This window comes from Myotis nattereri (assembly GCF_964212035.1).
Source record: "Myotis nattereri genome assembly, chromosome: 10".
Classification (NCBI taxonomy): Eukaryota; Metazoa; Chordata; class Mammalia; order Chiroptera; family Vespertilionidae; genus Myotis; species Myotis nattereri.
The window spans coordinates 28726958-28798159 of record NC_138085.1 but is presented as its reverse complement, the minus strand read 5'-3'; the positions used below and the strand labels follow the sequence as shown (position 1 = coordinate 28798159).

At 54.1% G+C, this 71202-nt stretch overlaps 1 protein-coding gene across 1 annotated transcript; it reads right to left on the bottom strand.

Moving 5' to 3' along the window:
- Positions 1-36636: 36636 nt before the first annotated feature.
- Positions 36637-50098, bottom strand: LOC308526231 (uncharacterized protein). The gene is made up of 8 exons (XM_081101319.1): positions 49588-50098; positions 48580-48825; positions 47864-48054; positions 45504-45702; positions 44112-44236; positions 42057-42143; positions 39980-40155; positions 36637-36894 (listed from the first exon to the last, which is right to left on the bottom strand). The coding sequence occupies exons 1-8, from the start codon at positions 49729-49731 to the stop codon at positions 36800-36802; spliced, it is 1263 nt and encodes a 420-aa protein (XP_080957445.1). The 5' UTR covers positions 49732-50098; the 3' UTR covers positions 36637-36799.
- Between the last annotated feature and the right edge of the window lie 21104 nt (positions 50099-71202).

Genomic DNA, 71202 nt, shown 5'->3' with positions numbered 1-71202 from the left:
GAACCCCAGTACCCCGCCTCCCTCGTCCTGCCCCCCCACCCTCCCCTCCCCTCTCACTCAGGGCCTCTCACCAGGCCCTCCCACTGCCCCGCCTCACTCAGGCCTCTCACCAGGCCCTCCCACCCCCGGCCTCACTCAGGACCTCTCACCAGGCCCTCCCACCGCCCCGCCTCACTCAGGGCCTCTCACCAGGCCCTCCCACACCCTGACCTCACTCAGGGCCTCTCACCAGGGCCTCCCACACCCTGACCTCACTCAGGGACTCTCACCAGGCCCTCCCACCCCCGGCCTCACTCAGGACCTCTCAGCAGGCCCTCCCACTCCCCGCCTCACTCAGGGCCTCTCAGCAGGCCCTCCCACTCCCCGCCTCACTCAGGGCCTCTCACCAGGCCCTCCCACACCCTGGCCTCACTCAGGGCCTCTCACCAGGCCCTCCCACCCCCGGCCTCACTCAGGACCTCTCACCAGGCCCTCCCACCCCCGGCCTCACTCAGGACCTCTCACCAGGCCCTCCCACTGCCCCGCCTCACTCAGGACCTCTCACCAGGCCCTCCCACACCCTGACCTCACTCAGGGCCTCTCAGCAGGCCCTCCCACACCCTGACCTCACTCAGGGCCTCTCACCAGGCCCTCCCACACCCTGACCTCACTCAGGGCCTCTCACCAGGCCCTCCCACACCCTGACCTCACTCAGGGCCTCTCACCAGGCCCTCCCACCCCCGGCCTCACTCAGGACCTCTCAGCAGGCCCTCCCACTCCCCGCCTCACTCAGGGCATCTCAGCAGGCCCTCCCACTCCCCGCCTCACTCAGGGCCTCTCACCAGGCCCTCCCACACCCTGGCCTCACTCAGGGCCTCTCAGCAGGCCCTCCCACCCCCGGCCTCACTCAGGACCTCTCACCAGGCCCTCCCACCCCCGGCCTCACTCAGGACCTCTCAGCAGGCCCTCCCACTCCCCGCCTCACTCAGGGCCTCTCAGCAGGCCCTCCCACTCCCCGCCTCACTCAGGGCCTCTCAGCAGGCCCTCCCACTCCCCGCCTCACTCAGGGCCTCTCAGCAGGCCCTCCCACTCCCCGCCTCACTCAGGGCCTCTCAGCAGGCCCTCCCACTCCCCGCCTCACTCAGGGCCTCTCAGCAGGCCCTCCCACCGCCCCGCCTCACTCAGGGCCTCTCACCAGGCCCTCCCACACCCTGGCCTCACTCAGGGCCTCTCACCAGGCCCTCCCACCCCCTGGCCTCACTCAGGGCCTCTCACCAGGCCCTCCCACACCCTGGCCTCACTCAGGGCCTCTCACCAGGCCCTCCCACCCCCGGCCTCACTCAGGGCCTCTCACCAGGCCCTCCCACCCCCGGCCTCACTCAGGGCCTCTCAGCAGGCCCTCCCACCGCCCCGCCTCACTCAGGGCCTCTCAGCAGGCCCTCCCACCGCCCCGCCTCACTCAGGGCCTCTCACCAGGCCCTCCCACCCCCGGCCTCACTCAGGGCCTCTCAGCAGGCCCTCCCACCCCCGGCCTCACTCAGGGCCTCTCAGCAGGCCCTCCCACACCCTGGCCTCACTCAGGGCCTCTCACCAGGCCCTCCCACACCCTGGCCTCACTCAGGGCCTCTCACCAGGCCCTCCCACCCCCGGCCTCACTCAGGGCCTCTCACCAGGCCCTCCCACCCCCGGCCTCACTCAGGGCCTCTCAGCAGGCCCTACCACCGCCCCGCCTCACTCAGGGCCTCTCAGCAGGCCCTCCCACCGCCCCGCCTCACTCAGGGCCTCTCACCAGGCCCTCCCACCCCCGGCCTCACTCAGGGCCTCTCAGCAGGCCCTCCCACACCCTGGCCTCACTCAGGGCCTCTCACCAGGCCCTCCCACCCCCGGCCTCACTCAGGGCCTCTCAGCAGGCCCTCCCACACCCTGGCCTCACTCAGGGCCTCTCACCAGGCCCTCCTACCCCCGGCCTCACTCAGGACCTCTCACCAGGCCCTCCCACACCCTGGCCTCACTCAGGGCCTCTCACCAGGCCCTCCCACCCCCGGCCTCACTCAGGACCTCTCACCAGGCCCTCCCACCCCCGGCCTCACTCAGGACCTCTCACCAGGCGCTCCCACACCCTGGCCTCACTCAGGGCCTCTCACCAGGCCCTCCCACCCCCGGCCTCACTCAGGACATCTCACCAGGCCCTCCCACACCCTGGCCTCACTCAGGACCTCTCACCAGGCCCTCCCACACCCTGGCCTCACTCAGGGCCTCTCACCAGGCCCTCCCACCCCCGGCCTCACTCAGGGCCTCTCACCAGGCCCTCCCACCCCCGGCCTCACTCAGGACCTCTCACCAGGCCCTCCCACCCCCGGCCTCACTCAGGGCCTCTCACCAGGCCCTCCCACCCCCGGCCTCACTCAGGGCCTCTCAGCAGGCCCTACCACCGCCCCGCCTCACTCAGGGCCTCTCAGCAGGCCCTCCCACCGCCCCGCCTCACTCAGGGCCTCTCACCAGGCCCTCCCACCCCCGGCCTCACTCAGGGCCTCTCAGCAGGCCCTCCCACTCCCCGCCTCACTCAGGGCCTCTCACCAGGCCCTCCCACACCCTGGCCTCACTCAGGGCCTCTCAGCAGGCCCTCCCACCCCCGGCCTCACTCAGGACCTCTCACCAGGCCCTCCCACCCCCGGCCTCACTCAGGACCTCTCACCAGGCCCTCCCACCGCCCCGCCTCACTCAGGACCTCTCACCAGGCCCTCCCACACCCTGACCTCACTCAGGGCCTCTCAGCAGGCCCTCCCACACCCTGACCTCACTCAGGGCCTCTCACCAGGCCCTCCCACACCCTGACCTCACTCAGGGCCTCTCACCAGGCCCTCCCACACCCTGACCTCACTCAGGGCCTCTCACCAGGCCCTCCCACCCCCGGCCTCACTCAGGACCTCTCAGCAGGCCCTCCCACTCCCCGCCTCACTCAGGGCCTCTCAGCAGGCCCTCCCACTCCCCGCCTCACTCAGGGCCTCTCACCAGGCCCTCCCACACCCTGGCCTCACTCAGGGTCTCTCAGCAGGCCCTCCCACCCCCGGCCTCACTCAAGACCTCTCACCAGGCCCTCCCACCCCCGGCCTCACTCAGGACCTCTCAGCAGGCCCTCCCACTCCCCGCCTCACTCAGGGCCTCTCAGCAGGCCCTCCCACTCCCCGCCTCACTCAGGGCCTCTCAGCAGGCCCTCCCACTCCCCGCCTCACTCAGGGCCTCTCAGCAGGCCCTCCCACTCCCCGCCTCACTCAGGGCCTCTCAGCAGGCCCTCCCACTCCCCGCCTCACTCAGGGCCTCTCAGCAGGCCCTCCCACCGCCCCGCCTCACTCAGGGCCTCTCACCAGGCCCTCCCACACCCTGGCCTCACTCAGGGCCTCGCACCAGGCCCTCCCACCCCCTGGCCTCACTCAGGGCCTCTCACCAGGCCCTCCCACACCCTGGCCTCACTCAGGGCCTCTCACCAGGCCCTCCCACCCCCGGCCTCACTCAGGGCCTCTCACCAGGCCCTCCCACCCCCGGCCTCACTCAGGGCCTCTCAGCAGGCCCTCCCACCGCCCCGCCTCACTCAGGGCCTCTCAGCAGGCCCTCCCACCCCCGGCCTCACTCAGGGCCTCTCAGCAGGCCCTCCCACACCCTGGCCTCACTCAGGGCCTCTCACCAGGCCCTCCCACCCCCGGCCTCACTCAGGGCCTCTCAGCAGGCCCTCCCACACCCTGGCCTCACTCAGGGCCTCTCACCAGGCCCTCCCACCCCCGGCCTCACTCAGGACCTCTCACCAGGCCCTCCCACACCCTGGCCTCACTCAGGGCCTCTCACCAGGCCCTCCCACCCCCGGCCTCACTCAGGGCCTCTCACCAGGCCCTCCCACCCCCGGCCTCACTCAGGGCCTCTCAGCAGGCCCTCCCACACCCTGGCCTCACTCAGGGCCTCTCACCAGGCCCTCCCACCCCCGGCCTCACTGAGGACCTCTCACCAGGCCCTCCCACACCCTGGCCTCACTCAGGGCCTCTACCAGGCCCTCCCACCCCCGGCCTCACTCAGGGCCTCTCACCAGGCCCTCCCACCCCCGGCCTCACTCAGGGCCTCTCAGCAGGCCCTACCACCGCCCCGCCTCACTCAGGGCCTCTCAGCAGGCCCTCCCACCGCCCCGCCTCACTCAGGGCCTCTCACCAGGCCCTCCCACCCCCGGCCTCACTCAGGGCCTCTCAGCAGGCCCTCCCACACCCTGGCCTCACTCAGGGCCTCTCACCAGGCCCTCCCACCCCCGGCCTCACTCAGGACCTCTCACCAGGCCCTCCCACCCCCGGCCTCACTCAGGACCTCTCACCAGGCCCTCCCACCCCCGGCCTCACTCAGGGCCTCTCACCAGGCCCTCCCACCCCCGGCCTCACTCAGGGCCTCTCACCAGGCCCTCCCACCCCCGGCCTCACTCAGGACCTCTCACCAGGCCCTCCCACCCCCGGCCTCACTCAGGACCTCTCACCAGGCCCTCCCACCCCCGGCCTCACTCAGGACCTCTCACCAGGCCCTCCCACCCCCGGCCTCACTCAGGGCCTCTCACCAGGCCCTCCCACCCCCGGCCTCACTCAGGACCTCTCACCAGGCCCTCCCACCCCCGGCCTCACTCAGGGCCTCTCACCAGGCCCTCCCACCCCCGGCCTCACTCAGGGCCTCTCACCAGGCCCTCCCACCCCCGGCCTCACTCAGGGCCTCTCACCAGGCCCCTGCCCCTAGGTGCCCTCAAACAGCTTGTGCTGCCAGTTGGAGTAGGAACCATGAGGGCGTTGGGTGCAGAGCCCAGAGGTGCACCACCCTGGGACCCTGCCCCCGAGGCTGCTCCAGGCTGGGGGCCGAGCCCAACTGTGACCGCAGATCTACCTTCTTCACCAAACCCGCCGGAGAAAGGAGCCAGCATTCCAGTGCCAGTGCCTCAGCCAGCAGTGCCAGTGCCCCGTGAGCAGCGCCAGGCCTCCCTCGCCGGCCTCACCATGAGCTTTACCTGCAGTCACGCCCACAGGAACGGGGGACCAGGCCCAGGACAGTGTACATGGAAACCAAAGCAAACGCGGTTCCATTCCTCACCCGAGGGCATTTTTTCATTGACGTTTAGGGAGAGTAGAAGGGAGGGAAGGAGAGTGGGAAGAGACACAGAGAGAGAAACATTGATGTGAGAGAGACGCATCGATTGCTTGCCTCCCAGGTGCGCTCCGACCCGGCCAGGGAGCGAACCTGAAACCCACGTACGTGCCCTTGACCAGGAATCGACCCTGAGACCCTTCGGTTGGTGGGCCGACACTCTAACCACTGAGACCACGTCCAGGGCCGATTCCAGTTTTAAGAGGATCCTCTATCAGGAAAGAAACCGACGTTGTCCACGTGCAGAACCTCTGGTGTGCTATCCACATGCCACTCAGGCACGCAGACCAGGGGGAGATATGTTCAGGCTACAAGGCGTCACCTCCATCCCAGGAGCACGCAGCCACAAAAGCGCTTGCTTACCAGCTGCTGGCCTTTGGGGCCCCAGCCTGCATACTGCAGCTTCGCGTAGCTCACCTCCGGCGGGTCTAGGCTCTGAGGGTCCCTGGAAAACATGACAGAGAGCAAAATGGTGGGAAGGAACGGAGAGTTAAGTGCTGTACTTTGTTCTGCATTGAGCCTCACTCCCCCCCGCACACACACACACCGCGTCAGGCTCTCCAGGAGCCGTCTCATTGGGACCAGGGCCCCCAGGCGTGTGAGGTGGACTCAGGTCCTCATGCTGAGCGCCAATAGCAAATATTCCCCGGGAGCGAGCCTGCGGAGGAATCTATGAACGGATTTTTAAAAATATTCAGAACCGCCTGGGCGGGGGATGGGGGGTGGCGCAGGCTGCACTGCTCTCAGCCCAACACCTGGTTCATTGTCATTAAATGGACTGAAATCCTCAGGGGTGTGTTCATGCATGAGAGAGAGAGAGAGAGAAAGAGAGAGAGAGAGAGAGAGAGAGAGAGAGAGAGAGAGGGAGAGAGAGAGAGAGAGAGAGGATGCATTCATTTATTTTGGTGTTAGTTCATGCTCTCGCCCCATGTTTCTGTCTTTCTCTTCATTTACTCATTTGTTTTAAAGAATCCAGTCCAGGCTCCGTATGAATCATGTCAGGGAAGAGACGGACTGGTAAAAAATGACTAAGGACAAATACAATGATCTGGACTTAACTCCATCCCAAAGCAATCACACAGTCCCTTCTGACTTTGAGTATCTGAGCAAGAAGCAAGCAGCATACATCATGCTGACTTTTGCAGAGTACATTAGTGAATGGAAGTTTTTAAAAAATATATTTTATTGATTTTTCTGCTGAGAGGAAGGGAGAGGGATAGAGAGTTAGAAACATGGATGAGAGAGAAACATCGATCAGCTGCCTCCCACACACCCCGTACTGGGAATGTGCCCGCAACCAAGGTACATGCCCTTGACCGGAATCGAACCCGGCACCCCTGAGTCCACAGCCGACACTCTATCCACTGAGCAAAACTGGCCGGGTCGTGAATGGAAGTTTACTCGTTCCTCTTCCTGAGCTGGGCAGAGGGTTGAAAGCTTCCAGACAAAAGGCGCCTTTGGAAAGAGAAAAGCCAAGTACTGCTTTCCTGGCTCCTAACCCTTCAGGCTAAAAACATTTTAAAAATTAGCATTTCAGTGTCCAATAATACATGTTTTCAGAATCTTCCTCACGGTGGATAACATAAACATATAAAAGACCCTCACAGTCATAGCAGAGTGTCTGACACATTGTAGATGCTCATACAGATTAACTGGATAATGAATACAGTGAGTGGAACCTCCGTTCGCGACCTGTTTCGTTCTGGAAGGCTGTTCTAGACCTGAATCCTGCTTTCCTTTAGAAATAAGGTAAATTGAATTAATGCCTTGCAGACCTCTAAGTGACCTCCTGTTTGAATGTTTCTCCTATACAACACATGTCTAATATACAGTTTTACCTATAAATAAAGACCTTAAAAACAAAAAGGACATGAAATGGAAATGAGGATTTGACAAAAAGAAAACGAAATGTACAGTAAAAAAAGAAAATCTACACTAATAAAAGACAAACATGCAAATTGACCATACCTTTGCTACACTTTAAGCTATGCCCACAAGCCAATCAGAGCGACTATGTGCAAATTAACCCAACCAAGATGGCGGCCGGCAGCCATGGCGCTGGAGCAAGCAGGAGGCTTGGTTGCTCCAATGATGGAGGAAGGCAAGCTTCCTGCGGCCAGCTCTGAGCTCCACTCAAAGCAACAAAGTTTCAATTATAGAAGGTAAATAAATCCCAGAATAAAAAAGAAAACGAAAAAAAGGAGATGCCGGGAGCTTCTGTTGCCGGAGGGCTTGGCCAGCCTAGAAACGGCCATCAGCCCCTCCACTAGGCTGGCCAGGCACCCCGTGGGGACACCCACCCTAAAGGGGGTGTGACCAGCCTGCAAACAGCCATCAGCCCCTCACTCAGGCTGGCCAGGCACCCCAGCAGGACCCCCACCCTGATCTGGGACACCCTTCAGGGCAAACCAGCCAGCCCCCACCCATGCACCAGGCCTCTATCCTCAATAATAAAAGGGTAATATGCAAACTGACCCTAACAGCAGAACGACTGGGAATCACTGTTCACTATGACACACACTGACCACTGGGGGGCAGACACTCAATGCAGGAGCTGCCCTCTTGTGGTCAGGTCACTCCCACATGGGGAGCTCTGCTCAGCCACAAGCCAGGTTGATGGCTACCAGCACAGCAGTGGTGGTGGGAGCCTCGCTCGCCTCCTCTGCAGTGCTAAGGATGTCCGACTGCAGCTTAGGCCTGCTCTCCGCTGGCAAGTGGACATCCCCCGAGGGCTGCCGGGCTGCCAGAGGGATGTCTGACTGCCAGCTCGGGCCCAATCCCCCAGGGAGTGGGCCTAAGCCAGCAGGTGGACATCCTCCAAGGTGTCCCAGACTGCAAGAGCGCATAGGCTGGGCTGAGGGACCCCCGCAAGTGCACAAACTTTTGTGCACTGGGCCTCGAGTGTAATAATAATGAGCAGCAACAAAAGCAAAAAACAGGAAAATTTTCGCAGCACCATTTCCTGAGATGTTAGCAACGTGAGGTTTAGCAATAAACTGACACACACTCACGCATTCGCTCCCTTGTTTGTTGCCTGAGAGACGCGTGACTGATCATACAGGGAACAGCATGAAAGGGTGTGGGTGAAAAGCATATTGTTTGAGATGGAGATGTTTGAGAGGCAACGTTCCACTATAGAAGAATAGATGGATGAATGGATATGTCGAATACAGTTTAGTCACCAATGGATGGTTGGTTAGGGTCAGTACCACCTTAAACTCATATAACATTGAAAGATTTGGATTATTATTTTAATATATATTTTAAATTGCACAGTACTAATCTTTTTAAAAATGTTTTTACCGATTTCAGAGAGAGGAAGCAGGAGGGAGAGAAGGATAGAAATGTCAAGGATTAGAGAGAATCATTGATCAGGTGTCTCCTGTACACCCCTTACAGGGGATCAAGCCCTAACCTGAGCATATGCCGTGACTGGGAATCAAACCATGACCTCCTGGGTCATGGGTCGAGGCTCAACCACGGAGCCAGGCTGGCCAGGCCACGGTTTAATTCCTGAGGGCAGGGTCCTCGCTGGCATGAACCCTTCGCCTGGCCAACATTGGGGCTGGTTAGTCGGCGCTGTCTGTGTCTGTGGGTTCAGAAGCTCTGCCTGTGAAGAAGGACTTGGGTACAGAAGTCCTGCCATGGAGACTGTGGGGTTGACTCATACTGAAACATATGTGATGGATCCCACACCCAACTCACAGAGGCACTTCCACATACAAGGTCCCACACATACGTCCTCAATAAAGTCAGGGAGATTTTTTTTATATAATAGGGGAAGCGTCGTGTCTTCCATCAGTGCACCCCGTGTCTACACCAGCCCACTGCCCAGGGAGCTCCTGCTGGAGGGGCCCTGGGAGGGCTGCAGGGGTGCGGGGGGAGGAGTGGTGCAAGTTTCCAAGGAACGTTAGCAAACCGACCATTTGTGCGATTTTATGGTTTCAGAGAATTTTCATAAACAAGGCGATTTCCTCATGGATTTTGTATGGGGAAAGGTTTTGTAAGGATGACTCACAATTCTGAAGCAATAACATAAGAGAGTGACACATTTGAGGACATAAACATTTTTTGAAAAATTACAGGACAAGACATGCAATGTTGAGCTGAAGGACACAGAGTGTTGGGGGAAGATGAAAAGTTCTGACACTGAATGGGGTGGGGCTGCCCACCTCTGGGAACACACTACAGACACTGAGCTGTACAGTCTCCATGGGTGAATCCCAGGGGGTGGAATTCTATTTCAATGAAGCCAGGACAGAGAGGAGGAGAGGGTCCCTCAGGGTGCCCCCACACCTGCTCGCGCTCTCCGTAGCTTCTGCCCTGTCCCTCCAGGCCCTGGTGTGTAAGGGCGGATGTCTGGTCCACATGATAAACACCTGTATGTAGCAAGCTCTCAGGGGAAAGCACCCAGAGCCATTCTGAGGATGAGAGGGGTGGCCTTGGACCCAGACGCAGGCTGGGGTCCCAACGACCTCGCTCCCAAGCTGTGTGGTCTTGGGGACTCACTAAACCTTTCTGAGCCTCCGCTTCCTTCTCTGGAATTTGGGGTCAGTCCGCTTGGGTTATTGCGAAGTTTTGTTTTGTTCTTAAATGTGTGTATGTGTGTTTGTGTGTGTGTGTGTGTGTGTGTGTGTGTGTGTGTGTGTGTGTGGTTAGTTCATAGAGGAAGGGGGAGGGAGAGAGATAGAAACATCAATGATGAGCCGAAACCAGTTTGGCTCAGTGGATAGAGCGTCGGCCTGCGGACTGAGAGGTCCCAGGTTCGATTCCAGTCAAGGGCATGTACCTTGGTTGCGGGCACATCCCCAGTAGGAGGTGTGCAGGAGGCAGCTGATCGATGTTTCTCTCTCATTGATGTTTCTAACTCTCTCTCTCTCTCTCTCCCATCCTCTCTGTAAAAAATCAATCAGATATATTTTAAAAAAAGAAACATCTATGATGAGAGACAATCATTGATTGGCTGCTTCCTGCACACCCCCTACTGGGGACGGAGTCCACAATCCAGGCATGTGCCCTGATCGGGAATTGAACCATTACCTCCTGGTTTGTAGATTGATGCTCAACCTCTGAGCCACACTGGCCGAGCATGTCATGAGTGTTAAACGAGGAGATGAATGTAACAGCCCAGCCAGCCCCTGGGTCCTGGCGTGAGTCCAGAAGGGTCACTGCTCTGATGTCACTGCTACTGATGATGACGGGGCCAGGGAGGGAGAAGAGCCAGGGATCCAATTCATTTGTTCAAGTTTTCTCCAAAGTTAGATGGTCTGTAGGCTGAAGCACCTGTGATTCAGAAACCAGGCGATCTGCAGTGGGATGTGCAGTGGGATGGCCGAGGGAGTCAGTCCCCGGGGCTGTGCCCGAGGGCCCCCGAGCTGGCGCCTGGAGGCAGGCCGCCTGCATTTTGATGAGTGCATCTGTTTACTTCCTGTAGGTTTCACCTGACACCCCGCACATTCATCAGCCTGAAGAGAGCAGGTGCCAGCGACCAGCCCTGCTGAAGGAGTGTGAACAGGCTTGGGGTCTGGCCCTCTGTCACACCCTGCCCCTCGGCTGCGTGTCTCACCCCATTCCACTCCATGGAGGTGTGTCCACGCCCTGTTCTCTCCAATACTTTCGAATGAGATGCCTATTGTGTGTGGATTTCTCTCAAGAGCTTAAATAGCTCGGTCAAATCTTAGAATAAGTTGAGCTTCTTAACTAATGTCTCCTCAAGTTTGCAAAGTTCGGCAATGAACTAAACCACAGGCAGCCGGCGGCCTGTTAACATTTCAGTGGAAGAAGCACCTAATGAAAGGATGGTGCTCGACCCGCAGGGCCTCCCAGTTCAATGACCGGCTTCACTGCGAACGCTCACGGGTCCCCAGGCCCCACTTGCTGTCACTTCTCAGCATTGGCACAGACGGGCAGCCATGCTTCCTGTCCGTTCCAGCTATGCGTGCTTAAACCACTTGATTTCTGTCTCTTAGAGGCAGCCATCACCAATTTGCTCTTTTCTATTCAGGCATCTCTTCCAAGGAGGGTTGGGAAAGCAGCCAGCAGGGATATTCGAGGGGAAACGGTAGACAGTTTGGTGATAGGCAGTGAGAAATCAGACCATTTAAACACGGGCCCCATGGAACTGACCCGTGAACTCTGAGTAGCTCTCACATGTGAGCTCGTGGGAAGCGGAGGGAGGAGGTCTGCCCTCCGCACGTGAACACGGCCGTCCTCACTGAATGTGACCTTCCAGCAGGCCCACGCCTGAACTTCAGGACAGAGTGTGGTTTAGTTAAGAGTGCATATTGAATAGGCCCCTGTCCTCAAAGCGTACATGGCAGAGAGAAGGCCCAGCCAAGCCTTGGCCCGCACACATGAATGTGCATTATTTGTGGTCCCAAATGCTTTATGAAAACCTGGCGTTCCTCATCTCAATGGAACTCATTTCCTTGGAACCAGGCAGCTTTCTGGCGGCGCCCCTGAGTAGGAAGTGCAAGGGCCTCTGTGCCAGGCTGAGGCACAGGCGGGAAACTCACCCTTGGGATCCAGCCGCCACCTTGTCACCAGGGAGTCCGGCCCCAGGTGGAGGCTGCATAGTGTGTTTCAGCCACAGGCCCATCTAGGTCTCAGCTGACCGCCAGGCGTGTCAGGCCTGGCCTCCACGCTGCCCAGCGGATGCCCAGGAGGAGAGATGACCCAGCCTGTTGCCCCATGCGAACTGCAGATTTATGCGCACCATTATAAAGCACTGAACCTGGGGCAGTCTAGTACATCAGCGGAGTACAGGGCAAATACGGAGAAAGTGTAAGCTGTTTGGAACCAAGTGACCTTCACCGTGTCACGTGGTGCAGACACACAGCTGTGTCAGGGAATGAGCCCCTCTCTGTTCTCCAAGCCATTCTAAGTGCAGAGCACAGGAGGGAAAGCGAGATCTCCCTCCCCAAGTGTTCTTCCCATGCGGTGAGCGCAGTGGCTGAGGGAACTGGGGCATCATAGCCTCCTTCTGAGATGCCTCCGCTCGCCATGGACGCCTCTTCCTCCCCCCTTCATGCAGCCCCCGGCCCCGTGTTATCTCCATCCTACTCTCTGTACCCCTCTTTCTCTCATCTTTTCTACCTACACGTTAGATGCAGACACGCTGGGCTGGCACAGCTACCCAGGGCATTGGCCAACGCACAGGGCATTTCTCCCCAGGAAAAGGTCTGATGGGACAGAGGAGGGAAATGACAGAGGCTGACGGGATAGAGGAGGAAGCAGACAGAGACTGATGTGACATTGAAAGAAGGATGGGACAGAGGCTGCTGGGACAGAGGAGGGAAGTGACAGAGGCTGATGGAACAGAGGAGAGAGGAGACATAGGCTGATGGGACAGAGGAGGAAGGGGAGAGTGGCTGATGGGAGAGAGGAGGGAAGGGACAGAGGCTTATGGAACAGAGGAGGGAGGGACCAGTGGCTGATGGGACAGAGGAGAAAGGGGACAGAGGCTGATGGGACTGTGGCTGATTTCATAGAGGCGAGAGGGGACAGAGGCTGATGGGAGAGAAAGGTGTGCACAGAGGCTGATGAAACAGAGGCTGATGGGACAGATGCTGATGGGACAGAGGAGAGAGGGGACAGAGGCTGATGGGACAGAGGCTGTTGGACAGAAGATGGAGCTAAGAATGGAGGGAGGGTACAGAGGAGGCAGGGGACAGAGGAGGGAGGGTATAAAGGAGGGAGGAGAGAGAGGCTGATGGGACAGAGGAGGGAGGAGACAGAGCTGAATGGACAGAGGAGGGAGGAGATAGAGGCTGACCTGACAGAGGAGGAAGAGGACAGACACTGATGGGACAGAGGAGGAAGGTGTCAGAGACTGGTGGGACAGAGGCTGATAAGACAGAGGGAAGTGACAGAGGCTGATGGGACAAAGGAGGGAGTGGACAGCGGCTGATGGAATAGAGGATGGAGGAGAAAGAGACTGAATGGACAGAGGCTGATGGGACAGAGGAGGGAGGGAACAGAGGCTGATGGGAAAGAGGCGGAAGGAGAGAGAGGCTGATGGGACATAGGCAAATGGGAAAGAGTTGGAGAGAGAGGACAGAGGCTGATGGGACAGAGGAGGAGGGAGGAGACAGAGGCTGACTGGACAGAGGAGGGAGGGGACAGAGGTTGAAAGGACAGAGAAGGAGGTAGGGGATAGAGGCTGATGGGAAAGAGGAGTTAGTGGACAGAGGATGATGGGGCAGAGGAAGAGAGGGTACAGAGCTGATGGGACAGAAGAGGGAGGTGACAGAGCCTGATGGTACAGAGGACGAGGGAGATTAAAGAGGCTGATCGGACAGAGGAGGAGGGTGGGGACAGAGTATGAAGGGACAGAGGAGGGAGGAGAAAGACTGAATGGAGAAATGCTGATGGGACAGAGGAGGAAGGGGACAGAGGCTGATGGGACAGTGGCTGATGGAACAGTGGCTGATGAGACAGAGGAGGGAGGGGACAGAGGCTCATGGGCCAGAGGCTGATGGGATTGAGGCTGTTGGGATAGAAACCAGGGGGACAGAGGTTAGTAGGACAGAGGATGATGGGACAGAGGAAGGGAGGGTACAGAGACTGATGGGACAGAGGACGATGGGAAGGAGGATGGAGGGGACAGAGGCTGATGGGTTAGAGGAGGGAGGAGAAAGAGGCTGAATGGACAGAGGATGATGGGAAAGAGGAGGGAGGGGACAGAGGCTGATGGGACAGAGAAGGGACGGGACAGAGTCTGATGGGACAGAAGAGGAGGGAGGGGACAGAGGCAGATGGGGCAGAGTAGGGATTGGACAGAGGCTGATGGATCAGAGAAGGAGGTAGGGGATCGAGGCTGATGGGAGAGAGTAGGGAGTGGACAGAGGATGATGGGACAGAGGAAGGGAGGGTACAGAGGTTGATGGGACAGAGGCTGATGGGACAAAGAAGGGAGGGGACAGATACTGATGGGACAGGGAAGGGAGGGGACAGAGGCTAATGGGACAGAGGTCGGAGGGAGCAGTGGCTGTTGAGACAGAGTGGCGAAGAGACAAAGGCTGATGGGACAGAGGAGGGAGATGACAAGGGCTGATGGGAAAGAGGTGAAGAGAGGGGACTGAGGCTGATGGGACAGAGAAAGGGAGGGTACAGAGGCTGATGGGACAGAGGAGGAGGGAAGGGACAGAGGCTGATGGGACAGAGGAGGGAGGGGATAGAGGCTGATGATCAGAGGAGGGAGGAGACAGAGGCTGATGTGCAGAAGAGGGAGGAGACAGAGGCTAATGGAATAGAGGAGGGAGGGGATAGAGGCTGATGGCACAGAGGAGGAAGGATGGGACAGAGGCTCATGGGATAGAGGGGGCAGGGGAAAATAGCTGATGGGAAAGAGCGGGGAGGAGATAGAGGTGATGGGATAGATGACTGAGGCTGATGGGAAAGAGGTGGAGAGAGGGGACATAGGGTGATGGGACAGAGGAGAGGAGGGAGGGGAGAGAGGATGATGGGACAGAGGAAGAGAGGGTACAGAGGCGGATGGGACAGATGCTGATGGGACATAGGAGGGAGGGGAGAGAGGCTGATGGACAGAGGAGGAGGAAGGTGATAGAGCAACTGTAGGCAAACTACGGCCCTCGGGCTGGATCCGGACCCTTTGAAATGAATAGGACTACTGAAAAAAAAAGACCATTCCCTGTGATGTAATGATGTTTACTTTGAATTTCTATTAGTTCACACAAACACTCCATCCATGCTTTTGATCTCTCCTCCAGTCCAGTTTAAGAACCCATTGTGGCCCTGGATTAAAAAAGTATGTCCACCCCTGGGATAGATGCTGATGGGACAGAGGAGGGAGGAGACAGAGGCTGATGGGACAGAGGAGGAAGGGGACAGAGTCTGATGGGACAGAGGACAGAGGTGACAGAGGCTTATGGGACAGAGGAGGGAGCAGACAGAGGCTGACAGGTCAGAGGGAGGGGACAGAGTCTGATGGGACAGAGGACAGAGGTGACAGAGGCTTATGGGACAGAGGAGGGAGTGGACAGTGTCTGATGGGAGAGAGGACAGAGGTGACAGAGGCTTATGGGACAGAGGAGGGAGCAGACAGAGGCTGATGGGACAGAGGAGGAAGGGGACAGAGGCTGATGGGAAGGGGGAGGCAGGAGGGAACAGAGGCTGATGGGACAGAGGAAGAGGGATGGGACACTGGCTGATGGAAGAGAGGATGGACGGGACAGAGGCTGATAGGATAGAGGATGAGGGAGGGAGAGAGGATGAAGAGACAGAGGAGGGAGGACACAGTGGTTGTTGGGACAGAGGAGGGAGGGGACAGAGGCTGATTGGGCATAGGAGAGAGGGGAGAGATGTGGGAAGGGACAAAGGAGAGAGGGGGCAGATAAGGGATGGGACAGAGGCTGATGAGATCAAGAAGGGACAGGACAGAGGTTGATTGGACAGAGGAGGAGGAAGGGGACAGAGGCTGATGGGACAGAGGAGTAGGGAGGTGACAGAGGCAGTCAGGACAGAGTATCATGGGATTTATGCTGTTGGGATAGATGCCAGTGGGACAGAGGCTGATAGGTCAGAGCCTGATGGGACAGAGGAAGGGAGGGTACAGAGGCTGATGGGACAGAGGAGGGAGGTGACAGAGGCTGAGAGGACAGAGGGGGAGGGACGGGACATAGGCTGATGGGAGAGAGGCGACAGAGGCTGATGGGACCAAGGAGGGAGGGGATAGAGGCTGATGATCAGAGGAGGGAGGAGACAGAGGCTGATGGGACAGAAGAGGGAGGAGACAGAGGCTGATGGGACAGAAGAGGGAGGAGACAGAGGGTGATGGGACAGAGGAGGGAGGGGACAGAGGCTGATGGGAGAGAGGAGGGAGGGGATAGAGGCTGATGATCAGAGGAGGGAGGAGACAGAGGGTGATGGGACAGAGGAGGGAGGGGGCAGAGACTGATGGGAAAGAGGAGGGAGGGAACAGAGGCTAATGGGACAGAGCAGGGAGAGGATAGAGGCTGATGGGCCAGAGGAGGAGGTAGGGCATAGAGGCTGAGGGGACATAGGACAGAGGGGACTGTGGTTGCTGGGACAGAGGGGATAGAGACGGAGGGAGTGGACAGAGGCTGATGGTTTAGAAGAGGGAGGAGAAAGAGACTTAATGGAAAGAGGCTGATGGGACAGAGAAGGGAGGGGACAGAGCCTGATGGGACAGAGGAGGGAGGGGGCAGAAGCTGATGGGATAGAGGAGGGAGAGGACAGAGGCTGATCGGAATTAGGCTGATGGCACAGAGGAGAGAGGGGACAGAGGCTGATGGCACAGAGAAAGGTGTGTACAGAGCGTGATGCAACAGAGGCTGATGGGACAGATCCTGACTGGCAGAGGAGAGAGGGGAAAGAGGCTGATGGGACAGAGCCTGATGGGACAGAGGAAGGGAGGGTACCGAGGCTGATGGGACAGAGGAGGGAGGTGACAGAGGCTGATGGGACAGTGGAGGAGGTAGGGCATAGAGGCTGAGGGGACATAGGACGGAGGGGACAGTGGTTGCTGGGACAGAGGGGATAGAGACGGAGGCAAAGGGACAGTGCCTGATGGAACAGAAGCTGATGGGACAGAGGAAGGTGGGGACAGAGGCTAATGTGACAGAGCCTGATGGGATTGAGGTTGTTGGGATAGAAACCAGTGGGACAGATGTTTGTAGGACAGAGGATGATGAGACAGAGGAGGAGGTAGGGCATAGAGGCTGAAGGGACATAGGACGGAGGGGACTGTGGTTGCTGGGACAGAGGGGATAGACACGGAGGCTGAAGGGACAGTGCCTGATAAAACAGAGGCTGATGGGACAGAGGAAGGAGTGGGCAGAGTCTGACGGGACAGAGCCTGATGGGATTGAGGCTGTTGGGATAGAAACCAGTGGGACAGAGGTTGATAGGACAGAGGATGATGGGACAGAGGAAGGTAGGGTACAGAGGCTGATGGGACAGAGGATGGACGGGACAGAGGCTGATGGGGCAGAGGAGGGAGGAGAGAGATGGGAAGGGACAAAGGAGAGAGGGGGAAGATAAGGGATGGGACAGAGGCTGATGAAATCGATAAGGGACAGGACAGAGGCTGATTGGACAGAGGAGGAGGGAGGGGACAGAGGCTGATGGGACATAGGGGGAGGGAGAGATGATGAAGAGACAGGAGGGAGGAGACAGAGGCTGATGGAACAGAGAAGGGAGGAGACAGAGGCTGATGGGACAGAGGAGGGAGGGGACAGAGGTGATGGGACTGAGGCTGCTGGGACAGAGGAGGGAGGTAACAGAGGCTGCTGGGACAGAGGAGGGAGGTAACAGAGGAGGAAGGGGACAGAGGCTGATGTGACAGAAGAGGGAGGTATCAGCGGAGGGAAGGGACAGAGGTGGGCCTGAGGCGAAAGAGGAGGGAGGGGACAGAGGCTGATTGGACAGAGAAGGGAGGTACCAGAGGATGACTGGACAGAGAAGGAGGTAACAGAAGACGGAGTGGACAGAGGAGCAAGGGCACAGAGCTGAATGGATAAAGACTGATGGGATAGAGGAGAAAGGGGACAGAAGCTTATGGGACAGAGGAGGGAGGGGACAGTGGATGATGGAACAGAGGACAGAGGTGACAGAGGCTGATGGGACAGAGGAGGGAGGGGACAGTGGCTGATGGGACAGAGGAGAAAGGGGACAGAGGCTAATGGGAGAGAAAGGTGTGCACAGAGGCTGATGAAACAGAGGCTGATGGGACAGAGGATGAGGGATATTACAGAGGCTGATGGGACAGAGGAGGGAGTGGACAGAGGCTGATGGGTTAGAGGAGGGAGGAGACAGCGGCTGATGGGACAGAGGTGGGAGGAGTCAGAGGCTGATGGGACAGAGGAGGGAGGAGACAGAGGCTGATGGGACTGTGGAGGGAGCAGACAGAGGCTGACGGGTCAGAGGAGGGAGGGGACAGAGTCTAATGGGACAGAGGAGGGTGGGGACAAAGGCCGATGGGACAGAGGAGGGAGGAGACAGAGGCTTATGGGACAAAGGCTGATGGCACAGAGGAGAGAGGGGACAGTGGCTGATGGACAGAGGAGGGTGGAGACAGAGGTTGATGGGACAGAGGAGGAGGTAGAAGATAGCGACTGATGGGAGAGCGGAGGGAGTGGACAGAGGAGGAGGAAGGGGATAGAGCAGCCTTGGGCAGACTATGGCCTGCGGGCTGTATTAGGCCAGTTTTTAATATATAAATCTATTGAAAAAAAAAGACCGTACCCTTTTATGTAATGATGTTTACTTTGAATTTATATTAGTTCACACAAGCACTCCATCCATGCTTTTTTTCTGGCCCTCCAGTTCAGTTTAAGAACCCATTGTGGCCCTCAAGTCAAAAAGTTTGCCCAACCCTGGGATCGAGGCTGATGGGACAGAGGGAGGAGACAGAGGCTGATGGTACAAAGGAGGGAGGGGACAGAGAAGGGAGGGGACAGAGTCTGATGAGACCAAGTAGGGACAGAACATAGGCTGATGGGACAGAGGAGGGAGGGGACAGTGGCTGATGGGACAGAGTCTGATGGGACAGAAGAGGAGGGAGGGGACAGAGGCTGACGGGACAGAAGAGGGAGGGGACAGAGGCTGATGGGAAAGAGGAGGAGGTTGGGGATAGAGGCTGATAGGACAGTGGATGGAGGGGACAGTGGCTGCTGGGACAGAGGGGAGAGGAGACAGAGGCTGATGGCACAGAGGAGGGAGGAGACAGAGGCTGATGGGACAGAGGAGGGAGGGAACAGAGGAGGGAGGGGACAGAGGCTGATGGGACAGAGGAGGGAGGGGTCAGAGGCTGAAGGGTCAGAGGATGGAGGGGACAGAGGCTGATGGGATGGAGGAGGGAGGAGTCAGAGGCTGAAGGGACAGTGGAGGGAGGGGACAGAGGCTGATGAAAGAGAGGCTGATGGGACTGAGGTTGGTGGAATAGAGAAGGGAGGTAACAGAGACTGATGGGACAGAGGATGGAGGAAACAGAGGAGGGAGGGGCAAGAGGAGCTAGGGGACAGAGGAGGGAGGGGACCGAGTTTGATGGGACAGAGGAAGGAGGGGACAGGTCCAGTAGCTCCACTGAACCCTCAGCCACCCAGGCGGTGCTGCCCAAGGAAATTAATGGGGAAAAAGTTGAAACAATTTGCTGGAATCACACAGCTGGTACCTGGAAGCATTGTACTACGGAAAATACTATAAGAGAAGATATGTTTTTCGGTTTCTTCTCCGCTCTGTTTCCTCTGCTTCCCTCTGTCCACCTCGACCCCAGTGCCGCTTGCGATGTCAGAGACCGTGGCTGCCGAGCGGAAAATGGTCCTGGAGAGCTGACGTACTGCCCCACGCCCAGTGCTGCTGTTGTTACTGGGATAAAAGACAGCAGATGCTTCTGTCTGTGGCTGGAGGCGCTCAAGTGGGATGTCTTCAAGAGGCTGTTTTTGGGGGTGGGCAGCCCAAGGCTTTCCGTGGTTCCCAGCTGGTGCGACCCGTGCGGACCCACCGGCAGGACCAAGGGCGTGCGAATGGCTCCCTGAAAAGCCGCCTGGGACGCAAGGGCAACTGGCCACACGCCCATCAGGAGGCAGGTCCCTTGTCGTTCCCTGCGGTGAAGGACAGCAATGCCAACAGAGACAGCAGCGTGGCGGGCAGACTACCTCAGTCCTCAAACTGTGGTTGTGGTGGGGCTTCGAGCAGCTTAGCCGAGACCCGGTTTCTCTGTCTCTGTCTCTGACCTCTGTCTGTGTGTCCTTCCTCGTCTCTCTGCCCCTCGCTCTGTCTCTTTCTGTGTCTTCCTCTGACTCCCTGTGTTGGTCTGTTTCTCTCTCTGTTGCAGCACACACACACACACACACACACACACACTCACTCTCACACACACACACACTCTCACTCACACACACACACACTCAGTTGCACACACACTCAGTCGCACACACGCGCACACTCTCACACACACACTCTCTCTCACACACACTCACTCGCGCACACACACACACACACACTCAACACACACACTCACACACTCGCACACACACACACTCACTCTCACACACACACTCGCTCTCACAGACACACACACACACTCACTCTCTCTCTCTCTCACACACACACACCCACACTCTCTCACACACTCACACACTCGCACACACACACTCTCTCTCACACACACACACTCTCACACTCACACACTCTCTCTCACACACAAACTCGTACACACACACACACTCTCACACACACACAGACACACTCACTCACACACACACTCACTAGCTCACACACACTCACTCACACACACACACTCTCTTTCTCACACACACACACTCTTGCACACACATGCACACACACTCAACACACACACTCTCACACACACAAAAACACACACACACTCTCACACACACATCTTTCTCACACACACACACTCTCACACACACACACTCACTTGCACTCGCACACACACACACACTCTGAACACACACACACACTCTCTCTCACACACACACACTCTCTCTCACACACACACACTCTCTCTCGCACACACACACACTCACTCGCACACACACTCACTCTCACACACACACACACTCACACACACACACTCTCTCTCTCTCTCACACACACACACACACACTCTCACTCACACGCACACACACACACACACACCCTCACTCTCACACACACACTCTCACACACACACACTCACTCTCACACACACACACACACTCACTCACTCACTCGCACGCACACACCCTCCCAGTCGCTGGCTAAGCATCCTGTTTCAGTGTTACCTTTGTGGAGAGGTCTCAGTGCAGAACAATGAGCTTCCCATCCTGGCACCACCGAGTTAGGGTCCACACAGCAGTTACTCTGGGAAGGTCATGCCTGCCTCCCAGACAGTCCCTGCTCCCTAGTTTCAATTCCCCTTCCAGCGTTCTTTCCCCTTAGAGATGATTCCTCCTGAATCGGAACAATGCTGCAATGAAACAAACGTCCTTCTATGAAACCCACCAAGAGAGCCGCCACCCCCCCCCCCCCCCCGTCCTGGAGGCGCATGCAGAGGAACCCCCAGGGACAGCAGCCTGCCTCCCCTTATGCCTGCAAACTCAGGCTCCAGCGCTCCACACCTCCTCACTCCTGGCTTCCCTTTCTTCGAGTGGCACCACCACACACAGGGTGCCAGGGCCCCTGGAGAGTCCCCAGACTGTAACTTGGCTCAGGAGTAAGGATTTGGGGGTGGCGTGGCCAAGAACTGGGTCTGTTCTTGTGTGAGTCCCAGAGACTCACGATCCCCCCACCCACCGGAGCCTCCGGAACGTGGAGGTGGGACGGCAGGGCGGGGCAGCAGTGGAAGGGGGGCCGCGTGCCCACCTCCGAGCCCTGGCAGATGGGCAGGAGGCCCAGGATGTTCGCAGCCTTCCTGGGTGTGTCACACCCCAGGGATGTGATGACTTCGGGGGGTGTTGGGGGGAACAGCCACAGACATTGTCTTCACTTTCTCCTAGTTGCACTGTGAGCCCTGAGATGGGAGAGCTGTGTCCGGCCACGCCTCCCGGCCTCCCAGCCTCCCCCTGCCACAGGCCGGAGCTGGGGGAGCCGGGACACGTGCTGCCCCTCTGGAAGGGGACACTGAAGGCGCCAGCTCTTGGGGCAGCTGGGTTATGCTGGCTCGGTTTTCTAATTTCCGTGTTCTCCGCCTTCACCCAGAACCCGATGCTGGGCAGTGTCTGGACTGTGCTGCACGGCCACGCACGGGTCTGAGGAGGCGACACGGTGTGTGTAGGAGCTGCACGCGGGCGGGCCCGGCCTTCGGGGAGCAGGAACTTACTTGAGACGAGATTTAGAATCCCGTGATCACTGTAAACGTCACAGGATGCCTGACTCAGAGGCAAGGCCAAAGGAACCCAACCTTCAGTCCTCCGGGCATCAGCACCTTTGCCTGCGCAAAACTTTTGGATCCGTCTTCCTGTCTAAGGCGGCCGTTCGATTGGCCATTGCTCCTATCAATCAAAGTCAACCCACACACATTTCCCACTACGATTGGCCTCGGCACCTTTGCCCCGCCTCCAGGCAGACACTCACTTTCACAGGTTTGGGCAAAATGGCGCTGCTGCCAGTAAGGATGACTGACCTTGATGGTACCAGGCTCTGACCTGAGCCGCCCTGTCAGGCGGAGATAGCTCCATCTTTCGCCAAGCTGGGTCCTCTCCGGAGAGCCCTGTAGCGGACAGGCGCCAATACCAGCCAGCGAGCCGCTCCGGATGCCATCCCTGCACCCGGACCCCAGCGCCTGGCCTGGTGACGCCCTCACAAAGAACGCTGCCCCAAGCCTCGAGAGGCTTTTGGAGCGGACAAGAGGCCCAGCCTCACAGTCGCGCAGTGCGCCTAGTTCCCCCTCCCCTCCTTTTAGAAGAATCCTCACGCAGGGATATTTTTCCCATTGAATTTTTTTTAGAGAGAGTGGAAGGGAAGGAGGGAGCGGGATGAGAGAGAGAGAACCTCAGTGAGAGAGACACAGGGATTGGTTGCCTCCCAAATGGAACCCGACCAGGGCAGGGGATTGAACCTGCAACCCCAGAATGTGTCCTTGCCTGGGAAGTGAACCTGACACCCTGCAGGGCACAGGCCGCCACTCTAACCACTGAGCCACCGGCCATGGCACCCTTTTTTTTCTTCCCTAAGCGGAGTGTCTGGAAATGAAACGTTAAGTCACAGGATAGAAACAAACAATGTTTGCCTTTTACCTCCCTGTTACTAACAGAAAGCAGGCCTCCCCGGGCTCCCAGCCTCAGGAATCTCAGCATGGCGTCCAGAACTGCCCAGGGAATGACACTGAGTCGATAAGGCGGCCACGTCAGCTGGGATTACAGTGAGATGTTGGGGGTGCCGCTGTCCCACCAGCGCAATGCTGTGTCCATGCCTTGAAGAAGTCTCCTTCCAATGGCTTTGCTAAGCAAAAGCGTCACTTGAACTGCAAAGCAATGGGCTTTGTATTTTATCAGGAAGACGAGGGAGTTGGTGTAATCTCCTGGGTGTGGACTTTGAAGGCGATCAGGCCCGGAGCACGAGGATCGAGCAGCCAGCACGCCTGGCCCTTCCCCTTCGGACCCTTTGGGGTGTTAGGACACTGACCGCTCTGGCACTCGGGGCGCCGCTCACAGAACGTGTAGCCACAGGGGATGCCTGTCAGTGTCCCTTTCATTCCACCAACACCCTCCTGAGGGGCCAAGGACCATGTGGCAATAGAATCCCAAGACTGATTCTCCTGAGGCCCAGAAGGCACCCCGGAAACCGGAACCCTGGGGCTTTCACAGAAGATGTCACGGAAATGGCAAATGTACTTACGAAGGGTATTGACCCCGCTGGTCATCACACACATGCAAATTAAAGCCGGCAAATGTGTGCCTGGAGGTGTGAGCACAGGGGTAATGTAAGTGGACTTAAAAAGTACTAGTGCCCTGGCGGGTGTGGCTCAGTGGTTAGAGCGTCGGCCGGAGCACAGAAGGGTCTCAGTTCCATTCCGGGTCAAAAGCATGTACACTGGGTTACAGAATTGATCCCCAGCCCTGGTTGGGGCATGTCCGGGAGGCAACCAATTTCTGTATCTCTCTCACATCGATGTTTCTCTCTCCCTCTTCCCTTACCCTTCCATTCTCTCTAAAATCAATGGACAAAATATCCTCTCACATCGATGTTTCTCTCTCCCTCTTCCCTTACCCTTCCATTCTCTGTAAAATCAATGGAAAAAATATCCTCGGGTGCGGATTAACATAAAAATAAAAAATAGAAATAATAAGGTTAGGATGTTACAAAATTATTATACATAACTAGAGGCCCAATGCACAAAATTTGTGCAAGAGTAGGCCTTCCTTCCCCCGGCTGCGGGCACTGGCTTCCCTCTGGTACCTGGGACCCAGGCTTCCTTCACAGCCCTGGCTTCATCAGGAAGGTCGCCCGGAAGGTTGTCTGGAAGGACGTCTGGTCTAATGAGCATATTACACTTTTCTTATTACAGATAGTATTCAGATGATATAATATGCATCTGAAACAAAAAAAAAACAGTTCAGGAATCCCCTCCTGCTCCGCCCCAACCCCCACACCCAGCCCCGCCTCTCCCCGGCTCCCTCCTCGGCTCTGACCTAAATTAAAAAAAAACAATAGTTCAGTGTAAAATGAAAAGACATGCTTAGGTCACCCCTGGGGAAGGGGACCTCAGCTAAGAGGCTGTCCCTGAGCATGAGTCCTCCCCTCCCCGCCTCGTGGGCAGCCTCCCGGGAGGAGCACTGTGTTTTCCCCGGGAGTCAGTGTCTTATGGGGGCTCTGACCACTGCTTTCTGGAGCCCGCAGAGAACTCAGAGGGAAGTATCCGGGCCAGCGCTGCCACTCCTTTTGGGGTGCCAGTCCCGAGAAAGACGAGGGAGGCAGATAATTACACCAGGCTGCCCAGGAGGCCGCCAGCCTGGAGGTGCTGCAAGGAAAAGCTTCCAAGGGCGGCCTGGAGCACAAACACCGTCATTCACAACAACACTTTGTTTGCAGGGCGTTTAAGAGATTTTTCCCAAGACTTCTCATAGAGGAGAGCGCCTTTGGTCCTGAGATAAGCTGTTCGGCCTTTTCAAGGACGGGGCTGAGCTCAGACACACTCGGGGCAGAGCAGGTGGGGCCGCGGGCTGCGGTTCCCATAGCATCGCTAGGGCGTGACCTGGGGAGAATTACTCCCATTTTTCTGAACTTTAATTTTCTCACTGCTGAATGGAGACACAGAGAACAGAAAAGGACAATATACTCGGAATGCCTAGCTTGGTGAGGGCCGCGTGGGGAGCCCTGCCTGCAGGGTGTTTGTTATCAGTTATTCTGTCCCGTGGACGCGGCGCGTGGTGACGACGCCCTGACTGGAACCTAGCACCTGCTGGTTCAGGCCTTTTCCTCTGTACAGGTTTGGTTGGAGAAAATAACAGCACAGCCCACCGATGCTGCAGAGAACATCTGTGGATGTGGGCACGGCCCCCCTCTGCCCCTCCCCCCCCAACCCAGGGCTGGAAGAAGAAGAGGACACGCAGCTTCGTGGCACCCTGACCTCAGCTGAGGGCGTGAACCCCAGGGCCACCTAAGCCGGCACCTGCCATTGGCGCCTGTTGATCGAACAGGGTACAACCGCCTCTGGGAAGCGTCGGTTTCCCTGGAAATGTTCTATCTCTGGCAGTTTTGTGTGTCACACAGTCCTTTGTTCTGGGCCTGGTGATTAAAAATGGACTCTCACAGGTTCCTGGCTGTGTGACGTTGGGACAGTGACCCCCAGGCTGCGACGTTAACGGCCACTTCCTTTTTCTTATTCTGTGCATTTTAGTGGGAAGATTATGAAATCAACTAACCTGGTAACACGATGACCCAGGAAATTTGAAAGACAGAATGGGCCACACAAATCCCCCCATGAGCCTGTCCCAGGGCAACTGGGCTTACAGAGAGGAGCAGAGACTGCTCACGTTCAGAGGACATTTCAATGACTCGCTTCCCGGTAATAGCTGCAGCTCTCAGCTGGTTTAAAGACACATGAGCTGTCAGCAATGCAGGAACTCAGGTTAATTAAATAACCCATGGACATGCAATCACAATTTTTTTAGATCGGGGAGTTTACCGGAATTTCACGGAGCCTGCACGTGAACACGATATGGTGGGTGTTGTGCCCAGATTTCAAGGTTCCCAAAATGCCCACCAAGGAGCCACCGAGTCCGATGCAAAAGCAAAGAGTCTTTCATTCCGTACCTGTTCGGCTCCCCAACCACACTCACCGATGCAATGGTAAGCCCCAGTGGCCGAGAGAGAGCGAGGCCTGATGGGATTGTGGGTTTTATAGTAAAAACCTTTTATGCATACTAGAGGCCCCCGTGGGCGTCCCTCCTCTGGCCTGTGGGGCTCGGACATGTCCTGAGGGGTCCCGGACGGTGAGAGGGACAAGGGACCCCACTGGTGCACAAATCTGGGCACCAGGCCTCTAGTTATAGGTCCAATTGTTTTTCTTGAAATCTTGTTGACTGCATGTAACATATTTTAAATCGTTTTTCAAGAAAAAGAGAAAGAAAATGCCAAAGAAATAAAAAATGAAAATAAATAAAACAGAGCTTAGTAGAGCCTTTCAAACGAGCAATAGCATTCATGTGTTGGACTTACTGGAGCACCTGCAGTGATTCCGAGGGGACGTGCACACAGCTCTGCAGGCCTGCTGTCTGATGGATCCAGGAGCCGAGAGCAGCTCGGGGGTGGCCCACAGGCTCGGGACAGACTCTGGGCCCCACGAGGACGCCCCTGTCGCCACAGGCCTAGAGCTGAAGGCCGTCCCTGAGCGCATCATGGCCGGTGTCCGTCCTGCCGCAGGGAAGGCTGCAGCACCAAGTGCACAGTGACCACCTGGGCCGCGTTCCGTGGACTCTGGACCGGCAGCGGGAGGTCAGGGTCCGTGGCTCTAACTCCCCATCGGGACCTTCTGTCTGAGCCGAACCCTGTGGCTGAGGTTGCGGGTCCGACACCGCAGGCCTTGGGCCCGGGAAGCCCTGGAGCAGAGCCCTGAGCAGGGCCACACAGGGCAGGGCCGTGGCCAGGTACAGCGCCCTCTGCAGGGAGGAGGGCGGCCTGGCCGGTGAGCGGGCATCTTCCTCAGACACAAACCCCAACTAGGAAGGCGCCTCCCTCCTGGAGCCACTGGTGCGGGCAGAGCGGGGGTCGCTGCCCGGAGGACCTGGGGCCTGAGCAGGGCGATCCTCAGCCCACGCCCCAGGGCCCTGCGGCCCCCACTCGCCATCTTCCCTGCAGAAGCCTCCAGGCTGCCCTGGCCATGCGCTGCCAGCAGCCACACAGGTCAGACAGTGCCCACACCTCCAAGCTGTTGGCTCCACAGGCTCCTGGCTGACTTCCGGGAGGGGCGGGACTTCCGCGCAGTGGGCGGTACCTGCAAGGTCCCGTTGTGCGCCACCTCCTGGCGGGAGGCGGCAGCACAGGGAAGTGTCAGCAGCCAGGTGCCTCCTGGGGGAGCTCTGTGCTCTGAGCAGGGGCAGCAGGGGCTGCTCTGGCTCCCACAGCAAAGCCCTGCAGGTCCTGGTGCAGAGGCCTCCGCCTGCCCCGCCATGGAGCGGCCCTGCTGGTCACAGGCATCACGTAGGCACACGTGGGCATAGGGACCTGGAGACCATGCCCACAGGGAATGTGCCCGTGGCCTGGGCGCCTATTGGCCAGAATTGACGGGAAATTTCTACTCAGCTTGCTGTTTCCACTCAACCCCGGGCCTCGTGCCTCCGTGTGCCCTGTGGGGCCTCTTCTGGGGTGTGTTCTGTGCCCCAGGTCCATGTGGATGGGACAGAGTGGCCGTGGCCTTGTTGGGAACAGGGCCTTGGCCGGTGGACTCCAGGTCAGAGGGGTCTCAGGGTCTGGGGTGGGTGGGCCTCACTGAGTGACAGGTGTCCTGGTGGAGGTAAATGAGACTCGCTGGCAGAGAGAAGGTCATGTGACTTGGGCGCAGAGATGGGTGGGCCGATGGGGCTCCCAGCCCGGGAACCGAGGACAGCTGGCTCCACCCGGAGCTGGGAGAGGTTTTCCCTGCAGCCCCAGTAGGACCAGCCTTGCCCTCTCCCTGATCCCGGGGCTGAGAGTCTCACAGGCAGCGTGGAGAGCTCCGGTCCCTGCCCACCTGTCCGGTCACTGCCTCCTGGGCTCCTGGAGAGAAGCCACAGTAGAGGAAGGGGCTCCAGGCTGGGGCTGAGGAGCAGGAGGAGGGGTGCCCGGGGTGCTGACTCATCCCTGATGCCCTGGGCACCTCCCATCCTGTGACCTGACCTGTGGACCTGGGTTTATATCTGCCCAGAGGGCCTGAGGACCAGGGCGCAGGGCTGTGCGAGGGAGACTCAAGAGCAGGCGTGACAAAGCTCCTCTTAGGTCTGAGCCCACCTCCTCTAGTGCTGCCTGTACTCAGCACCCTCACTACCCCCACCCAAGTCTCTACAGCGTCTCCCTTCTGTCTTACACCCTGGAGCCATGACTCTTTCTCATGCAATGGTTTCTCTGGTGCTAATTGGGAAGAGGGAGTCAGTTGCCCCCTTTCACAGGAAACAAATGAAGTGAATCCATTTATTCCCAAGGAGTGCTGACAAGGGCTCTGGCACAGAGGAGCTGCTCAGTGAATGAATGCCAGCGCCCTCCGCAGGCACTCAGGGCAGATGGTGGACAGGTAGTTCTGTTTCTCTGCTCCTGGTGAAAGGCCTGGTCGCAAACATAAGACAGTTCAAGAATGACACGGAGGCTGACAGGCGAGTGCTTGGGACAGGGTGCTGGTGTGCACGCATGTGTGCATGAGAGAGAGAGAGGGAGGGAGGGAGAGAGAGAGAGACAGAGAGAGAGAGAGAGAGAGAGAGAGAGAGAGAGAGAGAGAGAGTGTGTTTGGTGTGTGGGTGTGTGTGTGTTTGCAGGACATGCAGTGTTTCCTAGGCTGTCATCCTAGAACTAGCTTAGGGAAAATGCATGAATCTATTTTAATGAAAAGGTAAGTGCAAATGTCCAAGCTCCTTCTGTGCCAGCTCACACTCAAATGGAGAGTGAGCTCCTGTTCGCCACACCGCCTCCTTCATTGACTCCTTCCTGGGTTTTCATCTTTGCCCATATGGTAGGTGGAAGGTCAGCATAGAGAGACCCTGTGAGAAGGGAAGGGATACGGGGGGACCCTAGGCTGCAAGGTCACCCAACCCTCTTCTTCAGCTCCCTCCAGCCAGCCACCCAGCCACACCCAGCTGTTTTCCCCCCTGAGCCTTGGGAGAACATTCGGGCAGACCCTGGGAGCCGCTCAGTCTCTTCTCCCATCCTTGTGACCATGGTCCTGCAGCTCCTCCTGCGGGTCCTCTTCGGTGCACGCGCTGGCAGAGGGCTCACTCTCACCCTCACAGGCCCCTGCCATTCAGCCCACCCTACCAGGCAGTGGCCCTGGCTGAGCTGCAGCAGCCTGTGCTGCTGGTGAGAGCCCATGGGTGTGTCCAGGGGCTTCAGAGGCCACGTGATACACACAGACATGGCTAACAATTAACTTATATTAACTTGGAATTCAATAAATTATATTAAAAGCAAAGGTGGTAACCCTGGCCGGTGTCGCTCAGGTGGTTGGGTATTGATTGTCCTGTGCTCCCAAAGGTCACCGATTCCATTCCCAGTCAGGGTTCAGGCCCAGGTTGCATGTTCAGTCCATGGTAGGGGTGTTGGCGGAGGCAACTGGTCAATGTCTCTCTCTCTCTCTTTCTCTCCCTAATCCTCTTTCTAAAATCAATAAAAACATAATAAGAAAGAAAGGTTATAAATACTCAAAACTTGCCCCTTGGCCTTGTTGGCGTGGCTCAGTGGTGAGCAGAAACCAATGAAACAGGAGGTCACGGTTCAATTCCCAGTCAAGGGCACATGCCTGGATTGCAGGCTTGATCCCCAGTGGGGGGTGTACAGGAGGCAGCCAATATATGATTTTCTCATCATTGATGTTTCTCTTTTCTCTCACTCTCTCTCCCTTCCTTTCTGAAATCAATAAAAATAGATTAAAAAAAAAACCAAAAAACCAAAACTGGTTACTTGGAATTTTTTCCCTTTTACCCATACTCTTGGGGTTATTCAGACCTATCGTACCTGCGTGGAGGTGATATTATAGAGCAGGGTGGACCATACATCTATCCCCAGGTTCGTGGTCGGGACACCATGTCAGCAGCCTGAAATCACCTCTGGTGAAAATATTTGCACCCTAGGAATTGGCCAGTGTTACCAAATCGGGACTTGATTTGTTTTCTTCTGTGCCTGTGGTCTCTAGACTTGAGAAAGTGATGCAGAAAATGTTAATAGTGAAGATTAAACCTAAAAGTGTGCCCTGGGTGAATATTATGACACGTAAATTGTCTCTCTGGTTTTTAAAAAGACCTCTGTAGGCCTTGCAGTGCCAACACATTATAAGAATTGAGGGACTGGGCTGGCATTCAGAAAAGCACTACCTGACTGAGTAGTCACCACATCATGAACAAAAGAGTGAGGATCTCATAGGCACCTCCAGTTTGTCTTACTTGCTAACATAACAGCAAGCATCACCCAACATTCTCATTGGAATGACACTCATCCGTCAGTTGAGGGCAAGCATAGGGTAGCTATAAATTCACCTGTTTGGCAAAAATCAAGAAGAGCTTTCGAAGGAAGTCAATGGGCTGTGTATCTACATCTTTATATACTCGTGTGTGTGTGTGTTTGTGTGTGTGTTTATGTGTGTGTGTTTATGTGTGTGTGTCTCTGTGTGTGTCTGTGTTTGTGTATGTGTGTGTGGACATATAAACACACTCCCTCCTCATCCTCTGGTTGGTTGATAAACATGTGGCTGGATGCTTCTTTCCCGAGGTGTGTCTGACCTTTTCCCATTTTCTCACTTTCCTGCTCTCCCCAGGGGGAGCCCCTCTGGTGCCACAGGTGACCCCGCCCTCTCTGCAGGCAGACCTCAGCCCTGAGCAGTCACGTGGATGTTTACCACCCCCCAGAGCGAGCAGGTCCCAGCCAGTGCAGAGAGGTGGGGCCCTGGAGCTCAGGAGGGCCTGGTTTGGGTGCTCCCTCAGCAACAGGATCCCGTGGCACCGCCCGGGGGGGACCACCCCCTGGGTTGGGTGGTATGTGAGTGAAAAGTCAGAGTTGGGAGCAACTTTGGGAGTGAGGGATAGGACACGGGGAAGGGAGGGCGATGCCCAGCATGGTCTGGGGGAAGGGGACAGAGGGGATGAGAGGAGGAGCACAGAGGCTTTGGTGGGGGAGGAGCGTGAACGGTGTGCTGAGCATTGTGGGGTGGAGGTGTCTTTGGGACCTCCAAGCTGGGAACAGATCTGGGGGTTCCCAGGAGAGGCCTGGGCTAGTGGTGCTGGGAGCCTTCTGGGAAGATGGCAGTGAAAGCTGTGGGTACGACCAGCTTGTCTGGGGCTGGAGGGGGGTGAGAGCGGGTGGGGTGCACCCCGCGGTGAGTCACATGGAACACATAGTCCGCAGAAGGACGGGTGTAGCTGGTGTGGAGGCTGAGGGAGGGAGGTTCACAAAGGTAGGTCAGCGGGGTGGATGCCAGAGGTGCCAGGGGGCTGAGAAGTTGTGGGAGGCAGGCAGACCAGTTGGCCAGGCCCTGCCAAGACCCAGGGACAGGGGTGTCAGGGGGACCTGGGATGAGAACAGTCAGCTAAGAGGGGTGGGCACATGCCAGATCCATTCCAGACCCAGGTTCAGGGGAGCGATCACCTGTGGGAAGTGGAGAGAGGAGGGGTCCAGACCGCTCCCCAGATTTTGGCTTCTGTGATTGACAGCTGGTGGCCTTGGATAAGCAGGGAGCCCAGAGGAGTCAGGGACAGTGGAGAAGCCTGCAGCCCAGGCAGGGGGTCTAAGGCAGCGACCTCAGGCCTGAAGCTCAGGAGCGGTCAGTGCTGGGGAGCAGGTGGCTCAGCCCTGCAGAGGGGCAGGGAGGGGGCTGCCTCCACGATGGAACCTGGGAGTGAGCACACAGGGAACTCCAATGAGTGTTTGTGGAAAGGATGAGGGGGGACCCGGGGACCGGCCAGTGTGCGCCCTGAAGAGCTGTCCCAGAGGGGAGAGAATCAGGGGACAGAGGCTGAGAGCTCCCAGGGGTGACCGGTCAGGTTCAGAGCCTGCAACAGCCAATGGCGGAGGGGAGGCGGCCTGCAGGGGTCCACATGCTCAGTTTGGCTCCCATCTTTGGGGAGGGCAGCTCGCAGAGGGGGCGGCTCCCCCAGGGGCAGGGCCTTGGAAAGAAGGGGAAAGGAGGCCACAGGAAGCACCTTACAGAAGAGGCTGGTGAGGGAGGAGGGACACGCAGGCGGCAGCTGGACGGGCCGCCATGAGGTCAGGTCAGGGGGAATCTTCACCTGCCGTCCTCCTCCCTCCTTGGCCTCTTCCTAGTTGAGTGGCCTTGGAATACCCAAGGATCATTTTAAGCTGAGCTCCTGCTGTGATAGAAATCCCAAATCAAAATGGGATTCCACTTAGAGGGACTTAAAATACACCAAGGCCTGGGAAGAGCGGCTGCCTGGGAAACAGGAAACCTGGCTTCCCCTTCTCTGGCTTCCTGGCTGAGGGAGGTCTGCATTCCAGGGGCCCAGGACCCGGGGGCGGAAGTGGGGAGCCTGGAGCCCGGGCATCGCTGCCAGTGACGAGCAGTGAGGAAATCCAGGACTCAATTCTACTCCAACTCATTTTATTACAAACCCATCCTTGTGTTCCAAAATCAATGGATAATCAGTACAGGTCACAGCACTCAGAGACAGAACACTTTTGCACAACCAGTTCTTTGTCAGCACATTAAGGCCAAAGGAAAACCTCTTTATAGAGCCCGGGTCCCCAGGCCAAGCCCATCCCAGGAGAGCACCTTAGGAAACCGGAAACCATGTGTCAGGAAACCGGCCATATACACACTAGAGGTGTGACTCCCAAAGAGAAAGATTGATGCCAACTGATGTCAATATAGGCTGTCCCCCAAAAAGGTAAAGAGAGGTAGGGCTGCTGATGGAAAATGAGTCCCCATTGGATGTTAATATGGGCTGTCCGCCAAAAAGGTAAAGAGATGTAGGGCTGCTGATGGAAAATGAGTCCCCATTGGATGTTAATATGGGCTGTCCGCCAAAAAGGTAAAGAGATGTAGGGCTGCTGATGGAAAATGAGTCCCCATTGGTTGTTAATATGGGCTGTCCCCCAAAAAGGTAAAGAGATGTAGGGCTGCTGATGGAAAATGAGTCCCCATTGGATATTAATATGGGCTGTCCCCCAAAGAGGTAAAGAGAGGTAGGGCTGCTGATGGACAATGAGTCCCCATTGAATGTAAATACAGGCTGTCCCCCAAAACAGGTACAAAGAGGTCAGACAACTGATGGAAAATTCTCTCCATTGAATGTACATGTAGTATCCCCCCAAAATGTAGACACATTAACAGCTGATAACGCACTTAATTTTCACTTCTTTTCAGTTTGAACAGATTTGAAGAAATCAGTGAAGACGGTAAGATTTGAACGAAGACCATGTCTCCACAGGACTTTTTATGGGGACACAGAAAAGATAAAGTTGAGGGGACCCAACACCCAGCAGTCCAGGAATCGAGGGCAGCTATTGAGAGAGAAGCGTACAAACACCGAACCGAAGGAACGATTCTTGATGTGTGCGGCTCCGTGGCTGCGTCAGTTCTGGTCCAGGCGCTGCTGCTGCTGAAGCAATGGAACCGCAAACACCGAGAATCGCTGCGTTCGGTGTTTCTGCGCATCCTCTGTCCACAGCGGCACTGGATGCCTGGACCGGGGCCCGTTCGGGACCAGACACTTCATCCTGGATGTGTCCCCATCACAAAGTCCAGAGGACACATCTTCTTGGTTCCAAGCTGAGTCTGGCTTCACCCATTACGTCAAATCCGCTCACCCTGAAAGGAGGGAAAACTGGGTTCTCAGCTGATAAAGTGCGTGTACATTTGGGGGACAGCCAGCCTGTGGTACATCCATTTGGGGGACACCTCAAAACACATATATTCCATGAGTGCCTACACGGGTATGGAATGTAGTAAATTGGGTTTCTATCCCGGGGAGTGACTCAGAAACAAAGACTCAAAGTGTCATCCTCGATGGTGGACACCTGGGGCTACAGCCGCGTTAGCGACCAGGCTGCACCCGCCTAGCGCACACGCTCCCCTCTGCACACTGTGGCCTCTGCTGGGAGGGGGCGGGCAGGGCTTCTCTGCGCCAGGCGGGGCAGAGCCCATGATGGTAGAAAAGTGAACCCGGGGGCAGGTCCGGGGCCCAGGAGCCAGCTGGAGAGAGGCACAGCCTGAGGCCACCTGCCTGGACGGCCCCGGGCTCAGGAGTGTGGGGCCCAGGCCTGGCTCAGCAACGCTCTGGGGTAACAGTGAGCCCGACTCCAAGGTCCACCCAGGGCTGCGAGGTCTTGGTCGTCTGGCCGGTCTGGGCTTCCCCGTTCCAAAGTCGCTCCCGGCCCCTCAGGCCAATGGGAGAGGGGGCCCTGGTGGTCAGAAGGGGCGTCAGGAGTTTGAAGGCTCAGGGGCTGCGGGTCCAAAAGACCAGTCGCCCATGGCCACGCTCATCGTCTGAGCTCCACCTGCTGGTCCCACGCAGCTGTGGCGACGCCCGCCTGCTCTCTAAGTTGTTCCCGTGACTGACCTTCTCAGGGGCCCGTTGGCGTGGGAGCCACGTCGGGTGACTTGCGTGGGCTCTTGGCAGGGAGCCCCTCCCTGTGGTCCTGCCCTGGACCCGTCGGGCTCTGAGAAGCTGACACTGCCAGGACAGGGGCCACGGGGGCCACTTGCCCTGAACGTCCGGGGCTGAGGCCGCGTCCTGGCAGCCGGGGCTGCAGTCACTGTGTGGTGCTGGGGCTGGAGCTGCTGCGGCCGCCACCTCCCTTGGCCATGGCGGGGCCGTGGCGGAGGCTGCAGGGGAGCCAGCCTCTCCTCCTTTGGGGGAGCCAGTGAGAAGCGCCTCCTGTCCAGTGGTTGGCACTGGGGACCCTGGCGGTGAAGGAGCTGGGGCAGAGGGTGTGGCTGGCTGTTTCTGCCCCTCGAGTCCTCAGAACCCCCGCCTTCAGGTGACTCCTGTTTGCCGGCCTGTGGCCTGCGGTCCCAAGCAGCTGGGCTGAGGCTAGGCTGACTGCCCTATTTAGGGACAGGTACCAGCGGGCAGCTGTGTGGGAGGTGGGGGGGGGGAAGGGGGGAATGGGGTGGCCTGGCTCTGCCCAGAGAAAGGTTCTGGGGAGGCAGGGCTGCCTCAGGGCGCACTGGGTGGGCCTCGGGCTCAGCAGGTCTCCAGTTGGGCTTCACACACCGCCCCGCCTTCAGCAGCTTCCCTCGCAGGGGTTGACAGTCCTCCTGCGGGCACAGAGCTGGAGGGCATCCTCCCTTTGCTCCTGGCAGGTGCGCCTGCCTGGCCCCCGGTGGTCAGGAGATGAAGGTGTTTCTGAGCAGGTACCTTGGCAGGTCATCGGGCACCTGGGAGTGTCCTACAGAGAAGAGAGGAAGGAAGGAGAGGACGGAGTGAGGGCAGGAGGGTTCTCAGAGAGCCCTCCCCTCCCAGGGCCACCCCTCACAGGCCACATGGCCAGGACCAAAGTTTCTGCTCCTGCTCAGCCTGTTCACAGCCTAGCGTCACCCCAGCTCCCGCAGCGCCTTTGGTCAGGACGCCAGGCCTGGGTGCTGGGTCAGCAGAGGCATCTGAGTGGTCAAGGCTGCCTCCGTGGAGGGCCACTCCCTTCAGTATCGGGTCCCCAGGGCCCGGGGCAGAGAAGGACAGTGAGAAATGGGGCTGCAACACCCCATGCTAAGGAGGGGCGACCACACCGAGGCCTAGCAGCAGAGGCAGCGGGGCCCACGGAGCCCAGGGACAGAGGTGGGGTTGCGCCTCATGGGCTGTGGTCTGATTGGGAGGCCCTGGCCGCAGACCTGAGTGGAGGCCTTCACTCTACCCATCGCTCACAGGGCGGGCTCTGAGCAGCTGGGAGAACTTGGGGGACCAACTCACGAGGCTGCACCGAATGTTGGCACAAGGCCAACACATAACTCCTGGGCACACCTGCTGTGAGACACTGTGTCCTCAGATCCCTGATTTCAAAGCACCCTGACCCGAGTCTGCCTAGGACCACTCCACACCTGTGGTCCGGGCCCTCACGGTCCAGGAGGGCACCCTTAGGATTTGAGAACCAAGTTGGTTACCACCCGAACAACCCTCTGTTTAAGAAGCCCTCCTCTCCGCATGGTGACTTTGACTGCACCATGAGTTTACCTGGTATTTTGTGCATTCTGCAATCTCTGAATTTTCTACCATGAACGTATACTCTTGTCAAAGCTAAACAGAATCCCAATTAAAAAAAAAAAAATGAGGGCAAAACCCCGAAAAGACCTGCAACTACCTCATCGTGGGACAGGCGATGGGCTCTCCAATCCCAGTGGCACAGGTGTGGGGTGGAGCTCCGGGAGCAGGAGGACAGGCTGTTTGCACAGCATAGGCTCCAGGCAGCCCCAGGGCTGTGGGCCCGGTGCCACACCCACTGTGGGGATTGCGGGCCCCTCCTCACTCTCCCAGGACCTGCCCCCCTACCCCTCAGCCACTCAATGTCACACCCACCATGAAGTCTGAAGCACCCAAATCTTACCGCTTGACATCAGGCCTCCACTGCGTGGTGACACCTGGAGGAGCAGAGGGGCAGACACAGCCAAGCCAGAGAGACCTCGGGTTTCCAACTGCAACCACCGGAGACAGGCCGAGGGAGGACCAGGCCGTGCCAGCCCAGGAGCTACAGCCGGTGCAAGAGGCCAAGTAGGGGACACATCAAGCCACTAAGTCAGGGCGATGGTGACTCTTGCTTTGGTGTGGCCTTGTTGTCATGGCAACTGAGGTTTCCATTAGGTTCAGGATTTTTCTGCTTCCAAGCGAACTGGTTTTCTTTGGGCTTTTGTTGTTGTTGTTGTTGTTGAAGTTTTTTTGTTCTTTTAAAAGAAACTTAAAAAATTTTCAGAAATAAAGGGTATATGTTCAAGACAGGGATAAAGGGAACGGATTATAAATCTTCGTGGTCGGAAAAAAGGGAGAGGCAAGTTAGGGAGGAGAGGGTGGGTGCATTAAATGCAGCTTTTCATGACGTTAGACCAAGTTGGTTACCACCCGAACAACCCTCTGGCCACTGGAGGCTTGTCTTTGACCGCAACATGCTTCTTTCTGCTCCAAAAGGCACTCATGCGTTGTTCCGTCGCTAAATTGTCATCCCGGATAACCAAGGGAGGAAGGATCAAAACACAGAAAACAGCAAGTAAATGAACTGAATAATGGACAAATGACGCTACATTCGCCAAATGTACTTGGGAAGTCAGAATCCAGTCCAGCCCGGGAAAGACGGCAACATTCCCCCCAACACAACCAGCATCAGGGCCCGGTGGACCCTTTCTGCTCAGACTCCAGTCAAGTGTTGGAGTGGCAGCTGGAGCCACGGCTCCACGTAGCACGAGAGGAGCATTCTGTACTGCTCAAGGAGTGGATGTCTTAGACTGCTTTTCCATTTCCATGGGTTACATTATTAAGCAAGGGTGTTTATTGATGTAGGGGGCAGCTTTCCTTACTCATCCGCTTTTTTGTCCAATGTGTTTTTATTGATTTTCAGAGAGGGGGAGGGAGAGGGAGATAGAAACATCAATGATGAGAAAGATGGATCGCTGTCTTCTGCACACCCATACTAGTGTGCCCAGACCGGGAATCAGAAGGTGATCTCCTGGTTCATGGGACGATGCTCACCCAACTGAGCCACACCAGCTGCGCTTACTCATCCATTTTAATGACAGGCTCCCTGACATCCTGTCTCACACACAACTAACTCCTGCTCCCCTCCAAACACTTAGTGGCATGCTTCTGGCCTGCTGCAGGCAGTGAAACAGTCCACCTGGACACCTCAGTCATAATACTTCTTTTTAAAAAGTCCTCACGGGAGGATTTTTTTCCATTGGTCTTTAGAGAGAGAGTGGATGGGAGGACGTAGGTGAAGGGAGGGAGAGAGCAAGAGAGGGAAACATCGATGGGAGAGAGATACATCCACTGGTTGCCTCTCTCACAAACCCCAACCGCGGCCAGGATCAACCCTGCAACCGAGGTATGTGTGCTTGACTGGAAATCTAAGTTGCGCCCCTTCGGTCCTTCGATGCTCTAACCACTGAGACAAACGGGCAGGCTCACTAAGAATTCTGGTGCCTCTCACAGCCTCTGATGGCAGGATGACTTTGCACATAATGAAAATACCTACCTCTATCTGATACCAAAACACCCTCAAACTCAAGCATTCTTCCACAGTAGATGGCGCCGCATTCTCTCCTCTTGGTTTAGCCCTCACAGCCTTTAAGCTCTAGTCTTATGAGAGCAGACAATTGGTCTAGTGACTTCCTCAACACGTCAATCCATGAACAGAAGGGATTTCTCCAGTCCTGATGGGGGATTCAAGTGCACAGCTGCACCTCTGCTATTTCTTCCCCCGCAGCGCCACCTGCTGACACAGCTCACACCACAGAGAAAGGACCCACTCCTCAGTGCTGGGGCCCCAAGTTGGTTGAGCATCTTCAGGGACCACAGCAGCTTGAAGGGCAGGCAGTGCTCACAGCGGTTAAGAGTTCGGGCCCGGAACCTGTCAGACGCGGGTTCGGGTCCCAGCTCCAACACTGACTCTCTGGGCCAGTGCTGAGCCTGGTCAAGCATTCCTGAGCTCCCCTCCCAGCTCTGAACGGGGGACAGGAATGGAGCCGACCTCCCACGGCAGCTAGAACTCAAGGAGACGGACAAAGTGGGTCAACTACCGAAAGGCTGCTGAGCCCAGAAAGCCCCCTCGCACGGCTGCCGTTACTAACTGCAGCCCCTGACCTGCTCACTCAGGGATCCAAACCACAGTGGGGATCTGTCAAGCAGTTTTTTCTCAGAAGGTTTTGCTGACTCAATTGGGCTGATTATAGCTCATTCATCAACTTAGCCAGTCACACAAGTGGACGTGATACATGTCCAAAAGTGTGAGGAGCCAGTAGGAAAACCCGAGGCCACAGAACCCTCTGGAGAAAACCAATGCTAACAAGGCAGTAAGGTTCATGATCATTTACCTGCACGTGAGCGTTTCCCCGACTTCACCTCCAGTGAGACCGGGAACGCAAGCAGCAGCCCCCAGACAGTGTGTCCGCGTGCGCACACTTCATTTCTGCATCTCGAGTGACACAGCAGGACTTGCAGTGGCGACTGCCACCCGGAATGGCTGCTGCACCCGTCACAGCCACAGGGCGCCTTGTCACGGCCCCGGGTCCTGTCAGGTCCTGTCACCCCAGCCCCTGGGATCCCAGGAGTCTCGGGCCTGGCCCCGTCATCAGAAAGTCCTAGTGTCCTTCATCAAATTGTTAACTTTCTCAGGGGGCATGTTGGGCAGGTTTATAGGCAAATAATCAATAAAATGATATTTCAAAGTGAATGTGAAAACTAAACCACCTTTCAGTCAATGGCTTTGTTAATTGGTTCTAAGAGGAACGCCCCCCCTACCCGCAACCTTCCATCTCTGAAATCAGGGTGCAGCTTGGAGCATCCCTCCCAGTCACTGTCAGCTGGTGGCAATTCTGACAAAACCCTCAATGCCACCACCGGATCACTTTCTTTCTATGAGCACAAAATCGGGCAGCTGACAGCTGACAGCCTCTTAGATCCCAGGAAACACAGGCAGCACAGGCAGCACATGCAGCTACAAATCCACTGTGGAGCCAATGCCTCACTCCCATCACAGCCCTCAATGAGCAGGTCCAGCGCCCCCTGGTGGGAGGACTCAGGGCCAGGTCAGGTGGGAGAAGAGAACCATCCCTGCTTTTCAGAGCAACAGCAAGAGCAGAGCCCGAGCCTGGCTGAAGGCCTGGCAGATGTCCACGACGGGTTACATGGGGGCTCCCCCGACAGAAATGGCTAATCCGAGGCCTGGCCGAGACAAGGAGCCCCAAACACATCCTCTCCTGAGCGTGTCTCCGCGCTAACTGTCTGGAGATCCGCTCTGGATATCCGAGGACCCACCACAGTGTACGTGATGGGGAGGCTCCTCATGCTGAAGGAACTAAATGGATCTGGATGAAACTGCCGCCACAGTGACGTGGGCTTACATGTTCTACTTGGGTGTTCACACACCTGAGGAGGCAGACGGGGGCGTGCGGAGCCCCCTTCAGGCTCCAAGCACACGTGTGCGCACCCAGCTCGCATCTCGTCGGTTCTGCCCTGACCTCGAGGAAGGCCTGAGATCCTCCCCTTCACTGCCCTCCTGCAGCCAGGCCAGCCCCTCCTACCTTTTGGTGGGGGCCCACTGCGGGCGTCTCCCTTCTCCTCCCAGTATGAGCACGATGGGGTGGCCTCCAGGGGCCCAGGACGGCCATCTGAGGGTGACTTGTCTTGTCCTCGTGAGCGGCCTCTCTGGCGTTGGAATAATTTGAGGAAGGCTCTGGCTCGACTCCAGCGCTTTTTCCTAATAGGAGTAGAGGGTTAGGACACTGCCAACCCCCACTGCCCCTCCAGCCGGGGAAGCGGCCCTTCCCTTGGGGTTCAGCACCAGGTTCCCCACGAATCTGCATCGCCAGCACCAGGATCATCGCATGTGGCCTCAGGGCGTGGGGCACCATTGGCAGTTCATTCGCACAGACCCAGGGACGCGAGAAGCGCTCCTTGTGGCAGAAACCCGCACTAGCCTCTCGGGAAACAGAACCTCACATGCAGCCTCCACTCTGCGTCACCGGGAGGCACCGGGAGAGGTGCTGTGCTCATCTAGGTGTGCTGGCAATTGTGCATCCCAGGGCCATGTCAGGGAGAGTCAGGGCCTCCTCATTTCCCGCTGGAGCTCCCAATAGGTGAGACAGGGGGGCAGACTTAGCCCCTTCCGGGCACTGAGGAATCTGGGTGAGGGGGGAACAGGGTGGGCCCAGTGGGCCATGTGGATGAAAAAGAGTGGACACTGGCTGGTGTTCCCCAGGGGTTAGAGCAGTGGCCCAAGCACTGAAGGGTCAGGGTTTGATTCTGGGTCAAGGGATTGTACCTGGGTTGCAGTTTTATCCCTGGGCCCACTGGGGGCGTGTGCTGGATGGCAACCAATCAATGTGTCTCTCATATTGATGTCTCTCTCATTGATGTCTCTCTCTCTTCCCCCCAACCCTTTGTTCCCCTCTACTCTCTCCAAAAATCAATGAAAAAAAAATCCTCAGGTGAGGATTGAGCAAAATTAAAATAGCCCTAGCCGGTTGGGCTCAGTGGGTAGAGCATCACTCTATGGACTGAAGGGTTCTGGGCTCCATTCTGGTCAAGGGCACATACCCGGGTTACAGACTCAATTCCCGGTGGGGGGTGTGCAGGAAGCAGCCAATTAATGATTCTCTTTCATCACTGATGTTTCTCTCTCTCACCCTCAGCCTTCTTCTCTGAATTCAGTTAAAATATACTAATATATATACATATATACATATACATATGTATATATAATACATATGTATATGTATATATGTATATGTATATATATAGTAAAATAAAAACGAATCAATGAAAACAGTGAACTTAAAGGGTCATACAGTGCAGCTAACCAGAAATGGAGGCATTCTAATGTCACAAGAAGAACCGCAGCTGGTTCTAATCCTGGCTCTGCCACAGAGCGACACTGTGCTGACTCAACTCGAGTACTTTCCTCATCGAGGCCTCAATGTCCCCGCCAACACAAGGGACAGGAGGAGGGTGGGAAATTATGTGGTTTTGTGATGTCAACAGAGAGCCCTTGCAGGATTCATGGTGATTTGCCCTCAAGGCTGGGCTGGGGCAGGACAATCTGAAGGCCCAGCTCCTGGGGCTCAGGCCCGGACGCAGGGGAAGGCCTGCTGGACAGAAGCCCGCAGCCTCGGGGACCGAGCCGCCCACCACCGGGGCTGCTGCTCTGCAGAAGGGAACGTGTTTGAGAACCACCCTGGCGTCCAGAGACTCCAGAGGAATGTAGGGAAGACCAAGAGGTTCCTGTGACTGAAGACCATGGGTGCTGGCCCAGGTGTCCGGCCCACGCTTCCTTCCCAAAACAGAAACATGGCTTTCTAGGTCCTGAAACCTGGAGACACAGCCTGATAGTCCTGCTCCAGTGGCTCTAATCCAGACTCTCTGCCCCTTCAACCGGACATGGCAGCTGGCATTCGCCACCCTCAGAGGATAACCCCGAGGAAGGCCGGAAAGAAACTCTCAGTTCTTTCAGAGCTGGGAGGGAGGTGCGCTCAGGGGACCTGCCCTAGAGGGGAAGGTGCGGGCCCCACACACTGGGCACTGCTCCACATGGCTTTCCCCACTCGTGAAAGAGCAGCTTCCTGTTCTGAGTTGAAGTTCCTGCTGCTGAAATCAACTCACTTCCTAGGAGCAGGACACTGAGCCTCCTTTGGAGCCCCAATTCTGTCCTCTTCCGCCTCTCCTGTAGGCATAGTCTGCCGGGTGTCGCTGGAAACAGAGGAGAAAGAAAGAACAGTCTGGTTTTATATAAAACGTGTCAATGGACTCATCGGCCCTAGCTGGGACCTGGCCCAGAAGGGCCGGCATTTTCCGGGGACTATGACATCACGGTTCTCATGACCGTCAAGCTCGCCGAGGGGGGAAGATGGGGAGGGGAGCTTGTGGCGTGGGTCCGGGAACCCTAACACGTGAGGAGACCTGCTGTAGCACCAACGAGCAGGCTGGACCACATCTCAGGAGAGCAAGCCCCGAACCATGTGCAACTCAGGATGGCAAACCCGTGGGCCTTGACGGCAGAGACCCTGGTTTCCTTGCTTGAACATGAGTCCCCTGGATCGAGGCAGCAGCTCAGGCTCCTTTAGCCATGAGGCTGCCGAGGTCCCACCTGAGACGCGGGCTTTTCTGAGACTTCACCGTGAAGTGAGCAGCTGTGAAAAGCGATGACTCGCAAACCGCTGGGCCCAGGACCACCGACCCTGACCTGCTCCCAGCGGCCTTGGCTCGGCATCTGTTCTTCTAGTCTGTGTTCCTCTCTTCCCTCAGCTGTGCTGCTGGGCCTTATGCTAGAGCGCTTTCCTGTCTGGCTCTGACCGACCCCCACCACTAGGCGCACAAATTCACACAAGACAGGCCCCCAACCCGCCCCGGGCTGGGAAGACTCCACTCAGAGCAGGTCAGGAAGCCTGCCCACTCCCTGGCCTCCTGCACACACTGTCTAATGCAAGACCTTCATCAGATCATCCCCCTGGGTACCAGGCCCCGATGCTTCTAGTTGGCACCTACCCAACCTCTGCTGGCCATTGGGACCCGCTGCGCTGTAGAGAGCCAACTCAGTCCATGGTCATTTCCACCCCAAACTACAGTGTGGCTTTCCCTGTAAACCTTCCTGGGTCAGTGGCGAGCCAGCTGTAGACGAGCAGAAGAACCCGGGAGAAAAGTGAAGCAGCACCGTGACCCCGCGGGGCTGGGTCAGTGCCCCTGTGGCCACTGTGACCGAGCCCCTCTGTCCCTCCTGGCCAGCCACTCCCCATCACAAGGAAGGACAGTCCCACAGCTCAGCACTGAGGAGTGAAGAGCACCCTGGGCCCACCAGATGCATCTCGGGTCACTTGACTTCCAACCCCAAGGTTTCCAGCACCAAGCCTCTTCCTCCTGCCTCCTCTCTGGCAGCTCCCTCGGCCCTTAGACCAGCCTCCCATAAACACTCACTCCCAGGGAATCTGACTCCTTAGCAAGGCATGGAGGCCTTCCCCATCTGAGTGCCCCCTGCTCCAGCCTTCCCTCCTGCCACTGCCTGCACCTTCCCTGCACCCCGACCACCCGTGCTCCACCTTCACGTCCCCCCAACTCCCGCCCCCCCGGCTAGCCCCGTCCCCATCCGGGTCAGCTGCAGAACCCCAACTCCCACACCACGCTTCCATCTCCCCCTCCTTGGAGCTCCTCAACATCTGTCTGCTGGGCACACAGCTCTGCTCACACGCCATCACGCCTGCCTGTGTGTGGCCACCAGGTCACTGGTTCTGTGCACCTCGCAGGGCCCCCTGCCACAGCCAGGTTCGTGTCACGTCAGCAGAGGGAGGACAACCCTCTCTCCAGCCCCTCAAGCGGAAATCAGACAGAGAACGGGCTCAACCCGCGACCTGGATGGCTTCCCTAGGTACCTCTCTTTGCCTCTGTCATCATTTTTAAACTGAGCTTAATTCCAAAAGCAGATTAAGAAGCGGCTGGCAGTGGGCCATGTCGTTGAAGCCAGCAAAATCCAACCACCGCTCCTTGCAGAATTCTAGAGCCATTCCGGGGAGAGGAGAGCAGGCTGCACTGGGAAGATGGTCTGTTCCCTTGCCCTGGGGACACCAGTTCGCCGGCGGGCTCTCTGCCCAGAACGTGGAGGCCTGGGCGTGGAGCTGGAAGCCCGCAGCCCTGTGCGGACAGGTGTCGGTCACCCCTCCCCCTTACACGTTCTCAGTGCAGTGCTGGCCCCATGCGTCCAGGAGGCTCTGGTTCAGCTCTTTCAAGGTGTCTATCTCCTTCCTCAGGCGACACTTCTCCTCTTGCCAGTCCTTCTCCGCAAGGGTGAGCAACTGAAACACAGATCAACAATGTCCTCAACACCACGGGCCCCTGTGACTCCACTGCTGGGAAACTGCTCCCAAAAGGAGAAAAGGGCCACGTGCATGAACATGGCCATTTCGGCATGAGCTTCACCAGTCGCAAGGACCAACACAGCCAATGACATGGGGATGGCCGAGTGCACCGGCCAGTCGCGCAGCCCTGCCCACGTGTGGCCACTGAGCACGAAAACACAGCCAGTCTGAGCAGAGAGGCGCCATCAGTGCAAAATGTACAAGAGGCTCTGAGGACTTGACAGCCATTTTTAAAAGGAATGTAAAGTATCTCATTAGGAAGCAGCCCAAAGGGTGTGGCTCAGGTGGTGGAGCGGCCCCCCATGCACCAGGAGTTCCCAAAAGAGATGCCTGGTCAAGGAACACGCCCAGGATGAGGGACTGATCCTCAGTAGGGGGCGTGCAGGAGGCAGCCCATCAGAGGTTCTCTCTCCTCATTGAAGTTCCCATCCCTCTCTCCCTCTCCCTTCCTCTCTCTGACATCAGAAAAATAAATGCAGGGCTGGATAGGAATTCGGGGCTGAGGTTGCTCAACTCTCCACCCAGAACATCATCGGGCTGGAGTGGCGGGAAAGCCCAAGCTTTGGCTTCAAACAAACTGAGTTCAGACCCAACCTCAGAGGATGAGGATGGGCGCCAGCTCACAAAAGCATTGTGAGAATTCAGTGAGATGACACGGGGAGCACAGAGCAAAGAGCTCAGCCGCGAGGACAGAATGAAAACAGCACTTAGCTGCTTCCATGCACGCCCCCCACCCCCCCGGCCCTGCGAAAAGGAAAGGTCAGGCCCTAACCAGTTTAGCACAGTGGAGAGAGCATCGGACTGCGAACTAAAGGTCCCAGGTTCGAATCCGGTCAAGGACACATGCCCAAGTTGTGGGCTGGCACCCCGCGGGGGTGGTGCAGGAGGCAGCGGAGCCACGATTCTTTGTCCTCATAGATGTTTCCATCTCTCTCTCCGTCTCCCTTGTTCTCTCAAATCAAGAAAAATAGCTTTAAAAAATACAAAAGCAAACGTTGGTGAGAGGTCTTTTCTAACACATCCCCTCCAGCCAAGGTGCTTGTCCCCGTTAAATGCCTCTGGCTTCCTCTCGGCCTCTGGGTGACATTCCCACACAGTCTTTGGGCACAGATGCCAATGAGGACCCACTCTGACCTGGCTGAGCCCCAGGCTGTCAGCCCCAGGCTCAGGCCCGGTCCTGAGGCCCACCAGCCCCCGGCCTCACCTCACACTGCATGCTCAGCTTGTAGAGCAAGATTTCCTTGGGCAATTGCTCCGCCTTCAGGTCTTGGTACTCGGGCTGCCAGTTGGCCTGCCAGATCCGCATCTTCTGCTGCACCTGCTCCAGGGTGGCCTGCAGCTCCTGGCAGTGGGAGCGTAGCTCCTCCTGCTCCGCCTGAAGCAGCTCAGTCCAGGAAGTGAGCCTGCGGGTGGAGAGCCACACGGCCCAGGGCTCAGGAGCACTCCCAGCCTCTGTCCCATGTACACCTCAATCACACCCCCATCCTCTCTGGGCCTCAGGTTTTCCCCTGTGGAAATGAGGGCTGAGCACATTCAGAGGTTCTTAAACTGTGTCCGTTGGGGTTCTATGCGGCCACCCCGGCTGCCACACTCTGGGCTGGGACACAGGACAGGCAGGCTCGGACACAATTCAACAGAGCAGCCTGTGAAAAATCCTTCCCATGGAAGGCTTTGCATGTCTGCCTCCTTGGAAAAAGGGTTCTTCAACTGAAACACTTTTGAAAAACTTGGAATCAGATCATCTTTGCTCTGAAACTCTGCCTTTGCCCAGCTCTTCTCCCCAATTCCAAGTCCCTTTCTGATCCCAACTCCTGACACAAATAAGAGATTCTGGAGCATTATGTAAAGCCGCTGACATCATCATCATCATTATCATCGGCATAATTACCCGACTGGCTTTCCAGGAGTAAGGGTTCTACCTGAAATCTCAACGACCAGAGGCTCATGGACTCCATGTGAACACAGGTGGGCCCTGTGAGGCCCACACAGTCTCCGTGATTTAATTTAAAGTAATTAGTTATTCAATATTTCTAAAAATGTTCCATTTCACATCAACATTCAGCTACCGAGATTCTGGGAGGGTGGGGAGAAAGCATCAAGCAAAGGCCCTGGCAGGGGCAGCTCAGCAGTGATAGCATCAGCCTGTGTCCGGAATGGTCACGGGTTGGATTCCCAGTGGCATGTCCCTGGGCTGTGGGATTGCTCCCCGGCATAGAGGGGTGTGTGCTGTAGGCATCCAATAGATGTGTCTCTCCCATCGCTGTTTCTCTCTCCCCCTCCCTCCCTCCTCCTCTCCCTCCCTCCCTCCCTCCCTCCCTCCCTCTCTCTCAGAAGGGCAATGGAAAAAGTATCCTGGGATGAGGATTAAATAATAAGAAGAATAAAAAAGTAGAAACAAAAGGATGGCCTGGCAGCCCGGGTCCGCCCCGCAGCTGACCGCCTTCAGAGGGTGTGTATTCTCCACGAGGGCCTGCCCTGCCGCTGACACTCCCTCCCCACCTGCTGGACCTGCCTGGCCCCGCAGGCACCTGACTGTGTAGCCCCAAACATATTAAAACAAGGCTGTGCGAAGGAAGGCTTCACGTGGTCAGGCCACTGGGCTGAGACAAGACCTGGATTTGAGTCCTGACTGGGCCACTACACTCAGGACTGGCCCGAACAAGTTATTGAATCTCTCTGAGCCTCTTTCCTCATCTGTTTGAAGAGAAGGATTAAAACGCAGTCAATTCTCAGGATTCGTGGTAAAATGTCCTATGGAGCCCCCGCGAGCACTGAGCAGTGTAGACTGCAACTGTCCCCACCAGTTCCTGTGAGTCTCTGGCCACATTTCTGCCAACCAATCAAGACATAAGGACGCTTTGTGCCATATGCTCCCTGGGACAGCCAACAGCACCAGACCTCGGGCCTGAATGACCCTCATGTGCCACTCGGATATTTTCCCTGAGGCCCAGCGCAGCGTGCACTTGGGACACTGGACAGCACTGCAGCACTCCACCTGGGGGCCGTTTCAAACAGCGAAATCGCCACCAAAAAGCAAGAGAAGAGGACTCCATGGCACTCCATGGACCACAGAAGGGACGCTCGTGTGCAGTGTGAGAGCTGAAACAGGCAGGAGTCAGAGGCCTTGTTCAACCGCAGCTGCAAATGTGCACATCAGGCGATTCCAGGATCTCGCCCTATGGACAGGCCCCTGACAGGCCATGGGGACCAAAGGGGGGTGACAAGTGCATCTCAGTGAGGAGGTGAGTTCGCCAACAGGGAACGCGGGAATGACCGGGAGCAAGCATATGTCCTTCTGGAATGGCTGGTGAGAGAGGATGAAGATGGCCGTGCCCGACACAGTCATCCCCATCATCCATGTGGGAGGGGCGGTCACCCACACCTGGACGATGCTCCATCCCAGCCACCAGCTGGAGGCCCTTCCCTCCTGACCATCAGCTGTGACCGTGACAGGGCGGGTGAAAGGGCACCATTTCCAGGGGACTCCCCTGAGCTGAGCGCAGCGGGAGCTGAGGGAGCTGGTGTGACTGAAGGCGGAGATGCTGCTGCAGGGGCGGGCGGTACCTGTCGTTCTCCTGCCGCAGCCTCTCCTTCTCTCTGCTGTTCTCTCTGGCGGCGGCCAGGGCCTTGGCCTCCTGCTCCTTCTTCAGGGGCTCCTGGGCTTCGGGCACCTGCTTGTCCTGCTGCCCCGGCTCTTCCAGCTCCCTCTCCTCGGCCCCCTGTTGTTTCTGGGGGCCCAGAATGGAAGGATCCTCCTGCCGAGGGAAAAGGTGAGGATGCCTCACTGGGTGCAGGCCCCGGGGAGCAAGAGACCCCATATACCTGCACCCCCACACGCACTGAGGGGCCAAGAGCAGGTCAAGTGCAGACCCCAAAAGAGCAGGGACCCTCGGGGCAGGCAGCACCCGCCGTGCTGGGTGCGGTTCTCCCAGCGCTGAAGGAACTGCGCTGGCCGGGCCCACATGGTGCTATGGGAGCCCTGCGCCCTCTCCACACTCGGGACCTTTAGGGGCACAGGATGCCCGCTCTCTGGATCAGCTCCCTGGCTGCCCTCTGTGACCAAATGTAAAAGCCTATTTTTTTAAAGGGACATAGAGATCAACCAAAGGACTTCTATGCCAGCATATAGGCCTAACCAATGGACACGGACAACACGGGGCTGAGAGCATGAGTTCCCTCCCCCCACCAATAGGGGCCAATGTGGGGATATGAACACATATGTAATAACTTCATTGACTGTGGTGGCTGGTAAGCAAGGAGGCATGGAGGAGTGCGCTTGCCTCTGCGGCTTGGACTCTTCGCGGGGATGTGGGTGTCCTCAGGAGCGCCAGGGCCCAGCTGAGATGGCAAAGGCCGAGGGCAAGCGGTGTCCTCAGAAGAGCCAGGGCCCGGCTGAGAAGGCAGCGGCCGAGGGCAAGCGGGCCCCAGCAGAAAAGCAGCACTAGGCGGACGCCGCAGCGGGGTGCTGGGTGGGGAGTGGAAGAATCGCGAGCCCCAGGCCGCCCCCACACTGCTTGCTGCAGGACCTGCGGGTGGAGATGCTGGTGGGTATCTGTGCCTCGCTCCCTGTCACCGACCTGGCCAGCCTGGCCCAGGTCTGCACCAAATTCAGCCGCACCCTGCACATCGACAACATCTGGAGACAGAGCTGCCGGGAGGAGTTTGGCGTTTGTGAAACCTTGCAGAATCTGGAGGCAGTAGGCACGTCTTACCTAGAAGTCTATGCGAAGCTGTTCCACCCAGACAGACACATTTTGGGTTTGTGGGGGCGAGATATTGAGCTCTATAAAACACTGCTGTATGTAGCGGTGGACGGCTTAGGTATTACTGGTTGGACGTACAGGCCTGGTCTTAACACCCATGTGGACGGCCCAATGCAATTCAAGCCCGCGTTCCGAATCCGCCTGACGGAGCGGAAATCAGCCACGGTGGAGTGCATGGAAGGCCACCACCGCAGGCCCCACAGCCGCCACCTGCAGATTCGGAAGGACAGGCTCACCAGCCAGTGCCAGAAGAGAGACCACCGAAGGGATTCACCCACGCGGCTTAGGGAGGAATTCGGGACGGTGGGCGCTGATATGGAATGTCACAGTGCGGCATCACTGCCGGACCTACCGCCGCCTCTACCTCCCGCCCAGCCACCCGGACCACCTCATCAGGCCAGGCCTCTTCCAAGGCAAATGCGATCGGATCGCTTGGGCCTCACGATTTTCATGCTCAGCTTCCACGGGAAGTGTGCCAGGCTCACGCACAGCACGGGAATCGCATTCCACATATTAGAGATCCACCTTATGCGCTGCATCCAGCTGCGAGATGGCGAGATCTTCCGCGACTTCCACGAGCTCTCCCGCGTGGTCCGGGAGATGGAGGAGCAGGTGCTCCAGGAGCAGCAGCAGCAACAAGAAGACGGGACCGAGGAAAGCGAGGGCCATGGCTGGCAGAGCCCCGCCCAGCCCAGCGTCGGGGAGTCCGGGGCTGCAGCTGCAGAGGAGCAGCCTGTCCCGTTTGTTCTGCCTGTGGGCGTGAGCCCAAGGGACCAGAACTACCCCTGGACCTGCAGGATGTGTTTCTATGGCATGGAAACTGTTCCCGTATGTCCCTCACACTGGCACTACCCTAGAGTCGTCATCCTGTTCGATGAGAACCACTTGGGGTTCATCGATCTGGAGGAGAAATCCTTCATCCTGTTTGGCAGAGTCCAGAACACCTTCCAGAATGTGGAGGCAGCATCCCCGTAGGCCTTCCTGGGGATGCTCAAGAACATTCACCCCCGACCACGTTTACCACCCGAGAGGATATCTGATGTTTAGAGAGAGTGGGGGAGAGAGGGAAAGAAAGAAAGAATCCATGTGAGAGAAACACATCAGTTGGTTGCCTCCTGCCCAAGCCCGGAACAGGGCCAGGCTAGGTAGGGGCCAGCAATCGAGGTTGAAATAAACCTTAAACCAGTGGTTCTCAACCTTCCTAATGCTGCGACACTTTAATACAGTGCCTCATGTTGCGGTGACCCCCAATTTCATTGTTACAAATTGAACATAATAAAAGCATAGTCATAAATCACACAAAAAAATAATAACTTAATCAATAAAAATATTTTAAAAATAAAAGAAAAAGAAAAAGTACATAGCACAGCAGTCAGGATACAGAATATCTGAACAACACTAGCAGCCAACTGACCCTGATATTTACGGAACAACCATCGAATGGGCACAGCCAGCAGCACCGCCCTCCTCCTTCCCTCAGTCCTGTCAACCACCACCAAGATGGCCAGTGTCCCAGGGAGGCAACACCTGCCCCCGCGGACGGCAGTGGCTGAGAATTGCTGGTCTGAGCTGCAGCTGAGCGAGGGAATATGGTCACCCAGGAATCACTGATCAATGACCAGGACACGGCTGTGATCCCGGAGGCTCCCTCGGGCAGGCGGGGGCGCCAGGGGGACATGCTCTCTGGAGGGCCTACCTGCGTGGCCCTGGAGGGCCTCACGGTGTTGGCGATGTTAGACTGGAGTTCTCCCTCCAGCTCTTCCTTTTGGCTGTTGGCCTTGTCCTGGGTGAGTTGGGTCCCCAACTCTTCCAGCTGCAGAGCCAAAGACCCAGCCCGTGCCACAGTCAGGTCACAGAGTGAACTTGGCTTGAGAGCAAACCCCAAACCTGTCACCCCACGGGACACCTGGCCACTGGCTTGCCCGTCTATTCCGGACACCGCCCACTTTACCTCTTTCCGGAGCTGCTTGTTCTCCTCCTGCCGCGTCTTTACTGTGCCCCGGAGGGCATGGGTATTCTCCTCCAAATCAGTGATCCGCGTGCAGGCTGAAGAGCAAAGTGGAGTCAGAGCCCAGCTTCCAGGGCCTCCACTTCCCCTCTCTGACTCTGGCCCCGAGAGGACCATCCCCCCAGACGGCCACCCCCCCACCCCGAGGCCAAGTTGTGAGGGCCGGGGATGGTCAGCTGGGTGTCGTACACAAGGTGCTGCCGCTGTTGGTTGTGGCCCCTGTGCTGGCTCAGCTGGGGGCCGGTAGGTGAGCCATCCAGAGCTTAAGAAGAAGGCAGGTGACCGTGGAGAGGCCAAAGCAGAAGTTCCAGACGGTGGAACTGCTGGAACCACTTTTTACCGAGTTCTAACCTGACTGTCTAGTCAAGGATTTCAGAGACTCACAGAGACGGCAAAGACATGGCATGGTCCGGGCCAGCCGTCAGAGTGGGGGGGGGTCTGGGTGTCTCAACTGGGGAGTGGGAGGCACGGTAATTGACCAGTATGCCTGTGGGGGGTAGCGGATCTGGGGCGCGTGTGTCGAGGACTTGCCACCCGTGGGTGAGGTCCTTCAGGAGGAGAGGTCACTGAGCAGCCCCTGCCCAGGGAGACAGAGTGCAGACTGCACCCATCTGCCCGAGGAGGACATGAACGGAGGAAATCAGCCCAGGCCTCTGTTATAATGCAGGTGAGTGAGCACTGGGGAAGCTCCTGCCATCCAGAGCTTTCAATCCCCCACGGACAGATCTAAGACAGCCTCTGGGGTCAGCGTGCTGTCATCTGGAAGCTCCCGGGACTGCCCACACGGGCGCTGAGAAATCTGAATCTACTTACTTGTAGTTCATGTCCTGACTTTGAGGCTGCCAGGCCCCTCATGTTCCCCTTGGGTAGAATGGCAATGAAACGGTCCCAAATGGCCCCTGAATCACACCCTACTGACTTGGGCTGAGGGTGGGCTGACCCAGGAGATTCAGAGCCAAGGGCTCAGCTCCCTGGGTGAGGGAGAAGCCACAGCCAGGCTGGCTCTCCGGCGCCAGGGGCTGCTGCCTACCTTCTATCAGCAGCTCCGGCTCCCAGCTCTGGTGGGCAGGCTGGTTCCTCCTCTGGACCTGTTCAGCCTCGAGGGCCATGATGTCCCCCAGCAGCTCCTCAAGGAACTGCTGGGGGATGTGTCCACGATCCTAGTGCAGGAAGAGGGGTGGGTTGAGGATGCGCACCATGGAACCCGCTGGCCTGCCCCGCCCCAGTGCCGCTACCCTCATTCCCCAGGATGAAGGGCCTCCATGCACCTGCTCACTTCCTAGAGCTCAGCTGCACAGAAGGGACTCCAACACAGGGTCCTGCTGGGAGACCTACAGCCACTAAAAGACATGCTGACCCCGTGGTAGGTGATGAAGACCCATGAGGCCTCTGTGGTGTCTGAGCAAAGTGACGCACAGCACAGGGCTGTAAAGCAGGTGACAGGAGGACGGATGGCTCTCAGGCCCCTTAGCTGGTTTACCATGTCTTGGAAAGGCCGTAGCGACTCCCAAATCACAGCTCGACCCACATCCTAGTTGCCAGCAGAAACCCTTATTGCCAGTCACCCACCTACATCCATCCTTACAGAAAGCAACACAGCAGTCAGGCCCTATCCGTTTGTTTGTTTGTTTGTTTTTAACAACCTATAGAATAAAAGCCTAATATGCTAAGTGTCCGGTCATCCATTCAACCAATGAAAGCATAATACACGAATGATATGCTAAGGCCACTCAACAGCTTGCTATGACATGCACTGTCCACTGGGTGGCAGACGCTGCAACTGGCAGGTTGGCTTGCTGCTGGGGTCTGGCTGATTGGGGCTGAACTAGACAGGCCTGACATGCCCTGGGGCCCTCCCAGGGTCCCTCCCCACTAGCCAACCTCCTGTGTCCCTCCCCGCCCTCATCATATACCAGTGGAGTCCCACTGCCTCGCCTATGCCCTCTCGCAATCTGGGACTCCTCAGGGGCTGTCAGAGAGCCAGTTTCAGCCGAATTCCCATAGGCCAGGCCAAGGGATCCCAATTGGTAGAAGGGAAGCCGTGGACCTGCCGCCAGTGGACACGGTTCTGGTCAAAGCCTGGCAGCGGGAAAGGTCTGTTCACAGACTCGGGAGTCACCTGGACACCGTCTCTCTGCCCATCCCCGGTCCTGCGCCAGGTGCCCTCTGTCCTTGCACAGTCACTCCTCACAAGAGCCCTGAGGGGGAGGCAGGGACAGTCCCTTCTCACACAGGAAGCGGCTCTGCACTCACCGACTCTACGACCACCGACTCTTCTTACTCCAACTCTTCACACCGACTCTTCACACACTGACAATTCACACCGACTCCGCACCACCAACTCCGCACCACCAACTCCCCACCCACCGACTCCTCACCCTCCAACTCCACGCCCACCGACTCCACGCCCACCGACCTCACACCTAACATTCCACTGTCTCCATGGCTCCCCAACCAAACTGCTCTAGGCCAAGCATTCTAAACGGCTCTGCCAGAGGCTCATGCCCCATGCCAACTGCTTTAGGAATATGCAAAAATTAGGACACTCTCCCCATCAAGATTAAGATCTATCTGGCACATAAAATATAAAGAAACATAAAGGTTATGTTTATAGATCCTATACCATTATCAATGGAAATTAACCACTTCATTCTGATATGTCTGTCTATGTTTCAAAAAATTATTTTTTCCCATCAGCCACATTACAGAAATTTGATTCGTTCCTTTCAGGGAACTACACAGTCATTTTATTTTGTGAAGTCTTACCTACAGAGCCCAGCTCGGAAATTCTCACCATCGACTGTCAATAGTTCATACGTAAGACCCCTCAAGTCCACCAGTCAATTGCCTAAAAAACAATTTGACAGACCACTCACTAATGTGTAGTTTATAAGAAAAATGAACAAAGTAAAGCTATATATTTGAGAAATATTTTATATACATATATATTTTTAAAAATATATATTTTATTGATTTTTTACAGAGAGGAAGGGAGAGGGATAGAGAGAATCATTGATGAGAGAGAAGCATCGATCAGCTGCATCCTGCACACTCCCCACTGGGGATGTGCCCACAACCAAGGTACATGCTCTTGACCAGCATCAAACCTGGGTCCCTTCAATCCCCAGGTCAGCCCTCTATCCAGTGAGCCAAACTGGCTAGGGCTATACTTTATATATTTTAAAAAAATATATCTTTATTGAGTTCCGAGGGGAAAGGAGAGATAGCGAGAGAGAAACATCAATGATGAGAGAGAAGCATTGATCAATTGCCTCCTGCACGCCCCATAATGGGGATCAAGCCCCCAACCAGGGCATATGCCCTGACTGGGTATCTAATGGTGACCTGCTGGTCGTAGTGATACACTCAATCACTGAGCCGTGCCGGCCGGACTGGAAAATATTTTAACAAAAGGACTTTGTACATAGCTTTCAGTGCAAGGAGTACTAAATTAGCACATGCAAGAAAGACATTTAGAGAACAAATATACAGGCACCCTCAGAACAGAATTTAAACATTTAGGCTGCCAATCAATTATTTCTAAACTAGTAATGGTTTACTTGGGTGAATTAGAAAACTCATTCTTAATTTAAGACAAATTTAAATTGTTTAAAGTAGATGAAATCTTTGGACTTAGATTGGGGGTGGGGGGAGAGTACTGATTAGCATTTCGATTCATTATCCAGCTCCAATGACTGTTATAAAATTACTGAAAGTGAATCTGGACAAGCAATGGGTCCGGGCTGCTGGTCACTCCTTGAGCCAATGAGCAGAGACAGGGTTGAGATCATTTATTCCATGAATGCAGCAGAAGGAGAGAGCAGCAGGTAACCCAGAAACGTCTGCTCTACCCCCTGTCCCCCTCCCCCAATAAGCCAGCTGCTTATCTTGGGTAGAAGGACAAAGATCCCACGGGAAAGCAGACATTTCAGGCCTGGGAAAGTAGGAAGGTATAGTGGTTACAGGTTACAGGCAACTCGGGCTGGGTGTTGGCAGAGGCCGGGTGGCTCCGGGACCAGATTACAGGCAACGAGGTTGCTGATCTAGGCCTTTCTCAGAAACGAGGGTGGCCTGCATTCCCTTGTTAGCTCCCATGTCCCAGGGCGGACAACTCTCCACCAGATCAGAACGTGCTTTCCCTCATTAGAACAGAACAATCATGCTTAACAGAGCACCATTCATATTCCTTGTAATCATAGCGAGTCCCCAGCAGTCTATTCCTGCCCCGAACAAAAGAACAAAACTGAAAAAATCCCACCTAAAGGGGTTACTTTTTCATAACTATCTCAATCAATTCCTCGTACAGAAGCTATTCCATAAATCGAACCGCCTTCATTTGTGGGCAGCATGATGAGATTTCAATTCATGTCCAACGAAATGTGATCTAACCTGGAAACAAATTTATAGATGCAGTGACCTGAAGTGAGAACACAGCGGATAACATATACTTTAAGGAACCTTGAGATAATGAAAATTATTTATCATTATGCAAGTCAAGATTTCAAGAACAGTTGAATTGATGAGCTTATGCCAAAGGGATATAAACTGGATGATAAAATTTCAAACTCTCTGCTCCCCGTTTTCAGGGCCAACATTTTAGAGAAACGATGCAAAATTTATAAACCTAGTGCTATTTTTAAGGAAAATACATAAGAATGACACAGAAAACAGGATGAGGCCGACTGAAACCACAAAAGAGTGAGCACAAGCCTGGCACAGTGATGAGCACATTGCACACATTGCATCTCATTCACTCAACTCAAAGTCATCAAGGTGTTCCATGAACTCCCATGGACTGAGCTGTATTTTGGACCACAGATATGCACAAAGGTTAGGAGTCACAGAAAGTTTTCTTTCCTAAAAATTGGTCCACGACCTGGCCGGTGTGGATCAGTTTGCTGGAGCATCATTCTCTACACGGAAAGGCTGTGGGTTCAATTCCCGGTCAGGGCACATACCTAGGTTGGGCGTTCAGTCCCCAGTGGGAGTGTGTATGAGAGGCAACCAACTGATGCTTTTCTCTCACATCAATGATTCTCTCTCTCAAATCAATAAGCACATCCTTGCCATAGGATTTAAAGAAAAAGTGGGTTTCATTAGGTCTTAGAAAGTCATTCTCAAATTTTCAGTTATCAATTCTTAGCAACTTCTCCAATAGTTTCAAAGATTACCTTGAAGCTAACTAAACCAGCAATACCATTCTTTTCTTTATACAAGCAGGTTTACCGGCACCCGAGCCTTGTCGGCCTGGTCCAGTGGTTGAGTGTCAACCTATGAACCAGAACCAGGCAGTTATGGTTGGCTTCCAGGTTGGGGCCCATGTCCCAGTTGTGGCCTCCATCCCCAATGCGGGGTGTCCAGGAGAGAGCCAATCAATGGTTCTCATCATTGGCGTTTCTCTTTCGCGCTCCGTCTCCAGTTTTCTGTGAAGTCAATAAAAGTATATATAAAATAAGAATTCTCCTCAGAAAAATGAATAAAGAAGTAAGGGTAGAGGACGCCCTGACTGGAGAGGGCGGTGGGTCTCTGCTGTGGTCCCACGTAAACATACCTGGGGAGGTTACATAGACAAGCCCCTCTTCTGCTGGGCTAACGCCTCCGGTCCTGGTGGGCCCTCTTCCAAAGTGGTCAGAAGGTCTATGGTGATTCTGCTGCACAGCCGAGTCCAGCACCACTGGCTAAGTGTGGGGGATGCTGATCTCACAGGGACACACTGCACACGGGCCCCTCACAGGGTCTCACCGCAGAAACACAGCTGCCATTCGATCCCTCGCAACTCTTGCTGACCAGGCCGGGCACCCGACTCGCGGCTCCAACTACCTCCCAGCCTTCCACGGTGGGTCCACGTCCACAGGGCACTCACTTCCCCTCTTAGCAATTTCCTCAGTTTCTCCACAGGCTCAGGCTCACAGCCCGGAATCCTCTGCACGCCACTGTTCTTCAGAACCAACATCGTTTCCAGCACGCAGCGAACCTTAAAAACATAAAAAAAAGAAAGAGAGAGCCATCCATTTCAAATGGTCATCACTTCAACTTGGGAAGAAACAAACCAACTCTGCACGTGGCCACCACTGCTGATAAGCCCGATGGTCGCAGGCAGACCATCCCCACTCCAGCCTCTGCAGCCTTTTAACATGACCGGGCACCGGACTCCCGCCAGACCTCCACCGGGGCCTGGACCACTACCCACAGAGCTCCCCTTCCCTCTCCTGCTCCCCTCCACCCCCCTCCTCCCACTGGTTCTCCCCCCTCCCTGCACTCCTCCCTCCTGGCCCTGGGCTCTGAGCCACCCCTCCTCTCCACGACATTGGCCATTCCTTCCCCACCCCTGGCCTGTACACTCTTTAACTTTTCAACTGGAAAGAATGTCACACTGAGAGAAAAGTCGCAAGCACAATTCAGAGACCTCCCAGAGAGCCCTGTCTGAGATTTCTCCGAGTATTCACTTTTCAGTGAGAGCATTCACACAGCATCACACCCACCCATGCACAGTGTCCACTGCGTATGTTAAGGGCTGTGTGTCCTCAGAGGGCTCAGACCAGAGCACATCCCAGTGAGCATTTCAGGTTTCAGGATGGTCCCGTCCTCCCTTCTGAGCCTGTGTCTCCTGCATGTAGTGCTGTCCACTAAAGGCCCAGCTGAGAACATGGGCTGACCCCGCCTTCCCTCCCAGCCATTCTCCGCCTGGTCAGTTCCAACTCCCACACCCTCTCCCACACCCACATCCACTACCACAGAGCTAATCCTCCCACCACCGTCTCTGACCCCTGAAGGGGGTCTTCCTGCCTGACCACCTCCTTCTTCTACGTTGTAGCCAGGGTGACCGTTAGCACGAACCCTTCCCAGGCCATTTTCCCACTCAGAACCCTCCAGGTGCCTCCAGGATCAACGCCCAAGTCCTTGCAATGGCCTCTGCCCTGCTCCCCTGTGGGCCCCACACGCACCCTCTCCCGGCTCCTCACACATCCCTCGGGGCCCCCCCCCCTCCCCTATCTCTGATCTGCACAAAAGGAAAAGAGGCAGGAGCTCTGCTCAGCCCTGTGTTCTACAAGGGGAAACTGAGGCTTGGAAGACTCAGGTCACATTGCTGTCCACTGCTGAGCCAGAAGTCCAGGTCGCTGACACCTGAGCCCCGAGCCACACGGCCTTCCTCAGTGAACATTTGTTGAACAGATGAGTGTGAATTAAATCGACTCTTAACTCACAAAAGACCCTAGTTTTAGTAAAGGAATAAGGTTTGCTCACACACTCACGATAAAAACATCTTCATCCCAGGAGCACACGATAACAGATGGCTAGGGCATGGCACACAGCATTTCCCCACTTATTTCACCTGCTGCTCAGCATCTGCGCACTTAGGCACTCAGGAGGCAGGTCGAGGGACCCACCGTCCCTGGTCTGGTCCCGGAACGTTCTGCCTGCCCCGCTGGCTTTGCCCTGGTCTCTCTGATCATTGTCAGGGACATAGCATCGTGTTTTCTCAATGAAAATCCCCAAGATCATGGTGCTGGTAGTTTCAGTGTCTGCTGAGGGCCTGCTTTCTCGCTCATTGCCAACCTTCCCTTCACTGGGTCCTCACTTTGTGGAAGGGGCACTAATGCCAGTCAGGAATGCTCCACTCTCATGACCTAAGCACCACCTCCAAACACCATCACATACAGCATATGGTTTCCACATGGGAATTTTGGGCCGGGGAGGGGTGGGGGCAAGTATTCAGTCCTCTCAGCAAACTCCTTCTTGTATTGAAGTCTTCTGAGAAGAGGCATTTGAGCTAAACCCTGAGGGCTGGCATTCCAAATAAAGAAATGAGGATGTACCCAGATCCCAAGACCACAAAGTGCAAGGTGTGTTTGGGGACACTCAGGAGATGATGTTAGTGCAGACATAGGTTTCAGCCAATTTTATATTTCTGGATAAAGAATTTGAACTTGATTTCTTAGGCCATAAGTTGTCTATTGAATGAATATATATATATATATATATATATATATATATATATATATATATATATATATTGAGAGAGAGAGAGAGAGAGAGAGAGAGAGAGAGGAAACTATATATATATATAGTTTTCACCGGAGGATATATTTATTTATTTATTTATTTATTTATTTAGAGAGAGAGAGAGAGAGAGACATCTATGTGAGAGAGAAACTTCAATCAATTGCCTCCTGCATGCCCCTCACCCGGGATCAAACTGCAACCTAGGTATGTGCCCTGATTGGAAATCAAACTCCCAACCTTTTTTGGTTACAAGAGGACACTCAACCAATTGAACAACGGGGTCAGAGCTCCATTGATATTTTTTAAAAATATATATTTCTTTATTGATTTCAGAGAGGAAGGGAGGAGAGAGAGATAGAAACATCAATGATGAGAGAGAATCACTGATCAGCTGCCTCCTGCACACCCCCTACTGGGGATGGAGCCTGCAACCCAGGCATATGCCCTTGGCCTGGATGGAACCTGGGACCCCTCAGTCCGCAGGCTGATGCTGTATCCACTGAGCCAAGCCAGCTAGGGCTCCATTGACATTTTTAACCTAGACATCCTATGCAGTGGGAGAGCAGAGCTCAGGAAAGTTTTCTAGTTTCCATCAGTGTGAGATTGTACAGCTAAGTCTACGGAGAGGGAGGGCAGGTAAAGCTGGGGTGCTTCATCCAGGTCTAGGCGTCACCTGGCGGTGTGTCTGTGAAGCTCAGAAATGGCATGCCATGTTTCTGTGAGGACCTCCGTGTCTTTCCTGCACTTTTCACAGGGTCTGGCCCTACAGGGTGAAGGAGCACCGGCAGAGGGGAAATCAGCACGCCCCTCACCGCCCCAGTCCCACGGGGGAGCGAGCAGAACCTGCCTGGAAGTGCGGCAGCTCCGGGTGGAGGCAGCTCAGGCTTGTAGTGACAGGACCCGGCGCAGATGGAGAGGCCGGGACGGTCCGGTCACAGCTCAGACTCCAGCTGACCGGGTCCTGCTTCCGGGCTCCACGCAGCGCCGGGGTCCAGGCGGTACCGGCGGGCGGACCCTGCATCCTCCCCGGAGGCGAGCAGAGCTGGACCTTGGGCTGCTGCGCCTCCCGCGAGACCCGGTGCTTCAAGGCCCCGCCCCCGGGCCCCGCGCGAAGCAGGACGGGAAATTCAGCGGAGTCCTTCCTTTGGTTTTAGAGCGGGAGCTAACGCCCGCGGTCCTTGGCTGCTGCTCGCCGGTTCTCGGATCGGGGGATGGAGGGGGAGGAAACGCTCAGCGGCGGCGGAGTCCCCGTGACCGACTCTGCTGTGGCCCCGGGGGCGCAGCCGGGCTCCCGCGCCTCGCGCCTCCCGAGTGACTCAGGCGAGGCCCGGCCGGCAGTGCTGCTGGTCACCGCGTGTCCCTGACCCCGCACCCGACCGCCCTGGGCGGCATAGCCTGGGCTCCGCGCCGCCCCTCCCCGCGCCGCCCCCGGCCTCCTTCCCAGCTGAGCGGGGTGTCCTGTGGCTGCAGCTCTGGGCGGGCCCTCCTGGCTGCTGGCGCTGCTGAGGCCCTGGCTCAGCCCGCGGGTCTCGCTGACCCTGAGGCCCCGGACGCGGCCCTTCCGCCCCGACCCAGCTCCAGTGCCTCCTGTGCCTTCGGGTCCCCCCCAGCCGCCTCGGGTGCTCTTGGCAGGTCCCTGTTCCCAGGAAGCAAGGCCAGGGTCTCCCTGGGAGAGCATCAGTTCCATGCGGTGCTGTTATAGGGCCCCCGGGAAGCGCACACACAGTTGGGGCTGCAAAGATCTAAATATACTAATCAGCACAAAGTGGCCATTGTTCTGTGCAGGAGATTCTTTAATTACCGATTCTGTGGCTTCCTCTCAGAGTTAATATGTTGGATAACCTGTTGACTAGAACATAGGAAGGCCGGCTGGATTTTGTGGTGTTTGGTGTAAGTTTTATAAGGCACTGTGGGGTGCACAGTCCTCTGCCAGAGGCTGTACCCACGTGAACGCCGGGCAGTAGACAAAGAGGATATGAGAGACAGAGGCATATAGGAGAGTCTTTTTAAAAATATATTTTCATTTTTTTTACATAGAGGAAGGGAGAGGGATAGTTAGAAACATCATGAGAGAGAAACATAGATCAGCTGCCTCCTGCACACCCCCTACTGGGGATGTACCTGCAACCAAGGTACATGCCCTGGACTGGGACCCTTCAGTCCGCAGGCTGTTCTCTATCCACTGAGCCAAACCGGTTAGGGCAGGAGAGTCTCTTTTGCAGACCATGTAGCCATTGCTAACAAGGAGCCATCAGACAAAACAGTTCTTCAAAGTAGCTTCACACAGTGGCTGCGCCAAGCAGCCCTTGCTAATACAGTAGCAAACAGGAGCCATACCAAGCAGCCACCCACCGGCTGGTTAGTAACACGTTTATACTAACTTAGACACAAAGGCTTCCTGCCCAACAGTGACATCAGTATTTGGGTTAAATACTCATTAAGGATATAGTAAGGGACTCCTGCCCAGTGTGTGCAGTACAATCTCTGTGTCCTTGCTTAGATTGGCCTTGAACATCCTAATTAGGGTTCTCTTGCTCAGATTGGCCTTGAACATCCGGCGTACTCTGATTAGGCTCCCACAGGCACTATCTCAGTCATGACCCATGTTAAACTGTTCTCAAAACTGACTTATCAGAAGGAGGAAAAAGTGTCATGAATGTGACATAACCGTTCTCTCAGGAATAACACTTAATTCACAGAAAACTTAACTGCAACCCTAGAGGAGCTGCATGGGAACCACAGGCTTAGATATTTCAGCCAAGAAAGCTGCTGGTGCCAAAAAGATCGCAGAGTAGAAACAAAGTCGTATTAAACTGTTTGTGATGTGAAAGCCATTTCAAACACTGTTTTTAAAGGTTGTCTAGTGCTGACATGAATGTTTGTTTTGATTCCTATATTTGAGGATTGCAGCTTAACCGCTATGCCACAAAACCGTTTTTCATATAAGAGTTGTCTGAGGCAGAACTGTCATCCACCTTCTACAGTGGCCGAATTTGACTGGCTGTCAGTTACTGTTCGTAGAAATGTTCTGGAAGTAAGGGGTGAGGGCTCTTTCCACCCACAGCTCGCCCACTTCTTTGTAGTAATGAGCTGAACTGTAGTAGATTATGTTCTTTCAAAGCTAGAACTGTTAAGTTTGCAAACAAGCATGACTGTTCCATCGCCAGTGATTTTGTTCATGCCTTGGTCTTTGGGGTTTGCACCAGAAATTGGCATTGCTTGCAATTACATGTTTAGGTGGATTGAGGCTCAAAATTAATGATGACATTTACTAGTTTCTTAAAGCACCAAGTGGTTCAACTTTTGATGAATTAGAAATGATATGTTGTTTTTGTTTGTTTCATTTCAATATGCCAGTGATCTGTCAGGTGTGCTTTTTAAATGTTGTTCCAGCATTTGAACAGAAATGCCCTTAAATGTTGAGAGCCATTTACTATGAAGTAAAACTTGTCTAAATCCTTAAATGTGAAATGTGGAGAAATAAGTGAGTAGTAGTAGGAAATGTAGGATCAATATTGTCAGACATAAGTGCTTATCTCACAGCCCAGTGATTTCCTACAGTTGATTTTGTCAGCAGCTAACATGTAGCTGTAATGTTAATTATGTACTGATAGTGTAAGGTAACTATGAAATGGTAACTAATTACCTGAAAGAATCAGGTCTGGAATGCCCGTTGATGTTATGATTACTTGTACACCTACAACGTGATAGGATTGTATGACACTCATCTAAGGATTCATGGCTCTTCTGTAAACTTCTGATAATTGTCTTCTCGTTTTGATTCCAACAGCTGGCCAGAATGTGTTTGAATTCATACAGAAATAATATTGATATCTGAAAGCCATGCTGAACTTCTCTGAAGAAAGGGCGACAATGATTGCAGCTGGGGATTTGCAGGAATTTGTTCCTTTTGGTCGAGACCACTGCAGACACCACCCTAATGCTTTGAACCTTCAGCTTCGGCAGCTGCAGCCAGCCTCTGAGTTGTGGTCGTCTGATGGTGCTGCTGGCTTGGTGGGATCCCTGCAGGAGGTTACAATCCATGAAAAACAGAAGGTTTTATCAAGATTCTCAGTTTGCTTTTGAAATGTAGAGAGATTCGATCTACTTGTAATTTAAGGCTACCCAGATGCAACTGAGAAATGAATATGATGCTACTTCTAGGGTATTGGTTAAGATTTGGTAAATTTTATGAAAGCTAAAAATAATGACCTTAATTGTATTACAGTGTCATGGCTGTTTAGACATATAACTCAGGGATTTATAATGAGAGTCACTATGATTATGGTCCATTTAAATCTCTTTTTCTTCACTTAGTATGTGGGACCAGATTTCATGTTATTTGATGGTTAGATAGTCGAGTTAGCAATGGTCCCTGCTGCCAAAAACTTACATGTTTCTAGAGGAGAAAAGAAATGCCACATAAGTAGATACAGTACTAGTTTTTAAATAGGGGAATGACAAGTAAGTGCATGTTAAACAGTCAGTCTTTCTCATCTTAATTCCATTTCTGTATCCCTTTTGGGATACCAAAATTTCCAGGAGCGGAAGTCTGTAGTTAGGAATCCAAACCTTTCTCTTTTCTGTTCATTTTGATGGTTGGCACAAGGGCAGGAAGGTGAATGTATATGCAGTTGTGAAGCAGGGAAGTCTGCATGGTGGGTAAGCTCCCCCAGTGTCCCATGTGCACTTCACTGCCCCCTCTGCTTCACCCCCCATATGCTTCGTATGTCTTTAGTCTCCCAAGAATGTTGGCTTAATTTTTGGATATATAGGTAAGGTCTAATTTTTGTTTATTTATGTTTTTGGCAGCATAAAATGGTAACGTAATAATAAAATACTTAATATAGAGAATTCTTGAGGTAAATTCCCATTTTTGAAATCCTGTAAGATACAGTATGATACATACACCCACACCCCCTCCTCTGTTAATCAGTGGCACCAAACCTAAGAGTTGGGCTCGGACTGAGCCTTACTCCATAGACAGAGCAGGAGACTTGTATCTGAATTGCTGTTCAATTTTAATTAATAAATCTTGCTCCATAATGTTGCAAAAGAAATAAAAACCGCGTAATCATGTCTTACGTATGTAAATTTTTAAGGAAAGCTGGCAGTTAAGGAGAGGCAGAAGTGAAATTGGAGAAATGGATTATGACGAGGAACTCTATGTGGCTGGAAATATGGTGATCTGGAGCAAAGGAAGTAAAAGCCAGGCATTGGCTCTTTACAAGGCCTTTACCATTGATAGTCCTGTTCAACAGGTGAGTTGATTTGAATTTTAGTATTTGATTGATTATTGAGTAATTTTTTTAAAAAAAACAAAGCTTTTATCCTAAAATTTAACAGAAATAATAAAAACAATATATAATGATCCCAGTAGCTAGATATATGTTTTAACATATAATGAAGATAATGGTAGAAAAATAAACATTTCATTTATTTTCTATATCATCATTTTTTTGCACTGTTCCTTGTCAATTTCATGGTAATGTTTAAACACTTGAGTAATTTAATTAGTTATTGCCAAGAAAATTTATAAGACTTAAATTTAAGGGTATAAGAATATATTAGCACATGATTATATTTGGTTGCAAAGTGTTGAATAAATAAAAATCAAGTTCATAGTAAAAATACTCAGAGAGTACGGGAAAGGAAAAAAAAAATCTAATTTGCTGTCATTGCACATGCTTGGGTTGCTGGCTTGATCCCCAGTAGGGGGCATGCAGGAGGCAGCCAATCAAAGTTTCTCATCATTGATGTTTCTATCTATCTCTTCCTTTCTGAAGTCAATGAAAATGTATTTATATACGTATTTATATTTCATAAATTTATATATAAATTTATATGTATATTTATATGTAAACTACATATATTTCTAACTGCTTATAAAAAAAGAATAGAACCAAATAAAAATTAGTAAGTAAAGGGACAGAATTAAGCATTTGCCCTGCCTTTTTAGGAAGTCTTGCAGTTCATCTCCAGTTAATAAAGGAAAACCCTTATTTAAAGAAGAATACCAGCTAATAAATATAGAAGGAATGGTAGAATTTGAAAATCGCTATTCTGTGCAACCTCTTACTCCAGTGTAACCTCTGATTCAGACAAGGATTGTAAATGGGATAGTAATGCCATTGCGTGAAAGGTGTTAGCATGGCACCAAGGTGTCACCCAAAGTGAAGAAACAAATGCATCTCTACTTTGAAGCTGCATGTTGTTCTCCACCTCCACAACCTGGTGGGTTTACCATCACTGATAGGGGACAGAGGACTCTTTTATACCTACAGCTGTAATGTGGCATGGAGACATGATGTCATCTACTCAGTTTTCTTCCCCCAAATATTTGATATGAATATGTAGACCTAACTTCCAGTTATAGGAAGTATGGGGGCTAGAGGATCAGTTTATAAAATGAGATGAGGAATGGGTGGAGGTATAGATGAAACAAGAACCACCAGAAATTGAGAATTATTGAAGCTGGCTGTTGGAGATTTATTATGTTACTCTGTTTACTTTGTATATATTTGAAATTTTCTATAATAAAGACTTAAAGAAAAAACCACTATGAGATACAGTTAGACAAATCCAGAATATGGGATAGTCTACATTCTGGTCTCCTTAAAGAGTTAGTCATGGAGAGAAACCAAGATGGCAGCATAGGTTAAACACTGGAGTTTGCTGCCTCGAAATCCACTTCAAAAATACAACTAAAAGACGGAATGGACACCATCCAGAACCACAGGAATGTTGGCTGAGTGGAAATTGTACAACTAGAAGGGAGAAGGAAAGAGAAAAGCATACCGAGACTCAGAGGAGACGCAGTATGGCAGTAAAATACTATGGTGGGGAGGTGCATGCGGAGCGAGCTGGCGTCTGAGGGCGTGGTTGTTGTTTTCAATCAGGAGGGAGTCTCAGGCTCTGAGCTCCAGTTCCAGGCAAGTCTCTAGGGACCCAGACTCATATGGGAGAAACGGGACTGTCTGGCATAGGTAAGAACTCGAGGGCAGCTTTCCCTCCGAGGGGCTTGCAGAGGTTACCAGGACATTGAGAAGGAGAGCCTCTGAGGGCTGGACTGAGAGCAGCCATAACTGCTAGCCCCACCCTGTTGATCCCGAGGGACCCGCCCCACCTAAGCCCTGCAGGGAGGCTTTTGCTGGATAGCCTCAGGCAAAGGCTAGATTAGCACCTCCCTAGAGATCCGGGAGCCAGGAAACCCAGAGGTCAGAGTGGAACCATCCAGTTTGCAGCTCCATGGAACCATAAAGGACACACTCAGGGGACAGACTCAGTGAGCACCAAAGCCCCATTGAAGCAAGTCTTGCCCCAGAGGAGTGTGTCCAGCACAGAAGTTCTCCCACTGCAGACACAGCTGATACTCACAGCCAATTGGCCTGGAGGTCAATTCCTCCCAGTGATAACTAGAACAATCAACGCTTAACTACAACAAGACTGTGCACAAAGACCACAAGGGGGTGCACCAAGAGTGTCCTCCTCAGGTAATTGGGGAGGCTGAACCACTGGGCCCTAGTGGACACTCAGCACAGAAAACCACTTTATCAACACAGGGAAGCATAAAAATGCGGAGACAAAGAAGAATGACACGAATGACAGAAATGGAGGAAAGCAAACTACTGGATATAGAGTTCAAAACCACACTTTTAAGGTTTTTCAAGAATTTTCTAGAAACTGCCGATAAACTTAATGAGATCTATAAGAAATCTAATGAGACCCTCGCGGTTGTGGTAAAGGACCAACTAGAAATTAAGCATACACTGACTGAAATAAAGAATATTATACAGACTCCCAACAGCAGACTCTCTAGTCTTGATTGCAAGAATCAAGTCCACGATTTGAAATATGAAAAAGCAAAAAACATCCAACCAGAAAAGCCAAATGAAAAAAGAATCCAAAAATATGAAGATAGTGTAAGGAGCCTCTGGGACAGCTTCAAGCGTACCAACATTCTAATTATAGGGGTGCCAGAAGAAGAGAGAGAGCAAGATATTGAAAACCTATTTGAAGAAGTAATGACAGAAAACTTCCTCTACCTGGTGAAAGAAATAGACTTCCAAGTGCAGAGAACCCCAAACAAAAGGAATCCAAAGAGGACCACACCAAGACACATCATAATTAAAATGCCAAAGAGAGAATCTTAAAAGCGGCAAGAGAAAGACAGTCATTTACCTACAAGGGAGTGCTCATACGACTGTCAGTTGATTTCTCAACAGAAACTTTGCAGGCCAGAAGGGAGTGGCAAGAAATATTCAAAGTGATGAATGCCAAGAACCTACAACCAAGATTACTTTATCCAGCAAAGCTATCATTCAGAATTGAAGGTCAGATAAAGAGCTTCACAGATAAGGAAAAGCTAAAGGAGTTCATCACCACCAAACCAGTATTATACGAAATGCTGAAAGGTATCCTTTAAGAAGAGGAAGAAGAAGAAAAAGGTAAAGATACAAATTTTGAACACCAAATACACATCTGTCAACAAGTGAATCTGAAAATCAAGTGACTAATCTGATGAACAGAATGAACTGTTGATTATAATAGAATCAGGGGCATAGAAAGGGAGTGGACTGGCTATTCTTGGGGGGCAAAGGGGTGAGGGGGATGTGGGAAGAGACTGGACAAAAATCACACACCTATGGATGAGGACAGTGGATGGGGAGTGAGGGAGGAGGGTGGGGTGGGAACTGGGTGGAGGGGAGTTATGGGGGGAAAAAAAGAGGAACAAATGTAATAATCTGAACAATAAAGATTTAATTAATAAAAAGAACAGTAGTAGAAAGCAAAAAATAAAGAAGAGTCATGGAGGGGGAAAAAGATGGGGCCTATTGTAGGTTAAAAGAGACTAAAGGACATCACCAAATGCAATATTTTTTGCACCATTTTGAATGAACTTTGGTTGAGTCCTGGTTCTAGAAAATTGTCTTAAACAAACATTTTTGGGAAAATTTGAAAAAGTTGCAAATAGACTGAATATTAGGTGATGTTAGAAAATTTTTTTTCTTAGGCAAGATGATGGTTTTGTGGTGTATAGGAGAGAATATTTATTTTGGGGAAATGCATGATGAAGTCATGATGTGGGGGATTTTCAGGTAGTCATCATCCCCCAGTCAAATCCCTCACATGCACATAAGCAGATATGGCATAATGGTAACCACTGTTAGATTTATTTGTTTATTTTTAAAACATTTATTATTGATTTTAGGGAGGAAGGGAGAGGGAGAGAGAGAGAGAAACATCAGTAACATCAATGGTAAGAAGAGAATCATTGATTGGCTGCCTCCTGCATGCCCACTAATGGGGACTGAGCCCGCAACCTGGGTATGTGCCCTGGACTGGAATCAAACCCAGGACCAGTCCGCAGGCCGATGCTCTATCCACTGAGCAAAACCGGCTAGGCCTTAACAACTGTTAGATTTAGATGAAACAGGTGTTCACTGTATTATTTCAACTTTTCTTACTGAATATTTTTAGAATAAAATGTTTTCGGGTGGGGGAGAATATATCTATAGCAGTTGAATTAATTATTGGGCTATTGACAAGAGATTTCAAGACTTTTTGACTAATGTTAAATTCCTTAGTGGTAAGCACTGCAATCTTGGTACCTGGACATTGCTTTTTTGTGTTTTCCCCCATTAACTGTTTCCTGATGAACATTGTACCCTTCTAACAATATACTGGGAACGATAAACTGAATTATTCCTAAACTTGAGGGCATGTGTAAAAGCATTTCTGTCCAGGAGTGTTGAAGCCAGTGACCATTTTTTTAAATATATTTTTATTGATTTCAGAGAGGAAGGGAGAGGGATAGAAAGATAGAAACATCAATGATGAGAGAGAATCATTGATCGGCTGCCTCCTGCGCTCCCCCTACTGGGGTTTGAGCCCGCAACCCGGGCATGTGCCCTTGACTGGAATCAAACCTGGGACCCTTCAGTCTACAGGCTAATGCTCTATCCACTGAGCCAAACCAGCTAGGGCCCCAGTGACCATTTTGATGATATTTCCGTCCCCCCCCCCCCCGTAACCATATGGTTAGTGTAGTTGTGAAAGTGGCATGATGATATCCAACAAGGGTTGGTTTGTTTTTAATATGTATTTTTATTTTCCAGAGAGGAAGGGAGAGGGAGAGAGAGATAGAAACATCAATGATGAGAGAGAATCATTGATTGGCTGCCTCCTGGGGATCGAGGCTGCAACTCAAACATATGCCCTGACCTGGAATCAAACTGTGACCTCCTGGTTCATTGGTCGATGCTTAACCACAGAGCTATGCTGGCCGGGCTCAGACTCATTCTTTGCTTCTATGTTTCCATCTTAAATTCTCCAAAGGATGATTGCATGTTTACTAGATTCCATGGATGTGCAGTTAGATGAATTGTCTCTTTCGTCTCCGTTATCTTAAGACTGCTTGTAAATAGAACGATAAGATTTTTAATTTCAGTCCTTTTGGTCTGGAAAACAATTGTTCTTTAATCTTCTTACTATATGCAGGAAGATATTTTATATTTTGGTTAGGAATCAATACCAGGTGTATGTGACTCAGATTTAGTTGAACAAATAAACAGAAAACTAAAATGCTGTATGCAGATAAATTAAAATGCCATATAATACCTGTGTGTCCACAGTGTGGTGAGAGTCAGGGGACTGGCTCTGAAGGAAGGATTTCTCAAAGAAGTTGCTGATTGAACTGGAAGTTGGTAAAAGAAGGGCATTCTAGGCAGAGCGAATCAGCCAAACGATTTATGGAAAAACATGATGTTTTCTAAGTTCAGAATGGATGTACACAAGGTTTGGGTGTGGAGAGATGCTTGCAGGTGCTGAGTGGATCCAAACTGAAGGGCCTTGTTTGTACCTGGGAACTTGAAATTTAAACTGTACACAGAAGGAGCCTATCAAGGATGTTAAAATGGAAAGTACATCCTCAGTTCTGTATTTTGAGAAGATAGGACTTTGGTGGCAATGTGTAGGATGTGTAGGATTGCTGGAGAGTAGAGAGACTGTTGTCAAAGATACTGTTCTATGATAGTTCAGGGGAAAAAGATTGGCTCTGAAGAGAGAAGACAGAAATGAGAGACAGAGCTGAGGGAATGTGTAAGTCCTGAGACATCAGGAGTAAGGGAGAGTATGAAAATACTATTGGGGTGGGGATGGGAGTGGCCCGGAAGAGATTAATGCGGGGAAAGGAGGACCTATGTAATACTTTCAACAGTGTAGATTTAAAAAATAAAAATAAAATAAAATACTATCTGCTTTTAGAGACTGGGAGGATGGGATTTCATAAAAGGAAGCTGAGTCAATAATAGGTACAGCGTAGATTTGGGACATTTCAGGTGGGAGTGCAGCTCTAATGCCGGTTTTTCCTAAATTCAACAACCACAGATCAGACAATTCAATTTAAAACTGGACAGAGGGCTTGAACGGACATTTCTCTAAAGATATGTACATGGCCAATGAGCACATGAAACAGTGCTCAGCATGTTTAATCATTAGGCAAATGCAAATCAAAACCACAGTGAGATACCATGTCATACCTACTGAGCTGACTGATTTATTAAACAATGAAAAAAATAAGTGAGGATGTTGAAACTGGAACCCTGTGATTACTGGTGGAAAAGTAAAAAATGCCACTGTGGGAAACCATTTGCTGTTTCTCAAAATATTAAACCTAGGCAGGGTGGAGGGGATGAATGGGGGATAGAAAGGGAAATCTATAATAATTTCAACAATAAATTTCAAGATAAATTAGGAGGGGGGGGAGTTAAACCTAGAATCACCATATGATCCAACAATTCCCCTTTTGATTATATATACACAAAAGACAGAAGCATCGATCAGATGCTCAAACCTCAGAGGGAAGGTAGGGGAGGGTGGGAGTAAGGGATCGAGGTCAACCAAAGGACTTGTATACATGCATATAAGCATAACCAATGGACACAGACCCAGGGAAGTGAGGTCATGAACGGGAGTGGGGTGGGGGGCAATGGGGGGATAAGGACATATGTAATTCCTTAATAAAAAAATGTTGAAATAAAAAGAAAAGATTTGAAAGCGGGGACTCAGTCGAACACCAGTGTTCATAGCAGCATTATTCACAATAGTTGAAATTGGAAACAACCCCA

Excerpts from the sequence above, each read along its gene's own strand:
- LOC308526231 (XM_081101319.1), bottom strand. The coding sequence starts at position 49,731 with ATGGCCCTCGCTTTCCTCGGTCCCGTCTTCTTGTTGCTGCTGCTGCTC. Across the intron at positions 48,826-49,587 it reads AGCTGGATGCAGCGCATAAG|GTCCTGCAGCAAGCAGTGTG; the intron begins GTGGATCTCTAA and ends CTCCACCCGCAG. Across the intron at positions 40,156-42,056 it reads CAGTGTCCTGCTCCTAGGAA|GAAAAAGCGCTGGAGTCGAG; the intron begins GTGAGTTGATTT and ends TACTCCTATTAG.